Source organism: Bacillus rossius (genome assembly GCF_032445375.1).
Source record: "Bacillus rossius redtenbacheri isolate Brsri chromosome 4 unlocalized genomic scaffold, Brsri_v3 Brsri_v3_scf4_2, whole genome shotgun sequence".
NCBI lineage: Eukaryota > Metazoa > Arthropoda > Insecta > Phasmatodea > Bacillidae > Bacillus > Bacillus rossius.
Window position 1 is genome coordinate 7,580,210 of NW_026962011.1, and position 72,089 is coordinate 7,652,298.

At 37.6% G+C, this 72,089-nt stretch overlaps 1 protein-coding gene across 1 annotated transcript; it reads left to right on the forward strand.

Annotated features, from left to right (window-relative positions):
• The first annotated feature begins 3,261 nt into the window (after nt 1–3,261).
• LOC134542290 (uncharacterized short-chain type dehydrogenase/reductase y4vI-like) lies at nt 3,262–48,902 on the forward strand. Its single transcript, XM_063386438.1, has 14 exons — nt 3,262–3,351; nt 3,979–4,187; nt 8,158–8,323; nt 10,106–10,235; nt 10,716–10,845; nt 30,874–31,014; nt 31,999–32,026; nt 39,454–39,580; nt 39,915–40,068; nt 41,045–41,210; nt 44,675–44,804; nt 46,966–47,095; nt 47,957–48,097; nt 48,719–48,902. Exons 2-14 carry the CDS (start codon nt 4,056–4,058, stop codon nt 48,755–48,757), a joined length of 1,614 nt encoding a protein of 537 aa, XP_063242508.1. The 5' UTR covers nt 3,262–3,351; nt 3,979–4,055; the 3' UTR covers nt 48,758–48,902.
• The last annotated feature ends 23,187 nt before the right edge of the window (nt 48,903–72,089 follow it).

Below are 72,089 nucleotides of genomic sequence, written 5' to 3' on the forward strand. Positions count from 1 at the left end.
GAATAATTCATCGACCTTTCGGTCGACATTGCGGTCGCCATCACCAGGGAGCAGTTACCTACCAGTAGGTCCTTGACGAATAATTCACCGACCTTTCAGTCGACATTGCAGTCGCCATCACCAGGGAGCAGTTACCTACCAGTAGGTCCTTGGCGAATAATTCACCGACCTTTCGGTCGAAATTACAGTCGCCATCACCAGGGAGCAGTTACCTACCAGTAGGTCCTTGGCGAATAATTCACCGACCTTTAGGTTGACATTTCAGTCGCCATCATCAGGGAGCAGTTACCTACCAGTAGGTCCTTGGCGAATAATTCACCGACCTTTCGGTTGACATTGCAGATGCCATCACCAGGGAGCAGTTACCTACCAGTAGGTCCTTGGCGAATAATTCACCGACCTTTCGGTCGACATTGCAGTCGTCATCATCATCAGGGAGGAGTTACCTACTAGCTTAGCTTCTGAGTTGTAGCCGCGTCCTTGGCGAATAATTCACCGACATTTCAGGTGACATTGCAGTCGTCATCATCAGGGAGTACGTAACTGCTCTACAATCCAGAAGCCAAACTACTTCAGACAATGGCCGTGAAAGCCTTCGAACATTATTAGGTGGTGAAGCAGTTTATTGGAGTGGGGAATAACAGGAGCACGCCAAGGAAACCTAATGGCCCGTGGCGTCCAGGATCAGTCGTCACCGCCTGAAGGCCATTTGCTCTCTCGCAGCTACGTTTATTTAGTCGGATAATCGACATGAGTACTTAACTGTAAACTTATATGACACAGAAAACATATAATTTTCCCTGTACGATTACAAAACAAAAACTTTGGAAAAAAAGTTGTCAAGAAATGGTTCGTAATACTGCAAGAAAGGTATTGTAAATTTGTACAACACAATGCTATGGTTATCTTTGCACGTATTAAATAAGTTTTTCGAGATAATTATGAGTATTTGTAACGAAAATTTCTGCATAGTTTTATATTTTAATTGATGTTTCATTCAAGAATGATTTTTTTTTAAACCGCAGACCCATTGCTATGAAGGGTGGAAAAATGTCTTCAACCGCTATAGAGTTTCCCGATGATCATATACTTTGAAGGAGATAACATTGAATCATATCTTTTTTCCCAATAATAATGCAATTTTTATTTTAAAAGACTCTGCTTTTGGAACGCAGCACGCATGTTTGTAAAGTGCAGCCAGGTGTAACATAGTCTGTCCTAGACACAGCATGAGAGGGTGCTCAGCGCGGGAGGGAAGGCAGATGCGCTGGGTTGGCGGCCCCGGGGGCAGATAGTTTCACGCGACGGTAAACACGGCTGGTTCCCAGAAGAGGGTAGGGTCCCACCTTCCTCCGTCTCTAGGACAAGGGCCTGACCATCGCACCGCGAAGACGCCGCCCGCCCCAGCACAGAGGGCGCCCCGACACGTCTCACAGTGTAAACACACACTATGCCGGTCGTATTGGGCGTTCGCCCCTGCTTCGTCCTTTGCCGTGCATGAGATGCAACAGCAACAACACGAACGAATTAGAAAAAAAAATTACAAGATGAAACAGCACCAACGTAAGAAGGTAATGAACGTTATCCTAACAAAATTACATCTTTTAACAGGAAAACAATCAACTTAATTCCGGCAGTAGACAAGGAAAAGAGCGAAAAAAAATTTTTTTTGAGTTTTCGACATCTCATGATGAGTAGTTTGGCCCATCACAGGGCGTCGTGAGCACGTCCCTGTGCTTTTACGACAGGAGGACCTTGCGGTGGTTTGCCATTGCCTTCCGCAGGACGAAGGTTAAAGGGACGTCACAAACACCCAGTCCTGAGCTTAGGGAGAAATGGTTTGCAAAAAAAATCCCCCCCTCCGGTCGGGAGTCGAACCTGGGCCCACCAGCCAGGCTCGCCAGCCACTAGAAAAACAGCTAACAGGAAAAATACTTCAAACAGACGATTTTACATGAGGTGCTGTGTTTGGGGAAATATTCATTTGTTTTATACTTTCAGAGACTCGGTCCCATCATAAAAAAACTGTGAATAATTTAGCAAGAAGACGTTGTTTTAAACTGTAGCATGAAATTGAGTTTCGCTGTAAAAGAGTCAATCGAACAGAAATATTTTGATTGAAACAGCTGCATTTTTTTTACATCAGTGCCTAAATGAGACGTGGACGCAGGGGACATAAATATATCAAGCAAATAACGACAGAGAAGCCAGGTTTAAAGACCATGTTAGCGACTGAGGCACTGGAGGCAGCAGCAGATAGCGGTCTCGGACGACATGCATGCACCAGCCGAGCCCAGGGCGAAATGCAATTGGGTGCAAGCCTCATTCCAAGACAATCGAGTTCATTGCAACGGTTCAGCGGCAACCGATTGGCCAAGAAAATGCTATTTCTAAGATTTTAGCTTCGCAAAGATCACAGCTTATTGTACAAATGAGATAGTAACAAATTATTAAACAATTATGTAATCAAGTATTAACAACGCGAGGACGTATTCAAGGAGGAAAATGGGATGGCTACTCTCCCTATCCGAAGTGGCTAAGAATAAATGGTAAAAACAGTAGTTTGATTATTTTTTAATTACTTTTGTTATCGTTTATTATTTTATGGCACCTCGGGCCCTCTTCCCCCAATGAAAAAGGTTAAATACAAAAATTACTACACCCACCTTTATTTTTTCCCTTCCCATAACAATATTAAGCTGGATACGCCCTTAGGGATAAGTGTTTTAACTCGTTAGACTGCAGCAGGGTATGTCCGCATCAGCGGTTTCTTCCATGTAACAGTCGGCCGTCTGAGAGAGAAGCCCTCGCCAGGCGAATCATGAAGCGTCTGCTTCTGCATAGTATAAATACGGTTCGTGTGCTGACAGAACACATATACTTGAAATAATTTTCAACCAATCACGAAACACAGACGATGATGCAGTGTTCTAACACACAACTATTCTAGAACTCTCTTCCCGCGATAAATTAAAGCCCCATATTTTTAACAATGTATGAATGTTCAGAATATTTTCTCTTAAATAAAAGTATTTGGACCCCCTCACTTTTGCAATAGTTGACGACGTTCTTGTGCTGAAGTGTAGCTGTGTATTTGTAAAGTAAAGTTTATTCATAGAACCTTATCTGTTGGAATAATGAACCTACGGGCTGTTTGCTGTACAAAGTCCTCGCTTGCGCGATACTTGCTGCACTCGGTCGGCCGAGAAGTGACGGAAACACCCGAGGAGCGCAGTTCGTGTATCAGGGGGCAGACGCACGCGTCTGCTGCCGCGCGAGAAAAAAATAATTCACTTATCCCGAATCAAACGGTATAATAATTCGTGCCTACTTACCTCTCGGTTAGGTTAGGTAAGTTACATAAAAACACGGAAAATCGTTTTTAAAATATAAACATTCTCGCAAAATATTTTGTTTGCGTTTTTCCCCTTAATAAGGGGTAAAAGTCTAAATGATCTTCACTTAAAATAAAGATTTTTATAGGTTAAGTGAGTGACATTTAAGCTCGTTCTACAACGACTCGGAAGCGAAGATGTATCACAGAAACGGAGACCGGTCTTTCGGAACGAAGTGTGTATCTACAATGGCACCTATGCGAACAAGGATCCGTATTATATACATAATACGGGTATGATATATATATAAATCCTGACTTTTATCATCCCGAAGTTTAATTTTTTTTTATTAAAATGAATATTTCGTAACCGTGATTTTCAATCTCATTGGTTGCCATATGTTACATTTCCGTGCATTGTGAAAGCAGCAGAAGAGGTAAGTAATAATTGTTCTCCGTTTACTCGATCCGTTTCCGTTTACGAGCCATTGTAGAGCAGGCCTTGAAATAAAACAAAAAAAAAAGCTAAAATGTATGTTATCTCGATTTTTTACTGTTATTATTCGACCGCGAAGTCGCACGAGCGAGCGAGCGTGCGAACTTGGGATGAGATCGGGGACTGACCGTGGGTCAATGAAACGCAGGCTTGTACCGCCGATGGAGTGGATGCCACGCCTCCCGTCGCGCGGTTGCAACCACCAGTGTCCAATCAGCAGCCGCCATGGAGCGGTGGTCCGGCAGGGTAGCCGTGGTCACAGGAGCCAGCGGGGGCATCGGGAGGGCCATAGTTCGAGTCCTGGTGAACAAAGGGCTCAAAGTAGTTGGTTTGGACTGCGCGGCGGTCGACTCCGAGGTTAGTGTTGCTTCGACACCGGTATTAATTATTATGAATTTTTATTGCTTACTAATTTATTTAATTACTAGCTGAAGTACTCGGCGTTGTAAGAGGCTGAACATATCATAATATCAGGAACATCCCGACCGAGTTTCAAGTCTACAGGACATACACTTAGAAAACGGGAAATTTTGATTTTAGTCCCACTGATTGCACAATTTCGGTGCGTCGAGGCTTCGCTTCACTTAGTGGGAAGACAGGTAACCCCTAGGCAAGACGTGACCGGAGCACCAAACGATAGCGCGTTACAAATTCAAGGCAACGCCATCTATTGACGAAGTTCTAAATTAAACTATTATTAACGCTAGCTGCCGCGAGCTTCACTAAGTGGTTGGTCTTCGCCAAAGAGAAGGATAGGAAGTTATCATACCTTACTATATTACTGTGAGGCTGACCTAGAGAAATGACACAAACTTACTGTTTGTGGGTCTATGATCTACCTCTTGTGATGTTCTATTATAAAATTTAATTAATCCCTTTTTCACTCCCTTGGGGATGGTATTCATAATTATATTTATTCTGTGTTACTGTCCGGCCCATAAACTATCTATATGCAAAAAAAAATTACGATGATCGGTTGCTCCGATGCTGCGTGAAAGAAGGACAAACAGACAGACACACTTTCGTATTTATAATTTTTGTAGGAATTTATATAAGAACAAAATTCAGCACTAGACTGTTTTAAAATTTTTTAGTGTTATTACTCTGTACAAAATATAAACTTTAAAATATCATTGAAATTTTTAAACCATGCTTTATAAAAATATTAGATAAATTTAATTAATAAATAAGAAATTAAAACCTTTGTAAATAAAATAAAATACAATTCAATTACTTGAAACACCTACACAAAATATTCCACACACACACATATATAAATATATATAATATAACATCATACGAATTATCCCTCGTACTTGCAGTGCGATGCATCTGTTACTGTGGCACGGTTAGAGCTAGCTGTTCCTTGTGAAGTAGTGCACGATAACTTGGTTTTAAAACAGCATTGGACGTGCTCTGCTGAAAAGACTCTGGTTTGTAGGAAACTTTCTGCCACTTGGATTCGAAATGTGTGTACCAAATATTGGGGGAAAGGTATTTACGAGCTTAATTTTAAGTACCTAACATGTTTCTGTATAGTCTGGATGTGTCATTTACCGATGCAGCTTTACTCAATGGATCATTTTATTTCAAGTCTGCATTCAGTTAGAAATTAGCCGTGAAAGGTGTATGAACAATAAAATACTTTTTCTCGTCTGCTTTTTGTTTGATTAAATTAATTTTTCACACTCTTTCTTTGTGCAATTTTCGGTTGGCTGTCTAAGCAACAGGCTATCGTTACAGTTCTTCCAAGAAAGCTTTGTCAGTTTTTTTTTTTAAAGAAGGTTAGACTTAACACTACCTGTTAAAATCATTATATACAACTAAGTCTTACTTGGGATCCAAACTAACACCCCTCGAGCGAAGCAGCTCCAAAGTTGGAGGCTTCAGTCAACAGCGCCCCACGTTGATTGGCTGGAACATTGGTAGTTGGCAGTTCATTGGAACAGGAAGGAAGGTAGGGTATTGCATGTCACGGCATAGCACAGGCCTCAGTGTTACATTCAGTGAAACACTATGACCCAAACTAGGTGCTCACAAATTTGAGTCACGAAAATTGCCACGCCATCAATATTACTTGTTTCGAATAGTTAAGGATTGTTACAACATTTTTTTTTAATTCCAATAAATGTTGCTTTTCACAAAACCATTTTTTTTAGCCCATTTAAGCTTCCTTTTGCAGTCGTAATGTTTACAGAAGATTTCTGTGCATTGCAGCAGTCATCTTATCGCTCAACCCTGAAACCCGTGAAGTTGGTGAACATCATCACTGTGACGTGGCCCAGCCTGGCGAGCCAAGTTAGCTTATCAAAATATGCGGGTGAAAACTGGCAATCTACGTTTAGCTCGCGGTTATTATGCACCAGTGAAGTTTCTGAGAAGTGAGAAAAACAATATTTTAAGTAAAACGTCTGATAGGCCAGGTCAATTACATTATTAATAAGTATTACACATCATGAAATACGTATTATTAGAGTTACGGCTATTTCGCGCATTCATTAAGTCGCAAGCTGGAAGGCATATCTTCACACTCTCGCAGTTATTTGGACACGCCCCCCGTAAGCCAAAGATGTCTAGCTAGGAGATTGGTAAGCGAATTAGGTAGTGCCAATTAACAAGGCTTAATATGTTCTCGCTAAGAAATCAACCAACGGGAAAGTAAACATAGGTTGATCACACCTATGGCTTTGATATTTACCCTGAGGCCAAACGAATCTACGAAAATTCCAGGTCGCTACGTATTATTTATGTAGCTAACCCAACCTAATAAACATTTTACTTTAGTCATCATTTGCATTAGTTCCCAGAGACCACACTTATGCATAATTATCTCCCTTGTGACAGCTAGTGTGAAAGAAATACAGGCCCGCTTGTACCTATAGTCGACTTGAGGGTGAAAACGTCTTTCTCCATTTGATTTAAATGCAAGGTGTCCTGGCCTGACTGTGCAAACCGGACATAGTGTCAACCTGGCAGATAAAATATGTGTAAAAGGCATTTTGGGTGTTGTGTTATGACTTTCAAAGATGGCGACGTGCAGAGAAAAATGTGGGTAATGTTCAAAACGATATAAAAAGGTATTGAAATTTCGAAAGCTAACTTATTGCTCGGAGGAAACTGATAATCGTCAATACTAGATTCACGGCATGTTTCATTTTGGTAAACAAACTTTATCAGCTCTAATCTATTGAAACGAGATTGCGTTACTGAGATTTTGTGTTATTTGCCTCCGTTCTCAAATAGTCTCTTAATCGTTTTGGAACACATTCGTGCTTCTATCAGAAAATAAGAAAGATAAATGTAATATTGATAACATTTAACTGTATCCGCGTGTTATATAGTTATGTTTGCTCAAAAAATACTTTGAGTATGGTAACTTACTTGCTTTGGCATTAACCAAGTCCATAGAAATTTACTTTACTAAATCCCATATATTCACTTTCATTTATATTTAATGCTACGGAGTGTTAGGTCGTTGGGTGAATGTTTACACCCCGGACTAATAAGCCAATTAGTAATAGGATTATAACTGGCCATTCGCGCTAGGGCATTATGGTCATAAATAATGACATCTAGGCAGTCGTGATTCTCACCCAGCTTCCGAGTGAAATATCTTATAATCATTGGGTCGCAGGCTATCGTGGACATTGTCTGAATAGACTGCTGCCTTGAAGATGGCGACTGTAATTCCAACCGAAACGTTGGTAAACCCATTGCCTTCGACGCGAATAAAATACACTTAGCTAAGCCACCTGTATGAGTACCGCTTTGTAAGTTAATCACTCGCAGAAGTTTATGATAACACTAACATCATAAATTGATTTCTTTCATCATTGGGTCACTGCAGTTGAAGTATTCTATGGTAGAATGTTTGTCCAGGCTATTTTTACCACATTTTGGTTTATTGTTGCAGATTAATATTTAAATCCCTTTATTTCAAGTGTATAATTTATGAATTTTTAAAAATAATAATGAACTTAAAATGTTATAATAATAGTGTAGCTGAGTTCATTGAAAATATTAATGAACTTAAATATTATAATAATCTAGCTGAGTTCGTTGAAAATTTTAAAAGAACTTAAAATGTTATAATATCGATCCAGCTGAGTTCGTTGAAAATATTAATAAACTAAATTGTTAGAATAATCTAGCTGAGATGGCTAAAAAAAATGTTTATCGATACAAAAATGTGATTACTAATGTTTGTAAATAAATTAAGAGAAAAAATATGACAAGATAAACAGTGTAAATATTATATTTTTACAATTTTAGGAAACACGTACAACCGATGATTCTACCCTAGTTTGAGAAAACCTTTATTTTAAAGTTTTCAGATAGTCTCCAAGACGCCCCAGGCAAGTTTTACAGCATAGTAACTGACTTGACTAAAGAAGACGAGATCCTGTCCGCCTTCAGCTGGGTGAAAGAACATCTCGAGGGAGTGGACATCTTGGCTAACGTCGCTGGAGTGTGCCTCGTCGACAAACTTTCCGGCAAGCAGCATTGTAACCTTAATCTTGCAATGAAATACTGGTACCATATCGGTAATAACTTATAGCAATGGCTTCTGGGAAACAAAGGCAAATAACAACTAAAGTAAATGTTTAGGATAAGTCAGCTGCTTTTCAAAATACCGAAAAATTATGCTATTTAAAGCATTTGAGCAAGATGGTGTCGTTTGTTCAACTGGATTCTTGAAAATTTCCTCATTTCAGAGGAGTTTAGGAATATTGTAGATTAAGGGATCTAAAGTAAATTCAAATAATGATGAATTTGGTGATTATTTAAAATAACTGCAATACTGATATTTATGTGATTTAAATTATTTAAATTCATTATTTTCTCATTTTTTACCACAATACGTACTTCTGTGTATTTCAAATTCCAAATGGAATATACAAACTCCAATTTTTGGGGGAAAATAAATCATATAAATTGCCTAAACACTTGGCTTATTTCATTTTTTCATTTTTTAAGTCTTTAATCTAAGGTATTACCTACCATAGTCTCAAAAAATAATAATTTAAAATTCAGCAATTTCAAATATTACACAGTGCAACTATCATATAGCCTATATATACTGTATGTACGAACCACACTGCTATACTATTATGTATATTCCTTTGTTGTCGAGCGAGGAAGTTTAACATCAAAACGTTAGCTTGTGGTTCATGAGGTCACAGGTTGTAACTCTTATTTCTATTTTCCATGGCTTATTCCTTTCCCACTGTCGCTACTTTTTCCCCCAAACATTTTCATCTATAATATGTTAACGCATTCACGCACGGCCTTGCCACACCATCTTTCTGCCTTCCTGTAATTTTCATAGAAACCTTTGAGGTTTGACCCCAATTACTTCAGATTTATGTTTGCCTATAAAATCATGTGTCACTTATTTAAAAAAAACTCTTCACATTGTTTAAGAAAATTTTAATATGTGTTAAAAAGGATTATTTTTTAATGTCAGTAATTTATTTAAATGTAAATTTCTTTTGTAAACCAACATCTTGTACGCGGGTAGACTGAATGAAGCTAAACTAGCAAAAATCTGACTTTTAACATCACCTTGCCCCTGATACGACGAAACAAGTAACTTGATGTTAAAATGTTCTTCACTGTATTCACGCTACATGGAAGCGAGGTGGAGCGGTGGCTAAGCGGTCAGAACACTCGCCTCTCGCCGGGGTCATCCGGGTTCAATTCTCGGCGGGGTCGAAACCGAGTTTTTCGCAAGTGCGAAACTTGGCGGACGTTGCCAGGGTACTCCGGCTTCCCCCACAAACTCATTCCGTCGCTGCCCTACACGCACCACTATCTCACCTCACAGTCCCATTCCATCCATGCATATTTACCCTGAAATCTGTCACCGGGTATAAAATAAACAACAAATAAATAACAATTGTGGTATCAAATTCTGAAAGGAACTAAGGGACTCGCTTAGACGCAACAGACTTAACGTTTCCTTTCTTTTTGTATTTCATTTTTTATTTATTTATACTTCCAATCGCAGGCTTACGTGAAATTTGGGTAGAAGCCACGTCTGTGGAAATGGTGGTGTGACAGAGAGGTTCCGACATGACTTGTTACAGCCATCTTCAACGGCGATTTCCTGATACTAGATAACTGGATAAAAACTGAGCATCTACAACTCATACTAATTCTTATTGGTCTGATCCCCCTCCAAACACGGAGCTGTGAATGACCCCATGAATACTGTGCTAGAACACCGGGCCTAGATTGTGTGACGGGTGAAGTGGTCCATGTTCCGTCCACAGAGGGTGTGACAAGCGACTGGCGTCGCATGCTCGACGTGAATGTCCTCGCGCTGAGCATCTGCACGCGGGAGGCGCTCAAGTCCATGAGGGAGAGGGGAGTCGATGACGGACACATCGTGCACATCGGCAGGTGTGACAGCATTGCTCGCGGTAACACACTCTAATACATCGTCTTGTACCTTTCCATACACATGTGGCACCTCTCCTATATTTAGGTATATAGGAAAAATTCATATGCACAGGAAATTTACCATATTGCAGTAATAAACGTTTCAATATTCCTTACATTCATGAAACGTCATGCAATATGCATCTTTAAGGTTTAAAAAAATAAAAAAATGAGTTTTACCTAATTTTAATATATATCTGTAAAATTGTACATAATTTTATTATGTATGTATAACAAATCTGTACATTTTTACATAATTTTAATATAAGTAAATTTCAAAATTATTAATTCCAGTTCAACTGCTTAGGATTTGAAAAAAACAATGAAATATATAAAGATACTGAAACGCTAGGAAGTGTACAGGTTCTGTTTCTCCTCAGAGCTGTTGCGGGTCATGAGTGTAGTGTCCAGCTGGGAGCGTTGTGAACTCCTTGGTTGCAGTATAAACGGTGTCCGAGTGCTCGACAACGTCATCCTGTCCATGTACGCGGCGTCCAAGCACGCCGTGCGCTCGCTGACGGAGGGCCTGAGGAAGGAGCTCAACCAGCTGCGCTCCCGGATAAGGGTCTCGGTGAGAGGCGGCCCCTCGCTCACCTTAGCACCAGACTCCAGGAAACACATCCCGCCTACTCCTGGAGTATAGACCCCGCACGCTCGCATTCCAGAGAGACCACATTTCAATCCTGTTGAGGCTCTCCCGAATGTGTTTTTTCCCTCCCCACTCTTTACGAAAACACACCAGGCCAACACTGGAAAGGTTCTTTTTTCTCAATATCTTTGTTCTCAACTGTTGTGTGTTATTTTTTTCTCATTAATTCGCAGGTCAATGCTGGGTTCAATTCATTTTTTATACGTGCTGAATTTTTGTACATTATTGCCGACAAATTACAAAGCAACTACGCACGTATTTTTTTTTTTTAGCTTCAGGCGATGGCTGGTGGTTTTTGATTCCAGCTACTCACCGCAAAGGGTGGGAAATGGGGATTGCACATTCCGAGGAGTATAGACAACAGTCACCTGTAGTAATGGTGGGGGACCACCATAGAGCAGACGATGGAGTTCGAACCATATGACCCCGGACTGCGAGCCGGATATAACCACCGCACGACCAGACACGCTTAGTTGACATGTTTGCGCTTTCACATGTCATCCAAACCCTACTCTCGCTCGACAGTTAAGAACCAAAACTTCTTCTGGTTCAGCTTTATTGTGTTTAATAAAACACTAGAGTAGAAATTTATTGTTAAACACGGATCATTATTCTTCTTTTTGACTTAATGTTTTTTACGATATTTCCATAGCACTCATAATTATAGCACCTAAAAGTACAGAATGTCTGTAAGATCTAGGGAATTGTTTCTAGCTCATTTGTCACTGTAAGCATCTTAAGAGTAGGGCCTGAGGTATAAGATATGTCATCGATAAGAATAAACGGGCAAGCTGAGAATGCCAGCGCGGATATATCACGGAGTGTCTCTTCGAATACAGGTGAAAAAATTGGCAAGGCGGTTACATGTGGTAGCATCGCATGATTTCGTATACTTTCCAATACTATTGTTAACGCTTACATACTTTCTCATAATTTCGCAACACCTTTGCATACTTATGCGACTCATACTCGCAGCTCCAAACTCTCAACTCAGAGGTGGGATCCGGTGTTAGCATTAGAATTGTGACAGTTAGTATAGCTATTTCCAACAGCGTTATGCATCATATTTTAGCTATCATAAACCAAGTTGTTCATTCGTAGGTTCCATTGAAGACATGGACAGACAATATTAGATAGAAGTGTATTTTTAACGCATGGTCTGATGTTTCAAATGTTTGAGTAGCCTAAAAATGTCCTTACTTTCTTACCTTTGATGTTTTATTTGTAACGTGCGGGGCGGCAATGCACATACATTATTTTTTCACAGCGTGAATTTTCTCTGGGGCTAATGAATAAATATTACATTCAGAGAACACACATTTTTTTATCCTGTTCCCGCTTACAAAACCCCGTGTGGGTTCAAAGCCAGTATTTTCATTCAATTTCTGATTGTCCGTTCACAGCGCCTGCGGCTGGACATCGTGAATACAAGTGTCAGCTGACCAGACTGTCGGGGCTTCACCTCAACAGCTTTGGAAATATTTCACCAACAACTGCAGGCGACAAATAAATATCCATTTTGGCTCATCCTACAGGCGTTGGGAGCTTTCAAAGTTTCTGTTTCCATCAAAACATCCCGGAGACTTATGGAACATTATAAAAATCTAATGTACAAAAATACATTATTTTCTCCAAATTTCAAAAGGATCGATCAAAACATTTTTAGCGTATTTCATGCTGCCAAATGTGTTTTAATTCGACGCATCCATCTTCTCATAGAATTATAAGAATACTCTCTATAAGAATGGCATGGCCGTGAGCTTCAAAATTTCCGGGTGTTGGCAAGTTTTGTATTGTGCCTCTAATGTTTACTCCAATAAATATTTTTACTAATTTACTCTTATAACCTAAGCATTAAACATGTTTCTATGGTTCGCAGTTATGAAATAAAAATGTTTTGACTAAATAGTTTAATAATTTTTGAATTATTAATAAAAAAAATTAACAGATCGAAACACCTTGTACTAACGGATTAAAAAACATTTTTGTCCTTAAAACCCAATCTGGTCCACCTCTTGCAGTAATATTTTGTGGTACAAAAAATTGTTTAAGACAAAAATTTTATTCAATTACCTATTAAACTTTTTACAGTTAATTTAACCTTATATCTACTATGACTGCAAAAGTAGTTTTTTGTATTCAAGGTCTATTTTACCACCTCTTGCAGTCATAATTCGATGTATCAAACATCGTTTCAGACAAAATTTGTAGTAAATAATTTCATAAATTTATTTAAATTACCTATTAATTTTTACTGAAATTCATAAGTAATATAAGTAGGTGTATTTGGTATGTCCTGGGACAGTGGCTGATGGCTGGGGATCCGGGGATCCGCGGCCGCCATCTTGGATTACGTCACTTCCGGCCGCCATCTTGGATTACGTCACTTCCGGCCGCCATCTTGGATTACGTCACTTCCGGCCGCCATCTTGGATTACGTCACTTCCGGCCGCCATCTTGGATTACGTCACTTCCGGCGGCCATCTTGGATTTGACTTTAACCTTTGACCCCGACGACCATTTTGTTTTCTAGAACATTCCACCTTATTATGACGTCATGTCCGCCATCTTGAAAATCCTTATTTATTATCCGATTTTAATTAAAAAAAATAAAAATTAATAATTTAATTTTAATTAAATGTTACAATTATCTAGCACCACACTCCTATACATTACGTTTACATCATCGAGCGCCCCACTCTTCTACATTACGATTACATCATCGAACACCCCACTCATCCCTGTCGCAATTTTTCGTAACACCACCATCTTTTAAAATAAATTTATTATAAAAACAATAATCTAAACCATTATCGTCTGCTGGAGGCAGCCATCCTGGATTCCGCCATATTGATTTCATCCGATGATGTCATCACCATCCTAAAGCACCTTAGTGTATGTAAGGCCGACTTTCTATCCCGTACCAATGTTGTTATGAACCTTATAGACAAAATCCACAAAAATCCAGTCATTTTGTTGTTGTAACCACCATTTTTTCTTAAAGGCATAATCATTTACAGGTTTTAACTAAAATATATGTTATCAATACTATCGTTGTGGATGCGTTAGTTAAAGTAATGATAATTTTAAAAACATTTATTACTCCATCTTAGCTGACCAGAAATTTTTCAGAGTCCTAACTCACAAGTAATAATCTCTTATCATGTTTGCGTACCCATGTTTTAAAAGCTGCACGGAAGCAGATATTTTAAATGTTTGGGTATATATCCATCTCCCTCCCCTAAAATTTTTAATGAAAGAAAAAAAACAAGCAGCTTTAATCGTTCACGAGAATATTATGCTACAAACAAAAATACCGATTCACATTTGTACAGTATTAGATGATCCCCTATCTTCACGAGCGAGACCACATCCGACACATAACATTTTACGTTTCAACTTAATGTGTGATCGCTACAGTGTATATGATGCAGTTACAACACTCACCTCAGCCATTACCTACTGTCGCTACGAGCAAAGCCATTACCTACTGCCACTACGAGTTGCACTTCATATCAAATGAAAAAAGTATTTTTTTAAGTCGTGGCAAGAAGTCGAAGTAAATAAAATATCAAAATAATATTTAACACTATTTAATAAAAAAACACACAATCCTTCACACCATCTTCTCCCCCTTGTTAACAGAAGGCGTTACCGACCCTCTTCACAACACCCCGCTCCGCAGTACTTTCCATACTAGCATCAAATACTTTGCCCACACAACTATACAAGCACAACACAGCTCCAAAGTCCTCCACAGTCAGAGCGGAGGTGTTCACAGGTACATCTGAGATGTCTTCCCTGGACTCTTCGTCTTCATTCATCGCAAGAACTTCTTCCTGGCCGCTAGCCTCCTGACAGCACGCATAGAACTCATCCTCAACAATCTTCTCATAGGTGGCCCGACACATCTTACTAGCTCTGTTGATAACTACGAATGATACATCCTAATGCTGCAATTGTTCAACTGTCCCCACCCCTCTACCCTTTCTATTGCAGTCCTGTTCGTGCGTGCCAAGCACACATGTCACTGACGCACGGCCTTTGACGTCAGCAGACCTACCCCCTCCCCCTCATCATGAACCATCCACACCCCAAATAGCTGCGTCATTTAGACCTGTCGCCACGCGTCCCCAGCCTCTTAATACCATTTTAAGCACCTTCGACGAGCATCCCGACCTCTGGTAACTAGTGAAAAGTTTCAAACAGCACATGAATAAATACATTTTTTATTTATTTAGACTTGCATTTATTAATATAAAAATTTACAACATTTCAAAACATTATAATTTATATGGCATCAGTAGATTTTATCCAACTGATTTTCACATTTATCGAATCCTAGCCACTTCACAAACAAGGCATCATCTTTCTAATCTATCAATTTTTCTATTTAATAATCGCTTGGGTACTTGGTAGGCTGAATTTGTTCCCCATAGAATCCGCCACGTATCACCAAACCTCGTAAATCTTCCAAGTAGTAACATCTCGGATGGTAATTATGTGTTTTAACAACACGGAATATTTATGTTAACCATTTATAAATACATATAAAATATTCAATTTTAGCTCTAAGTTTTACTACGCCTAGATTATTTGCATCAAAATAAACAGTTTCCAGGAGTGGGTTATCTTTTACATTAACAGGCACCATGCCAGTTTTTTTGTATTTTCTGTAACATGTAAATCCACATAATATAACTCCCTTTTGCTGCGAACTCCCTTCACATGACTTCCTTTAGAGCAGGAATAAATCATTCATCCACCCATCCTTTATCTCGGTGAACATATAGTTTAATTATTTATTTCGAACAAGGCTACAATACTTCTTGGCTACAAAGCTACAACCTACAAGGTTCCAATCGGCTACGAGTTTACAATACTACCAGGCTACAAGACCACGAGGCTACAAGGATACATCAAACACATAGAAAAAAATCTGGGTATAAAAATACCAACTCAGCAAATTTAAAGCCTACTGTAGAGCAGAAATATCCCTGAAATATGTATTTTATGCTTCCTACAAGACCAAGGGGTTTTGAACCATTACATATTCAGCCCTGGCTACAGGCTTGACAACAGACATTCAATGAAACGGGCACACATTTGCATAAAACATTCAACTCAGTAGGATACGATATCTAGGATACATTAGCTAAAATACTAAAGGAAACAATAGGAACCAGCTCAAGCCGGCTACAATGCCTCCAACCACATTTGGCTCCAAATGATTTTAGTTACAATGTAGCACGTACCCGCCACAATTGACGGCAAGACGTTATTATGACTCTCCATTTTGTTAGTCATTTATTACGAATTTTACATCTTTAAGTTAGAAGTTGTTCTACGAGAACCAAACCTCAGCTAGAAATTAGATTACAATAAATAAAACAAACTTTTTTATCCAAAGTATAATTTGGTTTTTCACTTTTATACACATGCAGACAAAACAAGTTATTGTTGTATGTAGCATACATTTCTTATTTCACGAAGTATAGAGCATATTTGTTTGGTATTGGGTAAATTTTCTTCATTTTTGCGAGGCAAGTAGAAGTCTTAACCTATCTACCAATAGGTTAGAATGTTTCCATGTGGCATAATAAATATCTTCGGCTTCTAACATCTTACGTAAATTTTCATTACTAATACTTTTAAGACCTCTAAAGTTCCGTTTTTAATACCAGCCTCAAAGCCATTAAAATTGTAATCACCCCACTGACCATCATAAGCCTAATCTGAATAATTTAGTTTAATAAGTCGTTTCCATCATTTTGGTCTCAACACTTTATCACAGTATTCAATCTTGTGAGCTTCAAGTTCTTAATCATAGTTAGTTCTTGTAAGCTTCAGGTGAATCATAGCAGTCTTCGACCTTTTCAGCTTTAGGCTGTTCTATAGTGCTCTCAATTTCATGGAGGCGACTAGAACTTGGTGTAATTTTTTTAATTACCCATGAAAATGCTACTTTCTTCGTTAACTTTTAATTCCAAATAATTAACAAGACCTGGGATAGTACTATTAGAATCATCATCTTCACATTTCTCGTGATCATTATAGTCGTCTAATATTTTGCTACCATTTCACTTCCTTGCTTTTATAGACACACAATTCTTAACATTAACCAGACCTCAAGGAGGGAGAGAATCATGTTACAAACGAGTGTTTCACGGCTGTACTTAGCCTATTTAACGAATGAGTAATGGATATTTTTATTCAAGTACCACCTGATTAAAATGCGGAAATTTCTTATTTGGTGTCAGGAAATCACAATACAAACGGATATCTCTCAATATATTCCAAGACCAATACAAAAAATAAAACTCAATAAAAGATGTATGACTCAAGAAAATCTGGAAGCTCATTCCATTAAATTAATTTATTAACTCAGAATCATTCCTCTAAAAGAATACAGACGTGTTTTTTTACTAATGTGAACACACATTTTAAACACTAATACTCATATTTCAAACACAATTCATCATATTTCAAACACATCTCAGCATATGTCAAACAATTATCCACACAATTCACAAAAACCGCATATTTCAAGGCCAAGAGCAGAAGTTTGAAAGATGATCTTTTCTCTTCTAGAGCGACTCGTGATGTTACAATCATCTGGTTTTCGTCGATGCTATAGATGTTTATGCAGGCACGAGGATTCTGTTTCTCGAACAGAGGTATCTGGCGAAGTGGATTGGGAAACTAGTTGTTAGTGAAGTTGAACTTCCCCTCCAAGTCATTGTAGCACTGATTAACATGCTCAGATGCTCACCCGCATTTAACTTGACCAGAATTGCACACTTAAAACATATGTGCTCATCTAAGTATTTACAGATTGACCACCGCATATTTTTCTTTGATGCAGGTAGGTATTTCGATGTAGGAGCTAGCTCGAAGTGGATCAAGCTTGTTAATGTGTAGTTGTAGTCGCCATAAAGAGACCATCCGGACCCCTTTCATAATTAGTATTCTTCCTCTTTACATATCTTAAAGATGTATTCAGTAATGACATCCTCCACTTCACGAACTGCAAAGAGTGGAACATTCGTGGTTTTGAAGGCCCTCTTGTCTTCACACGTACCCATTGGCTTTTCACAATTGCACTCAAGCACGATGTAATACTTGAGTGGACCATCCTATTCAATTTCCTCTAGAAGTTGGCTTATTAGTTTAACCTTGATAGAGTCCAAGTATGTACATGTGTCCTTGACAGAACTGGTATTATTTTCTACCACACAAGTCTTCAAGTTACCCCAGATTCCCACTTCTGCAATGATGAAGTCGTGGATGTTGGACAAAACCCGCCTCTGTCACCAGCAATGTTCGGCTGGTGCTTGGCTTAGGTATGACTACAGGCTTAAGCGCGGTCATTCTATGCTTCTTAGTTGATAGTGGATCAGGACCCTTGCACACTTTGGTATGTGCTTTCAACTTACCAGCCCTGGCGAACACTTTAGCATAGTTCCCACACGAATACATGTTATGGCTAGGGTTGAGACCGCAAGCCGTCTTCTCATGATGTGTGACATGGCTGGAGTTTTCGAAGGTTTTGAAGCAGAAGCTACACCAGGTGACTGAAGTCGTGAGGGCAGCACCAGTACATGTTGTAAGATATTACCGCAATTTATCACTGCGAGCAACCATCTTTCCACACATATGACACTGCTTGAGGTCATGCTGCTGGTTGCCAGCACACTGACGTTCATAACGGTAGCAGTTATTAGCTGCCATATAGGTAGCAGGGCAGAAACGTCATTTCTGCATGGTTGATGTCATCACAACAATCGGTAGTCTGTGCTCAATGCACGGAACACACGAAGGAAGCCCGACGTACGGAGAACTATAACAGAAGTCTTAAGAAAACAATGTAGCTACCCATTACATGAAAATGTTTGCATACATAACTTCAAACCTACAAAATACAGCTTTAACAAACCAATCCTTAAGTTAGCACTACCTTACCCCGAAAAAAATCTAAAAAATCACTAAAATGTTAAAGTACTGTAACTGACAAGTTACACAGAATTATTAAAAAAATATTCAAAGTCCTGGTAACTGGTAACTTTTACAAATTTTTAAGTACATAGAAGCATTTAGCTCAAAAATATTCAAATACCACACAACAAATGTTTAAGTACAGAGAAGCATTTAGATGAAAATATTCAAAGCCCTATATAGTTACATTTTCAAACAAAATATTAAGTACACAGAAGCATTTAGCTCAAAAATATTCAAAGTCCACACAACTCCCTCTCCACACAAATGTTTAAGTACAGAGAAGCATTAAACTGAAAAATATTCAAAGTCCGCACAGCTACATTTTCACACAATAGTTTTAAGTACACAGAAGAAGCTAGCAGAAAAAAATGTTCAAAGTTCTGATAGCTAACAAAATTACTTAAAAGATCATATAGATAGCTATCTAAAAAAGGGAAAAAATGAATACACAGCCTCAAATCCACTCATTTACACGAAATCCAAAAAATTAACCCACAAACTACAACTAATCATACTAACCCTCAATATAACAAAGAAGCCCCTTGCTTGAAACCAACCAAACATAAAAATTGTTACAATTTTAGCACAAAACGTAGCTCATGTGCAGGTTTTCATAACTCCTGAGTTTCGGTAGGTATGTGATGTGTGCAGGGGTATGGGGTAAAAACATGTAGCAACCATGCAACAAGTATGATTAACCTCTATAGCTTTGACCAAGTACAACCACTTTTGGCTTTGCCAATTAGAGATGGGGTCGCGAGGTACTTTCACAATCATGACTCATCTCTCAAAAATGTCTGAGAGCCTGAGCTATCCACAAAAGTCTCAAGCAATTCACGGCATCGTGGACCCATGAGTCCATCAGCACACAACCATTATCTACACACACAGTTAAACTTCTGCATGTCAATACTTGACATGGTAAATGTTATAGTTGTGAAAGGAAATAGTTAGAAAAATTGAAATCCAATACTTTTTTGGATTCAGAACATACACATACATGTGTGAAACTAAGCATGGTACTTGAGCGAAAACACTAGTTGCTCACGAAACATTTTGTGTAAATAACTTCATACCTACAAACCCACTTTAAATCCATAATTCATAGTGATAAATTATCAAACCAACCCACAACACCATCAAATTATTCCGCACATTAGCATGTTGCAGCTACCCCCACCACCCTTTGAATTCAATCTAACATAAAAATCACTCAAATACCACCAATGTAAAAATTACAAGTCGAAAAATTATGCATGAGTTCAAGTATGGAGGTGATCTCATCCATATCAGTATAGGCTCCTACACAAAAAGAAACAATTAAATGTATCACCCCGGCCACCAAATCATTTAGACCATCCCAAGACACATATAATATCTCTTATGCTGCCATTATTCTGAAAATCACAAGATTCTTTGTTTTTAACACCAGCTACATAGTCATTATCCTCATCATCTTCTCTGATATCATCGACACAGCCATCATCATGATCAACATACTCATCCAGAAAACTGTCATATTTCGTAATCTTAGGCATCGAAGCTTCTTCTTTGTATTGAAACATTCTTTATAAGTGTCCATCAATTCTCCAAGTTCGAAGGCTCCGGAGAAATGGGCTGAAACATATTCTCACTATTCACAATAATGATACTTCCACCATCTTCGGTCTTCCTTAAACCTTCAACATCCTTAATTTCAAGTTCTTTGTCGAGATCAGAAGAGCTACGAACATTCATCCCAAGGAATAACATTCATCAGTGAGCATAACTTTACAAGTCTTACAATGTATTTTTAAGCTCTCTCTTAGAACAAAATACCTGTCACACCGATCAAAACTTAACATTTTATATAGTTGGTTTTTGACATCATTCCTTCTCAATGTAAAACCCCTGTCACAATAACAACACCAGTGACCTTTCCATGACGTTAATAACACCGATCCAGATTTCATATTAGTTTCTACGACAAATGTCAGAAGCAACCTGAAAGTTAAACGCAAACACTAAACTTAAATAGAACATTAAAATAAACTATCAGCGAGAGTTAATTCCGAATTTTAAATAATACATGGTTAAGTAGTTCCGCTTCTCACCAACATATTTTGCAACATGCCGATTTAAAGTAATTAATTATTTATTTCTAATGAAGTAAACCTTATACAAAGTACACAATATTAGTTAAGTAAACATAAATGTTACCCACATATGACTACAAATGTAGTCAATTCGGCAGCAAATGTAACCAATTTTCTCCATCTGTCTACAAATGCAACCCTGCAGCCTATGTATTCCGATCTTCACCCCACTTCGTTTCAGAGTATGATGGGTGCATTCATACTGTTTATAAAGCTATGTTATTATGTAGCATGCAGGATGTATACTTGGTGTTCACAAGAGAAGTAAGGATTTGATAGGTCTCAAGGGAAAGAAAATCAAATTATTGTCAGGAAATAAAGCATAAGCTCACGAAAAAAAAAAAATTCTGACACAGTAAAGTTGAAGCAAACTTAGAAATCCATCGAAATTTCACGTGAAAAAATAGGAGCACTCAGATAAAACCATCAGGGAGACGATGTCGTTTATAAACATCATATATTATCAATTTTTTTAAAAAAGTTCAAATTTAATCTTGCTTAAGCAACATGAGAGTTCTGGCACAAGTCATCTTGTGAACTCTTTGTTTAAGCGACATGAGAGTTCTAGCACAAGTCAGCTTGTGAACTCTTTGTTTAAGCAACATGAGAGTTCTAGCACAAGTCAGCTTGTGAACTCTTTGCTTAAGCAACATGAGAGTTCTGGCACAAGTCAACTTGTGAACTCTTTGCTTAAGCAACATGAGAGTTCTGGCACAAGTCATCTTGTGAACTCTTTGTTTAAGCAACATGAGAGTTCTAGCACAAGTCAGCTTGTGAACTCTTTGTTTAAGCAACATGAGAGTTCTAGCACAAGTCAGCTTGTGAACTCTTTGCTTAAGCAAGATTAAATTTGAACTTTTTTAAAAAAATTGATAATATATGATGTTTATAAACGACATCGTCTCCCTGATGGTTTTATCTGAGTGCTCCTATTTTTTCACGTGAAATTTCGATGGATTTCTAAGTTTGCTTCAACTTTACTGTGTCAGAATTTTTTTTTTTTCGTGAGCTTATGCTTTATTTCCTGACAATAATTTGATGATTTTTCTCTTGATACCTATCGAATCCTTACTTCTCTTGCGAACACCAAGTATACATCCTGCATGCTACATAATAACATAGCTTTATAAACAGTATGAATGCACCCATCATACTCTGAAACGAAGTGGGGTGAAGATCGGAATACATAGGCTGCAGGGTTGCATTTGTAGACAGATGGAGAAAATTGGTTACATTTGCTGCCGAATTGACTACATTTGTAGTCATATGTGGGTAACATTTATGTTTACTTAACTAATATTGTGTACTTTGTATAAGGTTTACTTCATTAGAAATAAATAATTAATTACTTTAAATCGGCATGTTGCAAAATATGTTGGTGAGAAGCGGAACTACTTAACCATGTATTATTTAAAATTCGGAATTAACTCTCGCTGATAGTTTATTTTAATGTTCTATTTAAGTTTAGTGTTTGCGTTTAACTTTCAGGTTGCTTCTGACATTTGTCGTAGAAACTAATATGAAATCTGGATCGGTGTTATTAACGTCATGGAAAGGTCACTGGTGTTGTTATTGTGACAGGGGTTTTACATTGAGAAGGAATGATGTCAAAAACCAACTATATAAAATGTTAAGTTTTGATCGGTGTGACAGGTATTTTGTTCTAAGAGAGAGCTTAAAAATACATTGTAAGACTTGTAAAGTTATGCTCACTGATGAATGTTATTCCTTGGGATGAATGTTCGTAGCTCTTCTGATCTCGACAAAGAACTTGAAATTAAGGATGTTGAAGGTTTAAGGAAGACCGAAGATGGTGGAAGTATCATTATTGTGAATAGTGAGAATATGTTTCAGCCCATTTCTCCGGAGCCTTCGAACTTGGAGAATTGATGGACACTTATAAAGAATGTTTCAATACAAAGAAGAAGCTTCGATGCCTAAGATTACGAAATATGACAGTTTTCTGGATGAGTATGTTGATCATGATGATGGCTGTGTCGATGATATCAGAGAAGATGATGAGGATAATGACTATGTAGCTGGTGTTAAAAACAAAGAATCTTGTGATTTTCAGAATAATGGCAGCATAAGAGATATTATATGTGTCTTGGGATGGTCTAAATGATTTGGTGGCCGGGGTGATACATTTAATTGTTTCTTTTTGTGTAGGAGCCTATACTGATATGGATGAGATCACCTCCATACTTGAACTCATGCATAATTTTTCGACTTGTAATTTTTACATTGGTGGTATTTGAGTGATTTTTATGTTAGATTGAATTCAAAGGGTGGTGGGGGTAGCTGCAACATGCTAATGTGCGGAATAATTTGATGGTGTTGTGGGTTGGTTTGATAATTTATCACTATGAATTATGGATTTAAAGTGGGTTTGTAGGTATGAAGTTATTTACACAAAATGTTTCGTGAGCAACTAGTGTTTTCGCTCAAGTCCCATGCTTAGTTTCACACATGTATGTGTATGTTCTGAATCCAAAAAAGTATTGGATTTCAATTTTTCTAACTATTTCCTTTCACAACTATAACATTTACCATGTCAAGTATTGACATGCAGAAGTTTAACTGTGTGTGTAGATAATGGTTGTGTGCTGATGGACTCATGGGTCCACGATGCCGTGAATTGCTTGAGACTTTTGTGGATAGCTCAGGCTCTCAGACATTTTTGAGAGATGAGTCATGATTGTGAAAGTACCTCGCGACCCCATCTCTAATTGGCAAAGCCAAAAGTGGTTGTACTTGGTCAAAGCTATAGAGGTTAATCATACTTGTTGCATGGTTGCTACATGTTTTTACCCCATACCCCTGCACACATCACATACCTACCGAAACTCAGGAGTTATGAAAACCTGCACATGAGCTACGTTTTGTGCTAAAATTGTAACAATTTTTATGTTTGGTTGGTTTCAAGCAAGGGGCTTCTTTGTTATATTGAGGGTTAGTATGATTAGTTGTAGTTTGTGGGTTAATTTTTTGGATTTCGTGTAAATGAGTGGATTTGAGGCTGTGTATTCATTTTTTCCCTTTTTTAGATAGCTATCTATATGATCTTTTAAGTAATTTTGTTAGCTATCAGAACTTTGAACATTTTTTTCTGCTAGCTTCTTCTGTGTACTTAAAACTATTGTGTGAAAATGTAGCTGTGCGGACTTTGAATATTTTTCAGTTTAATGCTTCTCTGTACTTAAACATTTGTGTGGAGAGGGAGTTGTGTGGACTTTGAATATTTTTGAGCTAAATGCTTCTGTGTACTTAATATTTTGTTTGAAAATGTAACTATATAGGGCTTTGAATATTTTCATCTAAATGCTTCTCTGTACTTAAACATTTGTTGTGTGGTATTTGAATATTTTTGAGCTAAATGCTTCTATGTACTTAAAAATTTGTAAAAGTTACCAGTTACCAGGACTTTGAATATTTTTTTAATAATTCTGTGTAACTTGTCAGTTACAGTACTTTAACATTTTAGTGATTTTTTAGATTTTTTTCGGGGTAAGGTAGTGCTAACTTAAGGATTGGTTTGTTAAAGCTGTATTTTGTAGGTTTGAAGTTATGTATGCAAACATTTTCATGTAATGGGTAGCTACATTGTTTTCTTAAGACTTCTGTTATAGTTCTCCGTACGTCGGGCTTCCTTCGTGTGTTCCGTGCATTGAGCACAGACTACCGATTGTTGTGATGACATCAACCATGCAGAAATGACGTTTCTGCCCTGCTACCTATATGGCAGCTAATAACTGCTACCGTTATGAACGTCAGTGTGCTGGCAACCAGCAGCATGACCTCAAGCAGTGTCATATGTGTGGAAAGATGGTTGCTCGCAGTGATAAATTGCGGTAATATCTTACAACATGTACTGGTGCTGCCCTCACGACTTCAGTCACCTGGTGTAGCTTCTGCTTCAAAACCTTCGAAAACTCCAGCCATGTCACACATCATGAGAAGACGGCTTGCGGTCTCAACCCTAGCCATAACATGTATTCGTGTGGGAACTATGCTAAAGTGTTCGCCAGGGCTGGTAAGTTGAAAGCACATACCAAAGTGTGCAAGGGTCCTGATCCACTATCAACTAAGAAGCATAGAATGACCGCGCTTAAGCCTGTAGTCATACCTAAGCCAAGCACCAGCCGAACATTGCTGGTGACAGAGGCGGGTTTTGTCCAACATCCACGACTTCATCATTGCAGAAGTGGGAATCTGGGGTAACTTGAAGACTTGTGTGGTAGAAAATAATACCAGTTCTGTCAAGGACACATGTACATACTTGGACTCTATCAAGGTTAAACTAATAAGCCAACTTCTAGAGGAAATTGAATAGGATGGTCCACTCAAGTATTACATCGTGCTTGAGTGCAATTGTGAAAAGCCAATGGGTACGTGTGAAGACAAGAGGGCCTTCAAAACCACGAATGTTCCACTCTTTGCAGTTCGTGAAGTGGAGGATGTCATTACTGAATACATCTTTAAGATATGTAAAGAGGAAGAATACTAATTATGAAAGGGGTCCGGATGGTCTCTTTATGGCGACTACAACTACACATTAACAAGCTTGATCCACTTCGAGCTAGCTCCTACATCGAAATACCTACCTGCATCAAAGAAAAATATGCGGTGGTCAATCTGTAAATACTTAGATGAGCACATATGTTTTAAGTGTGCAATTCTGGTCAAGTTAAATGCGGGTGAGCATCTGAGCATGTTAATCAGTGCTACAATGACTTGGAGGGGAAGTTCAACTTCACTAACAACTAGTTTCCCAATCCACTTCGCCAGATACCTCTGTTCGAGAAACAGAATCCTCGTGCCTGCATAAACATCTATAGCATCGACGAAAACCAGATGATTGTAACATCACGAGTCGCTCTAGAAGAGAAAAGATCATCTTTCAAACTTCTGCTCTTGGCCTTGAAATATGCGGTTTTTGTGAATTGTGTGGATAATTGTTTGACATATGCTGAGATGTGTTTGAAATATGATGAATTGTGTTTGAAATATGAGTATTAGTGTTTAAAATGTGTGTTCACATTAGTAAAAAAACACGTCTGTATTCTTTTAGAGGAATGATTCTGAGTTAATAAATTAATTTAATGGAATGAGCTTCCAGATTTTCTTGAGTCATACATCTTTTATTGAGTTTTATTTTTTGTATTGGTCTTGGAATATATTGAGAGATATCCGTTTGTATTGTGATTTCCTGACACCAAATAAGAAATTTCCGCATTTTAATCAGGTGGTACTTGAATAAAAATATCCATTACTCATTCGTTAAATAGGCTAAGTACAGCCGTGAAACACTCGTTTGTAACATGATTCTCTCCCTCCTTGAGGTCTGGTTAATGTTAAGAATTGTGTGTCTATAAAAGCAAGGAAGTGAAATGGTAGCAAAATATTAGACGACTATAATGATCACGAGAAATGTGAAGATGATGATTCTAATAGTACTATCCCAGGTCTTGTTAATTATTTGGAATTAAAAGTTAACGAAGAAAGTAGCATTTTCATGGGTAATTAAAAAAATTACACCAAGTTCTAGTCGCCTCCATGAAATTGAGAGCACTATAGAACAGCCTAAAGCTGAAAAGGTCGAAGACTGCTATGATTCACCTGAAGCTTACAAGAACTAACTATGATTAAGAACTTGAAGCTCACAAGATTGAATACTGTGATAAAGTGTTGAGACCAAAATGATGGAAACGACTTATTAAACTAAATTATTCAGATTAGGCTTATGATGGTCAGTGGGGTGATTACAATTTTAATGGCTTTGAGGCTGGTATTAAAAACGGAACTTTAGAGGTCTTAAAAGTATTAGTAATGAAAATTTACGTAAGATGTTAGAAGCCGAAGATATTTATTATGCCACATGGAAACATTCTAACCTATTGGTAGATAGGTTAAGACTTCTACTTGCCTCGCAAAAATGAAGAAAATTTACCCAATACCAAACAAATATGCTCTATACTTCGTGAAATAAGAAATGTATGCTACATACAACAATAACTTGTTTTGTCTGCATGTGTATAAAAGTGAAAAACCAAATTATACTTTGGATAAAAAAGTTTGTTTTATTTATTGTAATCTAATTTCTAGCTGAGGTTTGGTTCTCGTAGAACAACTTCTAACTTAAAGATGTAAAATTCGTAATAAATGACTAACAAAATGGAGAGTCATAATAACGTCTTGCCGTCAATTGTGGCGGGTACGTGCTACATTGTAACTAAAATCATTTGGAGCCAAATGTGGTTGGAGGCATTGTAGCCGGCTTGAGCTGGTTCCTAACGTTTCCTTTAGTATTTTAGCTAATGTATCCTAGATATCGTATCCTACTGAGTTGAATGTTTTATGCAAATGTGTGCCCGTTTCATTGAATGTCTGTTGTCAAGCCTGTAGCCAGGGCTGAATATGTAATGGTTCAAAACCCCTTGGTCTTGTAGGAAGCATAAAATACATATTTCAGGGATATTTCTGCTCTACAGTAGGCTTTAAATTTGCTGAGTTGGTATTTTTATACCCAGATTTTTTTCTATGTGTTTGATGTATCCTTGTAGCCTCGTGGTCTTGTAGCCTGGTAGTATTGTAAACTCGTAGCCGATTGGAACCTTGTAGGTTGTAGCTTTGTAGCCAAGAAGTATTGTAGCCTTGTTCGAAATAAATAATTAAACTATATGTTCACCGAGATAAAGGATGGGTGGATGAATGATTTATTCCTGCTCTAAAGGAAGTCATGTGAAGGGAGTTCGCAGCAAAAGGGAGTTATATTATGTGGATTTACATGTTACAGAAAATACAAAAAAACTGGCATGGTGCCTGTTAATGTAAAAGATAACTCACTCCTGGAAACTGTTTATTTTGATGCAAATAATCTAGGCGTAGTAAAACTTAGAGCTAAAATTGAATATTTTATATGTATTTATAAATGGTTAACATAAATATTCCGTGTTGTTAAAACACATAATTACCATCCGAGATGTTACTACTTGGAAGATTTACGAGGTTTGGTGATACGTGGCGGATTCTATGGGGAACAAATTCAGCCTACCAAGTACCCAAGCGATTATTAAATAGAAAAATTGATAGATTAGAAAGATGATGCCTTGTTTGTGAAGTGGCTAGGATTCGATAAATGTGAAAATCAGTTGGATAAAATCTACTGATGTCATATAAATTATAATGTTTTGAAATGTTGTAAATTTTTATATTAATAAATGCAAGTCTAAAATAAATAAAAAATGTATTTATTCATGTGCTGTTTGAAACTTTTCACTAGTTACCAGAGGTCGGGATGCTCGTCGAAGGTGCTTAAAATGGTATTAAGAGGCTGGGGACGCGTGGCGACAGGTCTAAATGACGCAGCTATTTGGGGTGTGGATGGTTCATGATGAGAGGGAGGGGGTAGGTCTGCTGACGTCAAAGGCCGTGCGTCAGTGACATGTGTGCTTGGCACGCACGAACAGGACTGCAATAGAAAGGGTAGAGGGGTGGGGACAGTTGAACAATTGCAGCATTAGGATGTATCATTCGTAGTTATCAACAGAGCTAGTAAGATGTGTCGGGCCACCTATGAGAAGATTGTTGAGGATGAGTTCTATGCGTGCTGTCAGGAGGCTAGCGGCCAGGAAGAAGTTCTTGCGATGAATGAAGACGAAGAGTCCAGGGAAGACATCTCAGATGTACCTGTGAACACCTCCGCTCTGACTGTGGAGGACTTTGGAGCTGTGTTGTGCTTGTATAGTTGTGTGGGCAAAGTATTTGATGCTAGTATGGAAAGTACTGCGGAGCGGGGTGTTGTGAAGAGGGTCGGTAACGCCTTCTGTTAACAAGGGGGAGAAGATGGTGTGAAGGATTGTGTGTTTTTTTATTAAATAGTGTTAAATATTATTTTGATATTTTATTTACTTCGACTTCTTGCCACGACTTAAAAAAATACTTTTTTCATTTGATATGAAGTGCAACTCGTAGTGGCAGTAGGTAATGGCTTTGCTCGTAGCGACAGTAGGTAATGGCTGAGGTGAGTGTTGTAACTGCATCATATACACTGTAGCGATCACACATTAAGTTGAAACGTAAAATGTTATGTGTCGGATGTGGTCTCGCTCGTGAAGATAGGGGATCATCTAATACTGTACAAATGTGAATCGGTATTTTTGTTTGTAGCATAATATTCTCGTGAACGATTAAAGCTGCTTGTTTTTTTTCTTTCATTAAAAATTTTAGGGGAGGGAGATGGATATATACCCAAACATTTAAAATATCTGCTTCCGTGCAGCTTTTAAAACATGGGTACGCAAACATGATAAGAGATTATTACTTGTGAGTTAGGACTCTGAAAAATTTCTGGTCAGCTAAGATGGAGTAATAAATGTTTTTAAAATTATCATTACTTTAACTAACGCATCCACAACGATAGTATTGATAACATATATTTTAGTTAAAACCTGTAAATGATTATGCCTTTAAGAAAAAATGGTGGTTACAACAACAAAATGACTGGATTTTTGTGGATTTTGTCTATAAGGTTCATAACAACATTGGTACGGGATAGAAAGTCGGCCTTACATACACTAAGGTGCTTTAGGATGGTGATGACATCATCGGATGAAATCAATATGGCGGAATCCAGGATGGCTGCCTCCAGCAGACGATAATGGTTTAGATTATTGTTTTTATAATAAATTTATTTTAAAAGATGGTGGTGTTACGAAAAATTGCGACAGGGATGAGTGGGGTGTTCGATGATGTAATCGTAATGTAGAAGAGTGGGGCGCTCGATGATGTAAACGTAATGTATAGGAGTGTGGTGCTAGATAATTGTAACATTTAATTAAAATTAAATTATTAATTTTTATTTTTTTTAATTAAAATCGGATAATAAATAAGGATTTTCAAGATGGCGGACATGACGTCATAATAAGGTGGAATGTTCTAGAAAACAAAATGGTCGTCGGGGTCAAAGGTTAAAGTCAAATCCAAGATGGCCGCCGGAAGTGACGTAATCCAAGATGGCGGCCGGAAGTGACGTAATCCAAGATGGCGGCCGGAAGTGACGTAATCCAAGATGGCGGCCGGAAGTGACGTAATCCAAGATGGCGGCCGGAAGTGACGTAATCCAAGATGGCGGCCGCGGATCCCCGGATCCCCAGCCATCAGCCACTGTCCCAGGACATACCAAATACACCTACTAATATAAGAGTTTGATATCATTTGTTTATTATATTAAACATCGCAAATCAAGAAATAAAAAATACCCCCAGAGAAAAAGCCGAAATCGTTATCTCGAACTGATAAACCCAAGGATGTACCTAAATACGTATTTAGGCTTGTTTTAATTTTTTTATTTCTATTTGCGTTCTTGAATTTCTTTCATGACATACAGTGAAAAAACTGCAATGGCGTTTGTCTAAGAAATTTATTGTAAAAAATCAAAATTCCCCATTCCATGAATCATTTGGAATATTTATTTTTCTGCGAAAAGGAATTTATTGTAATTGAATGAAAATTTGCAATCACTGCATGTGAAGTTGCTTGTCTTGTGGATTGTAGCCGCGTCGGAAAGGCGAAGATATCACCGACATTTCGGTAAAATTTGCAGCCGCCATCATCAGTTAAACTGGCGACTGCGAGGTCGACCGAAACGTCTGTGGTATCCCCACCTTCAACGCGGCTAACAACCCAGAAGCAAAAGCAACTCCAGACAATGAGCACGAAAGCCTGCGACCTTCGCAACTGTGCGTGATGTTCACTTCGTTGCGTTAACACGGAAAAGAATCCAGATGTTAACCTGTGATCGCGGACACGTGCGCAGATCATCAACCCGGGCAGCGTGAGGACTGCCATGGCTGCCACCGCCCTGACGGAAGAGATGCTCAACACCATACCCATGATGGAGGCGGAGGACATGGCGGACATCGTCGTGTACCTCTTGTCTACGCCTCTCCGAGTGCAGGTGAAGCGAACAAACGTTCCGTCAAATAAATACGTTCTCAACAGAATAACCTAATATAACAGGTAATAAACTATATACTATAGGGCGTCCAGTTGTCGAAATTCGAACAGAAATTTCTTTTAGCAACAAATTTATATAAAACAAGCTGTATTTCACTCATACCTAAAGCACAAATGTTACAAAATAACAGTGAGCCTGACATACAATGTAAACAATGATATTCCAAAGATAAATAGATAAACTGGACGAACTCTACTATGTGAAAAATAAAAATATCTGTTTCCATGGATACGAATGAAACAGCCACAATGCAAATACGTGTGTTTGTGTTATTTAATTAAATGCATTTTTAACACATATTATATATAAATTATATCTTTCTGCAATATTCTTCTCCTTATGAACTTTAACTATGCAAAATCTCACACTACTCCACGATATTAGGTTTCAAAAATCAATAACAACACTAAATACAAAATATAAATATGATTTTAAATTATAAAAATTATTACAAATTAATTTAATAAAATATTCCTTACGCCATTGACTTTAAAGTACTTGGTTGGAAACTTACGAAGGCAAAAATTAGTCAATAAAATTTAGAATAGATAAAAACATAATAAAAATATTTAAATGGACTTAAGGAGGTTCTCGATTCGATTCCCAATAGATTCACTAATTCATATTTTCGACACAGCCTTCGTCTTCAATGTCCACCAACTGTCTGACCCCCAACACTTGAACCAAGGTGCCTATATATGTGTTAATCCACGTTCCCCCCATCTTTCATTCACTTTTTTATTGAAATACTTCCTAAAAGGCATGGCTACTGATTAGGTACATTTAATCACTACAGTTAGTTAAAGAAATGGAAATAGAGATATGTCATGCGAGAAAAACCACTAAAGGTTCTTAATTTTGTAAATTCAATGTATTTGTGTTCCAGTTTTCACCATGGGAATAAACATTCTTTTTTTGTTTCAGGTGCACGAGGTAATTGTTCAACCAAATGGTGAAACGTTTTAGGTCTTACAGAAAAACACAGTGATTCAACGGCTTTGCTGTATTTGGAAATAAGGATAACAATGCATTTGTTAATGGTTCTGATAAGTGACGATACTTCGGCTTTTAAGTTGAAACATTATTTATTAAACAGTGATTTAAACTGTAAACTGTGTGACGGTAAATGCATGTGATATTTCACGTTTTTATTCATAAACACTGAAAAATGTCACATTTACATTAAAGAATAAAAAATAATTATTGTAATAAAATAATATGTGATCATATCTAAGACGTTTTATTATATGGTGAGACAACTCCAAACTTAAAACATTGAAGCTATATTCCTTCAATCGAGTAACTTTACTTAGATTGGAGACATTTACTATCAAAAAAAGAAAAATTAATAAACTTATAAATTTCGTAACTAAATAGAATGTAGGATGTAACTATAAGCGATAGTTTTGGGTAGTTACAAATTTATACTTTATGGCAGTGTAATAATAGTACTATGGTGTGGCCAAGATTTTTTTTTAGAGAGTAGAAGAATTCCTTTGTATGGTGACTTATTATCTCAATTTATTAAATATATATTTTTTTGTTTTGTTTTAGAGAGTAGAAGAATTCTTTTGTATAGTGAGATTATCTCAATGAATTATAAACTATCATTATTGTTTTGGCTGTAGCAGTGAAATATTTGGTTTGTTTGATAGGGTATCATGTTTCACAGTTATGGACAAAGCCCTCAGGCGAGACAATGTCCAATATAATAGTGTAATAAGAATCATATTGGTACTAATTCAGCGGGGGGGGGGGGGGGCGGCTTAATTGTATCCCCTTGGAAAGGGTACCTTTCAGACTTATGGTGGCGGTAGTGTAGCTGGGTAGGAACTGGAAAGGTACCCTTTCCGATTTCTTAAAATGCATATTATTTTCTGCTTTAAAATCCTGAAAGTTATCCCCTTAGAAAGGTAACCTTTCCAGTTTGCGACATGTTTGTGCTCGGAATGGTTAGGTTAGGTTAGGTTAGGTTAGTTTAGTTTAGTTTAGTTTAGTTTAGGTTAGTTTATGTTAGTTTATTTTAGGTTAGTTTAGGTTAGGTTAAGTTAGGTTAGATTAGGTTAGGTTAGGTTAGAGGGGATAACTTTCACGATTTTAAAGTAGAAAATATTATGCATTTTAATAAATCGGAAAGAGTACCTTTCCAGTTTATTTTCTGCTGTGTCATTGTACAGAAAATCCTGAAAGGTACCCTTTCCGAGGGGATACCTTTCCAGTGCATCTTAACATTAAAACCGAAACATTTTAAGAAATCGGAAAGGGTACCTTTCCAGTTTCTACCCAGCTACACTACCACCACCAAAAGTATGAAAGGTACCCTTTCCAAGGGGATACAATTCTGTCGTCCCATTCAGCACTTACAAATTTGAGTACTACCGGTGTGTTATTATCGAACCCGCATCCATTACCATAGGAGCAAGGATACATTTTTTTTTTTTTTTAAATTTTGCTCGTCGGTAATTTTAATTTATAACGAGCCAAACATCACCACCATTCATAAACCCTTACTGACGATATTGACAGTTCATATTCATATTATGTGATAACATGAATTTTGAGACTTCGTGAAATATTTGTGACCAGATGAAACCCATGTCCTAAACAGAGCTTGAACCCTAAATACGTATCTATGAAGGCTAATGTAAGAAATGTGTTTAATAGCTTGAAAGGAACTCACTGGGAGAACCGTAAAAGTGCCATAATGAGGTAAGTATTATTGAACAAAAATGTTTAACAACACATCAGCAAGGAATATTAACGGTAAACTTCATTAAAACAAATCAAAACACTTGAGCGAGTGTAACATCTAACATCGGTAACGAGAAAATTTGTGTGTTCTTATGTTGCAAATACACTAATAATACGAAACTCGGAAACAAAATATAACTTATAGTTATTTAAAATAATGCCGAGCCTGTTAAATATATACGCATTGTATTTTCAAATATATTTCTTGATGCGAATCACACTTAATTTCCGTACCAGCCGCTAGAATTCGCTGCCGGAGCAGCTCGTCGATTATAGAATCATTCCATTCGTGGAGCGAAATTTTAAACTATGTAATGAAATGGCTCCAATAGAAGCAAAAAAAAAAAGACATGAAAAAATACTAAACACCAGCTTTGGACCTGATTTTCCTCAAGTTATTTTATTTAAATACTATCCATTATGTTTAAATTGATTAAACAGTTAGTATTAGTTTCCTTTTTACTTTGTGTACTTCAGCACCGTGGTTACACATTTCCGTTCCATGTGACTTCTGTTCCATTCACAAAATTACTCCTACCAAATGTAGTACATCAAAAGCTAATATGATGCAAATCAAAAATTGTTATTCAAATGGGAAAGTGTGTGCGGTGGATAGTTCTAATTTTGACTTCAATTTCAATAATATGACAAAGATGGCCCACACCTACTCCCTATCTATATCACCTCTATGTAACTAAAGCGTTTAACTTCCATGTGCAGAATACAATACTAAACCTTGGTTACATTCGCGGTTGCATTATGTGTTCTTGTAAACATTGCAACAGAGTGTGCACATGCATTATCTTGTAATCCTCTAGACCGATGGACTCGCGTGTTATCGCCTGAAGTAAATATGGTAGATAGCAATTTTTAGATAAAAAAAACTCTCTGCGCCTGACGATATTCCACAGCTATGCTTTGAATAATCTATCAAACCATGCAGCCAGATAACTAACAAATAAAACTTCAATTACATATATAATTTAAATGAAGGATAACCTATATAAAAATATACCTATAGATTTTTCTTCGTATGAATAATTTCAAATAAGTTTTTCAGGTTAACAATCCAACACTGATCTTACTTTATTTTATGTTAAACTAGCTGACCCGGCAGACTTCGTACTGCCTAATTAAATTGCAATAAAGTCCTGTCAAAATGATTTGTAATGTGACATTTTTTTGTTCCTACATATTTTATAGTTGGGGCAAAAAATTCTCCTGAACAGCACCGTCACCCTGGTGATAGGGTGTTGTGAATAAGAAATATAATTAAATAAAACATATAAATAAAAAGATAAATTTAAAAAATAAGTAATCTCTTTATTGTTAATCATGTGAAACATAATAATTTTTATTTTCATTGTAGTGCATGATTAGATCGGTAATTAGCTTGGTTTGTAGCATTTCGGGTTCTTCTACCTAAATTGATTCGTCTAATAGGAGGCATATCTATATTATAGATTATTTTGTCACATGCAATAATTAGCGATCATAGGTAAATAAACACTGCACAAAACACTATATAGGTAAGAATTTGTTTCGTGTATAAGTTGACAAAAGCAAACTCATTAGGGTAGGTAATCTAAAATCCAAGAAAAAAAACACTGACATTGACAGTTTGTTGTTGTTTCAACTTTTTTTTAATTTGATATGACTTGGAGTCAAATCCTTCAAGCCGTATTTAAAATAGGGAAATGAAATAATAAAAACTTAAACTTATGAAATACTTTTGGTAACGCTGGTTTTGTTTGACTGATGTAATGACTTGAAAACTGATGCAATTTAAAGTAAAACAAATGAAATAATATCGCAAAGCCGACCAAATTGAACTATTCGATTTCGGTTTATTTATTTTTTTTTTTGTTTATCTGTGCTCCAACGCACACTGTTTTGAAAGATATGATTGAACTTCATACAGAGGTAATAAAGTGCAAATTGACTCTTTGACGTTAGGAACATACCTACATTGTTTAAACAACAATGAGTGCTCGTTTTAGTTAGAAAACGTTTGTATGGGAAAAAGAAAAGGGCTGGTTTTAAGGTTTTTCCGGCAATTATTAGAATTTTTCTCGCCGTAAAAACCATCTTTGAACTTCAACGAACATTTAAAAAAAAAATTGGCCAAATTGGTCCAGGCGTTGTTGAGTTATGCGCTTACCAACACATTTTGCGATTCATTTTTATATTGTAGATGTATTGGTAAATCCAATAATTTGTTAGGAGCATATTTCAAACGTTGAGACTGCGAACAAAAAAGACAAATTTTAATCCAAAGTAAATATTATTCTTCATATAAATATTACAATATATAAAATATAAATTTAAAACAGTATCACTAATTTAGTTTATTGGTGAAAATTTAGTTTCTGCAAGCTAAATTTCTAATTGAATAACACTTTCTCACATTTTACATGATAGATTTGTAAAAACTGTGCAGAACGAGATACAAGTTAGATAGAAACCCGCGAATGGTACAAAACCCATTATTACATGTGCTGGTGATCAAAATTGAATCATTAATCACCTCCTCATGATTTTCAGCACAATGATCTTCACAATGCAGTACTAGTCGTTGGCTAAAAAAAAAAAACACTTAAAAAAATAGTAGGCGAAACGTGGTACCTAGATGTTTGATCTTTATATTTGATTATAATAGTGTTACTTTGATAATTGAAATTTTTTTATGGTATAAAATCTAAACGCATGAAAGAATGAATTTGGGTTTAACGCCTCGTCAATGTCGGGGTCAATCGAGGATGTCAGGGGTAATGCCATGGTAAAAAAAAAAAAAAGAAGAGGAAAATATTATTTTGTGCCGGGGGGGGGGGGGGGGAGGCGGTTGCTTAGGAAGTAGCCACTGAAACTTTCGCCACGATTCTCCCGTGTAAATTATCCGAGTTCGACCACGACAGGAATTTAACTTGATCCCGTCTCATGGTTTAGTGATTTAAAGTCAAAGATCAAGTGCATATAATATGGAAAATTTAGAGATATATATTCTACCCGTTGGCGCTAAACCGGGAGCTTGTATACACACACTACATAAATATGTGAATATATATATATTTAAACCACTTGAATTACTGGAAATACCAGTCCAGTCATTAGGGGAGAAGCAAGTTTTTGTACCAAAACAAACGTCTGTTTTGACAGAAGAATGATGCATTTCAGGGGGAAAAATAATTTTCCCAATTCTACTCCCTTGGTCCGATTTCGTCTATAAATTTATTGGATCGAGATTTTCCATGCCTGTATTTTGACGTGAATGCGACATATAAATCGGAATTCGTGTTTGTAAAATGGTGTGTTAAGAAAGTGGGATAGATTTTGAAACATTATAAAATATAAACCGAGCCTAGTACAGTCTAGTTGCGCATATAAATAAAAAAATATATATATAGGGTAGTGGTCAACGCATGCACCCTTAGAAACAGTTTTCTTTTATATATAAAAGTCACTACGAGTAATAGGCAAGTTTATCTAACGTTAGGTACCGATTGATTTTCATTTAATTTGAGAAAAAAATTTAACACCCGCGTTAAACAATTTGTGTAAAATAAAATTCATACTGTACAGAAAATAGTAAACTATTTAAACGACGTTTGAACTTGTTTCTGATATAACAAATGTATGACGAAATAACGATGAAAAGTACAAAATATTGCAATGTCGAGCCATATGGCAAATTGCAAGAAACGGCTATTAGAAGAAAGAAAGGTTTGGTGAAAATACCAAAAAAAAGGTACCACTCGCTGGTCCCAAACGGACCATATTCTGCAGGGACGGACGTCGGCCGCCTTGTGTGCAGGACAGGCAGATCAGCTGGTAATATGACCATCGATCAACCAAGTAAGTGACGTGCAATATTGACATTGTTCCCTGATTGACCACATTCTACAGGTTAACAGTAATCTACATTCAAGCGGCAAGCTAGTCCATCAAGCATCGGTGCCCCATTCGACCACTGTCCTTTAAATGCTGCCTTCAATCTTTATTTACATTATAATAAACACTGATATTGGCAACGATTTCGGAAGCAACGAGCGCGATTGAAACTTATTGAAATGAATGGTTCACCATTCCTCGAACTGTAGAAGAAAGAAAATGATTGACTTCCAATCCCTGCCATACATTATTGATCATACATGATTAATTATAACTTTAACAACATTGAAAAAACTTTTATAACATTCTCAAGATGAGTGTGTGTATAGGTAGTATGTATAGTCGTAAACATAAATTAAATTATGTAGCTCATAATTATTTTACTCACCCAAAAAAAAAGTATACTTCACCAATAGTTTTACACAAATCTTTAGGATCTTTGCTTGTTAAAATTGAGAATAGAAAAAAAAAATCATAATTTTTTTTTTGAAAATTATTTCAATATGTGGCTGTATAATTTAACAGATAAAAATAATTCCTTATTTGATATTTAAGAAGTATTTTCTTTACGGTGGTAGCTTTTATTATATACATCTAAAATTCAAAACAATTGTTTTAAGTTTTTTTTGTTGTGATTTTTATAGAAGAGTTTGTAGAGTAAAATACAGCATGTATACATTAAATAGACTAGAAAAACTTGCACAGGGTAGATTTTGTTAGTGTTAATATTTCCTTTTATGATGAAAATAAGTTAGTAATAATAATAATAAGCTATTCACAGCAAATAAAGTGTTCCCCTCCACACTGCATGAGAGTATAACTGTCGAGCTTTCTCGCGAAAATAAAAACGCTGTCGTGTATTATTTTCTTTTCTTTTTTGAATTTGTTTTAATTGAGTCTCAGGTCCAGGTCTAAGTCATACTGTTAGTTTTGAATAACTTGAAAAAGTGTTCCAAATTTCAAATTGGTAACGTGATACCGGAACATATTTTAGTCACTATTATCATCTAGACCCTGACAAGTCAGTGTACAATAACCCTGCTCGTGTCTAAATTACTATAATCTTATAACTATCACCCGAACCGCCATCTCATGCATAGTGTTGCGTTGTGTTTCTGTAGTTTATGGGCGAAAATCTTTAGGATTCCCAGGGGGCCCACGGGATACAGTTTATCATTCCCATTGCACAGTTATGATTTTGCAAGCGCCATTTATAGGTGTTAATTTTTCATGGCTAGTATGTCAAATAATGTCAGAATAAGTTTTGAGTTTTACTAGGAACGAAAAATATTTCCAGATTTTCTACAGTTTTCTACAGTTTCAGCTTCTATTCAGATAAATTTTACTTAAAGACATAGACTGCTTAATTTATCTCGCAAATACTCATAGCAGTTTACAACTCATAATATATTAACTAAACAATTTACTCAATGAAACTTTAGATGTTTTTTTTAAGTCAAGGGAACACGAAAATAAATAACTAGGGGAAATTTTTCTGGAAGACTCTCCATGATAACGACGGTAATAAGACAGTATTTTCTTCTAAAATCACCTCTAAAGCAAACTGCTTAAACGGTCCGCGTTCTTGAACATGAAATCCGCAGTTGAGGAGCGACGCCATTCTTCTGCGGCTTACCCTAGCTTGACATTGTAGCCTCTGCCTGGAAAACAAAAAGAACTGAGCGAGGTAAACACACAGACGGTAAGCGTTTGAGGAAAAAAAAAAAAAGGGGGGGGGAGAGATATATGTGGACTGTCACGTTGCCTCCTCGAAGACCTTAGTCTGTAACTATGGATGGCAACGATACATCAATACATTAAAAATAAAATCGATATTTCTGGTTAAAATAATAGATTTTTACCACAGGTAAAAAAAAAAGTTATATCGACATTTTGTTCCAATAATTTAGAACCAAAATAATTTTATTTTAAAAACTAAAATCCTATTCGGGATAAAAAAAAATCCCAATTTGAAAATTTGAATTTTTTTCAGGGTTTAGGTAATTTTATTTTAAAAGAACTTTATGTTATGTAAACTTAAATTATGATTTTTAATCATTAAAGCAAGGACGATAGTTTCTGTATCATGAAAACGCGAATCATCGAGGGAAAAGTCGATTTTGAATCATTATCGATATATTTGAAAAGGACATATCAGAAGATGGATACCTGGACGTGTGTGAGCATGTCGGGATGCCCAGTTGCAGTAGTCGCAGCGCGGGCATGGAGCGGTGGGGCGGCAAGGTGGCCGTGGTGACCGGAGCCAGCGGGGGCATGGGGACTGCGGCGGTGCGCGCGCTGGTGCGCAGAGGCCTCAGCGTGGTGGGCCTGGACCGACAACCCTTCGACGACCAGGTCGGTGCTCCGACTGCCGACTTTATAACTAGGCAAAAACATTTATTCAGCCGTTCACAAATATTATACATATAAATCTATATTACTATTATTTTTAATTTTTTCTCAAGTTTTGTTTTCCTGTACAGATATTTTCCCCTTCAGACATTTTTTTTAAACAATTACAGTTTTTTTCTTTAGTTTTAATTTCAAATTCCCCAAATATTTGATTTTGTTTGAATAGTGAAGACATTAAAAAGTTGATTAACGAGGCACATGTCCAGCGAGGAAACGTGCAGTGCATGTTTAGCCTTACATTTGAAAATTATTTGTTCAATAAATTCCTGTAAGCGACCATCAAAAGAAGTGACGAGCAGAGAAACGGAAGATATTGAACCAGGGCAAAGGCTGCACAAGTTAAACCAAATATCGTAAATTGGTTAAACACAAACACATTGGCGGTGGTAAACTGGTCGTGGATTTTATTTAAAACTTATTAACTACGTAAGAGTTCCACAGTCTGAGTACTGTTACAGCAGATGTGTCTTATACGATTATATATATATTTTTTAAAGGCCTTCTTGTTATATTAATTTTTTGAACGCTTTAAATGGACGATTTCCTCCGTGTTCAACCGTATCTGCGTAACTAAAGTCGTTCCAAACTTATTGGGAGGTTGCATACATGATATGCTCCGTTGGAATTTAACTATGAACACAGTAAATGCTTAAATAGTTTATTGTTTCACGAAGTACACTTTCCTTAAAAAAAACTCAGTGTTTTTGAGATTCAACTCATTTATTTCAGAAATCCATAATCAGCACACATTTGAGTTTATTTATTAAAAAAAACATGTCACGTGATTATGATTTATTTACTGTCAATAGTTTTAATATTTGTTAATCTGAGCTTAATGTAAAAAAATTAAAACAATACGTTTATAAGTATTTTACTATTGTTAACATGGGTTAAAATTGAAACAATTTTTTTTTTTCAGATTGCTAATAGTTTACATAATGCGAAGGGAAAGTTGTTTACCATCACAACTGACGTGACAAAGGAGGAAGATATCCTGTCCGCTTTCGGCTGGGTGAAGGATAATCTCGGAGGGGTGGACATTTTGATAAACACTGCTGGAGTTTGTCATCGCAGCAAACTTTCTGGTAAGCAGTATGGTGTCGCACTTAAAACCAGATCTCAAAAAATAGATTTAAAAACAGAAATATTTAACTAAGAACCTTTAAAATTAAGTGGCCTTTCTTATTCTAAATGATTGTTTAATTAAATTAAGCAGCAGATCAAAACGCAACAGGAGATAAATTTTGTTCATGGTGTATGAAAAAATACTACAATACTACAACATGTTATGGGTAGTGTTATGGCCATTCTAACGTTATGAAATAATAAAAGTTCAATTGAATTTTTAAAAGTTTAACTGGCAAAGTGACCTGTTTCTACCCTATTCAAAGACTCCACAATACTAGTTTATAACATACCCATCACTTTAATTAGTAAATGTTGTTTTTTTCTTTCTCATCTGTACTTAGCCTAAAGCAATTTAGAACTTAAACTATATTTTCATTTTTACTAGTAGGCCTATCTACCTAATTTGGAGGTATAAATGTTTTCTGGCCAAATAAAAGTCTTGTTGTCTTTAAAATAATAATTATTGTGATGAATAAATATACTGCTGTGTCAACAGATATATGTGATTCATGAGATGCAGTTATTAGTGCCTTGTAACTTAATTAAATGTTATCATTACAACGAAATTACATCAGAAAATCTACTCTATAGATTGGTTTTGGAATATCTGTTATAAAGCTTAATAAGTTCACTTTTTTGTGTTCAGTTTTGAATCTGGTATTTGTAATAGGTTAAAAGTTGATTGTAGATTGTAAGAAGAGAAATATTATACTGAATTTATTTTATTCTAATAACTTGTTAAATCGGGCTACGTATTTGTTAATGAAAAAATACTGAATGCCATAAACTAAAGTAAATAAATGCCCTTTATTTGCCGTATTTATTCAAAACTCTTATAATGTAGTTTTTATTTAAATTATTTTTAAGAAGACCAATTGAACTGTTCTAAAATTTCAGTGCTAAGACCTGTCAGAAAATAGATGTGTCGAAACTGACAGCCCTATTAGAGGATCCATAGTAACAATATTAATGGCTTAGAGACACTAACCATTTGTAGATTATGATACTAAGGTACCTTGACCAAATAAGGCCATGTACGCCAATAAGGCCATATGATTGTTATAAAAAACAGAGCGCGCATATAAGAAAGTAGTGGCGTGCCCTTGTATGCAGCTGCCATCTAGTGGGTAAACAAGAAAACAGAGGCCGCCACTTCGTTTAGTAGCCACGAGGTGCGCGCCAGTTTCGTTCATGGTATGACGCGAAGTGGCTGATGTAATATTTTGGTGAGTGAATTTCTATTAAATCTATGTAAATAGTAAAGAAAACTAACACGTTTTATATATATTATTAAAGCTCTGGCTGTCTACTTTCGTATGTAATATTAGTACTAACCAATATTTGAAGTCATTATGATATAAGATGCGAAACGTCGCCCATTGCAAGTGTTCCCATTAAGGCCAAGGTGAAAATGGAAGGGTGTAGACCAACAAGGCCATTTGGCCTTATTGGTCTACACACTCTAAAAAACCGTAATTATGGTGGCACATGTAGAGAAATATTTATTTATACATTACAGATGCACGGTAGAAAAGTTGGTTCAGTTAGCTCACAAGTCTAATGTAATGTTATGTCATATTGCCACGCAAATTTAATTTCTATTACATGTAACGTAAAAGTTCCATACTTGTAGCTAAAGTTACGTAGATATTACTGATATTTTGCAAACATGTCATTAAAATGACAGTACATAAATAAACATTCCACAAACAAATCACAGTCTATGTAACAGTAGTGACATGTGTCAATTCCATCGGAAATGCAATCCCTCCGATGGTTATTTTTAAAGGGCAGCGTCTGAAACCAGATTTCCACAATGGCATACCTGTTGGAAGTCTGATTTGTATGTCTAATAAGGGTTCTATGACGACTGCTCTGTTTATTCGTTGGCTCGAACACTTTGCTCGATATAAAATGAACGGAAAGGTACTTTTGATCTTTGATGGGGCTTCAAGTCACCTTGACGCGAACATTGTGCGTGAAGCAGATCAGCGCGGGATTGTACTTTACTGCCTACAAAGTAACACAACGCACGAATTGCAACCTCTGGACAAATCCCTCTTCAAGCCATTTGTTGCTGGGATGATGAGTTGTTGTTGGCATATGACAGAAAAAAGGACTTTAGACTGACTACGACCACGTTGGGCCCTATTATTAGCAAGGTTTGGGCCAGGTCAGTAACAGCACCAAACATCGTCAGCGGATTCAGGGCAACAGGTATCTATCCCTTCGATCCCCACCAAATCCCGAACGAGGCATTTGCTCCTTCTTCAGTCACTGAACAGCCACATAATGATGTTACAAACGAAGAAAATGTAAATGACTTGGATCATTTTAAAGGACCAACGGGAAAAAGGAAACGTCTTATTACTCGACCAACACAAGTGAGTGACACAACCGAAAGTGATACAGATGACTCTTTCAGTGGAGAGGATAACATGTCATTTACTGAACTTTTGTCAACACCGCAACTGAAGAAGGCACCCACAAACAGAAAAAAAATCCTTAAACTACAGGGGTCAGAGAGTAATACTTTCATTATTCGAAGAGAAGGAAACACCGGAAAACATATCCACCAAGAAGAAAGGAAGAACCATTGTCAAGGGCATAGATCATAATGATTTGACACCAAGGACACGCAATTTGGCAAAGCAGACATAACACCACCAGGTTCCCAAGAAACGAGTTCCACAGGACGATTGCGCTAATCCTAGCACAAGTGGCATGATCACAAGGAAGGACAGTTGGTATTGTCCCATCTGTTAAATTTATGAAGTAGCCGACATGATCTTGTGTCACATATGCGTGGTGTATTTCTGTAACTTATAGTATGTATTAATGTTTACAAGAATACAATATATTTGTCTGATTTTTTTCACATGTTCACTAGCCAATTTAAGGAAATGGTAAACAGTCAAACGTTAGCATGGCCTTATTTGGTCCAGGCACCTTATAGTGTAAGAAGTAATCTTCAGCAAACACTCTATCCTATGTAGGTATGATTGTTAGAGTGAAAATTAAATACGTGCAAATTTAAATGTGTCCAGCTAAAATTCAGAAATACTCTTGCCTTTAATGTTACGTTATAATTTAGTAGCCCATATAATAGATGGACAATTTTTTTCCCCTTAAATCTAATTATTGTTGCTCAAGTCTTGTTAGCTTTTAAGTTCGTCTTTCGTACTTATCATAATTAATTTTATCAACCCCACATTCAATTTGTGAAAGTGAGAGAAAATCATATTTTTGTTCGATACTTCTCATATCAAGCAAGATTTATTCAATTATTACTTTTAAAAGATCTAGTTTAGTGCTTTGTAAATACTGAATACATCCAGTTAAGAGATAAAGGATTTCGTTTCGGTTGTGTCTACAATTTTTTTTTCTGTTGTTTCTTTTTGAACAATGTCGATGTCCGCAGAGGGTGACACGGCTGTCTGGCGTCGCATGCTCGACGTGAATGTCCTCGCGCTGAGCATCTGCACGCGGGAGGCGCTCAAGTCCATGAGGGAGAGGGGAGTCGATGACGGACACATCGTGCACATCGGCAGGTGGGCCAACGTTCCCATGTGTCGTGCTCCGTTTCACGATGTTATTGATAAAATACAAACACAAAAATTCGGCGCAAAAGCGTTAACTCAAATACAACAGTACAGCAGGGTCACTTTAGTTAGCCTTGAGGCTAGGCAACCAGAGGGGCGTGAGCCATGGCGCAAATCGTAGCCACGACTGGCCAATAAACCCCAATTAGCACACGATCCACGCGCCCTTCTTCTGCATGGTTACTACAACCCCGCATGGTAGAGTGTATGGGCTTCGGCCTGAGACACACATAGGTCCTCTCCTAACCTGGACACCCCCACACACTTAAATTAAATTAGGCTAGGAAAAAAAGAAATCATTCAATTTCGAATGTCCCAAATTTTAATCAGTTTCTCGCGATAAGATTGCAACGCTCATTATAATGCAATGAGATATGTCCGCGTGAGCGTTTCCTTCTTTGTAATTGGCGGCCATCTGCAAGAGAAGCAGTTGTCTTGTTTGACCAGGCCATTCCGGACGCGTTTACTTCCATACAGAATGACTTGTGATTCGAGTACCAACAGTTAGAATTTAACTGAAAAAAAAAATCACCCAATCTCAGAATAGGCACAGACGATGCTACAGTCTTCTTATTCTCAGATAGTCTCGAAATACTTTTTTTGTGAACCTACCATTTCCTCAATCACATTTCTTAAAACATTCAAACAACACAAGGGTAAATTTTGCAAGTCAAATAGTTGCTCTGGAAAATTTATTTATACCATGGGGTGTTGGGAAAAGTTGGTAAATAAACATTTAAAAGATACAAATATTTGCCTGTCAACGATAAGACAAAACTCTAATTGTCAAATTAGTCAATGTCTAAAATACCCATTAATAAATATGCTCTGCTATTCTGAATTATCCCATTCATCGAAACAGTTTTCTTCACCATATATATTAAAAAAAAAACACAGAGTTAAAGAAACTGAACTTACCAAATGTTCCCAATAAACCCACGTTATAATAAAGACTAAACAAGTGAAATTAATTTATTTTATTAATAAATAGGGTTTTGATAAATTTGCGGTATCACTGACCTCTAGAACAGACTCTACGATCCTGTGTGTGCTCGGGTAAATTACAACTGCTCATTGGCTACTGACTCGTAACACTTGTTAACTGGGATGCTTGTGATTCTATACTTCTTCTGTTGAGGGTTTTTCAATGGCTCAGAGTACTTCAGGTAGTGCGTGGTTAATCACTGAAGCAGCAAGAAGGTGAACAAGCTTGGGGTGTAGCTTATCACGAAAAATGAATCCGCGAATCTTTCCGGTCTCTAAATAATAACAAATGATGAAACTACATTTTTTTTGTAAATCTGTTAGGTTCTTACGGTTACTGTAAAATAGTTGCAGTCTATTATAGCGTAACTACGTGCAGGAAGTTTCAAGGTCAGGGCGAGTTGGGTGCCCAATTCGGGCAACGGGTTTTTATTTGCTGGGTTGGAGCGGGCGGGGGGCGGGGGGGGGGGGGGAGGCGTTGGCATTGACACTACTTTTTTAGTGGCTCTAGCTCAATCTACAACAGAAAAAAAAGTGAAATATCGATCTTTAAGTCATTCAAAGTAGGAACTGAAGAATGTTTCATTTTTCTCCGGTGAGTCACAAGAGAACTATTTACTACCGCTACACTGCTTGCAGCCCACCACCTGGCCGCTCCAAACCCCCATTTTATACCCCTCCACATATTTATCGCCACTTCGTACGCATAACTTTAAAATTATTGAAATTTATTGGAATACAAATATCCGAATACATTCAATCTCGAGCAAACCTGTTTCGCATTTATCGATCACATGTGACAATGAATATTTTCCCCTCTCCACGCTGCATTCCTAAAGAGCGGAATGTCTGCAGCCTATTTGACGTGAAAGGATTCTTCACGCAAGACAAGAATTGTTAAAAAAAGGAACTTGCAACCTTTAACTACTGTGGTGAGAGCATGTAGGTAGAACTTCGTTCAATTTTGTTCTGAGTTTTAAACCATTCCAAACCAGTCATAATAGAGTAAAAAGAGCAATCAATTGAAATCAAAGAAAATTCTGTAAAGTTGTTGTGTTACTGACTTTATAGGACTGTGCAATTTTGTTTTGCTTATTATTTTTGTTTGAATATTGTTTTATTACAGCATCGCTGGTCACTTCGTACCGAACTCCACGGGTGCAGGCATCTACACAGCCTCGAAACACGCTGTGACCACCCTGGCAGAAGCACTGAGAAGGGAACTCAACCTGTTGAATATGCCTATCAAAATCACTGTAAGGGTTTTAGTCATAGTGGAATTTTAAAATATATCTCAAGTATTAAAGCATAAGAAAGTTCAAATGTGTTTTAATATACATATGACTGAAAAAAAACCTATCGACATATTTTTGTCTCAGTTATCTTGAATTAAACACATAATATATTAATATTTAGCGAGGAATTAGTATTTAAGATCAAATTTCTTCCGTATCGAATCCAAGCCTGAAAGCAGACTACTGAAAATAACAGAAGTTTACTTAGTGACTAATTATATTTTAAACGTAATTTCCACGATATTGTAATTGTTTTATTCTTAATTTTAAATAATTCGAGGAACATTTACTGCTTTTCAGATCTTCATAAGCTGGTACAGTTTTACTCTCAACAAATATGTAGTATTTTATATTTTTATTTTATACGAAACAGATACGAATAAATGTTATATTCCTGTTGTTATGTACCAAAAGGTTCAGAAGTTAGTGTATGAGAAATCTTAATTCATTTATCTTAATAAACAAACTAAAAAGCAATTTTTTCGTATTGTCCTCAAATGTAGGGCAGAACATTATTTTACTTGTTTGGAATAATATAAAATTTAAAAAATATTGGAGTAAAATTCATTTTAAAACAATTTAAATACATTTTTGTTACTACTCCAAAGCTGACGTAAATTAAAACAACGGCCGTTTTATAGATACATCGATAATAGTAAATTTATCATGTATTTCATTTATCCTAGTGTAGGGAACTTGGAAATATCAAAATAACAATGAATGTGTTTCCAAGCAAGACTTTGTAATGTTGTGCATGTCACCATTTTAAAAATTTGACAGTTATTATTATATTCATAGTAATTTCTTCTTCTTTTTTTTCAGAATATAAGCCCAGGAGGCGTGAGGACCAATTTGATTGCCGGTATTGTACCAGAAGAAAGATTAAAATCCATGCCGTTGATGGAGCCAGAAGATATCGCAGATGCCATAATTTATACACTATCTACGCCACCTCGAGTAAAGGTAACATTTAGTTGTGGGAAATTTTACACTTTCTAAGTTTCTTGTAGTACACGACAAACTGTACCAGCAGAGACCATACATGTATCGACTAGACTGGCAGCAAACTTGCAACTCGTAGCCAAAATAAATTATTAAAACTCGGTACATTAACCGAGTTACGTTGTACATCATGTATGGAAAATAACACAGGAGACAGTTTTTTAACTCGCGTTTTATTTTTCTCATTCGTTCTTATAACGGCACTTTAGGAAGACCTGAAGGAAAATATAAGGAAACGTTACCTGTCATAATGTTTAGTCAAAGCTACCTATGAAAATTCTCATACTTTATTATTCTTTATTTTTACTATTGCTATTTCTTTAGTGTTATATGCTGTTATTGTTTCCTCCCCAAAGAATAACACCGTAGAAAATCATTGTGGTGTTAAGTATAGTTGTATTTTCTTCCAGCAGCTAAATCTGTATTTTCTTATCTGCCAAAGAGGTAGATGATGAGAAATTATATTTTACTGTCATGTATGCCATACTGTTGACAAAAGGATTCTTAAAATAATACTTAAAATATATTGTTAAACTGTACTTATACGATGGAATAACAACTTAAAAATGTATTTATTTTCAGGTCCATGAAATCATAATCCGACCTAATGGTGAGGCGTGAGTACAGCTTTAAGGGTATTTCTGCAGTTCAAACTATTATCGTTTTAAAGGACATATAACTAGATGCATAAAACATGATATTTTAAGGTTGAAAATTGAGGTAAAAAAAAGTATCCACTTTAAGTAAATAAAAATTGCTTTACGTTTATGCTGTTTTATTTAAACTGTTAAGAAACGTTTTGCTTTTTACCTTATTCCGAATAATTAATTCATTTATGAACACTTTAATCATTGACATATTTTAATTTTTGTTCTCAAATGTCTGACACGAAAGACCTATGAAATTAAAGAAGTTTGATTAAAGGAAGGATAAATTGTCTACGAAGAGATTCACGAAGATATACCAAGTCCTGTCAGTGGCAGTAACTCATTGTTAATCCTCCTGTATATTCAACCATATGTCGCAAAATATAAGTATGAAAACCTTTTTATACGCGTTAATTTAGAATAAGCCATAATTTTGCTCCCATTATTTTTGACTGGTCATCTGATTTTTGGGATAGTGTTCTAAAGTATCTCTATATGAAGATTTTGTCAGAAACAAGATGGTACAACTGAGAGATGGCTTGCTGCAACAGTGTGTGGTTGTTACCTTTAATACGTTTTTCCTTCGGAAGCCGACGGGAGTTACACTCCTCTTGCATGCTAAGGGGGAGATTCTTGAAGTTCCATTGCGTATTGAAGAAGCTGGTGAGTTTACTTTGGTATTAGCATTATTTTCTGAGCTATGCAGAGCCGTTTTAGCTTTGTTTTGTTCACCGCCAGTGTCTCCTCACGCATTCAGGGTAGGACAGTGGAAACGTGGCCTTGTGTACAAAGTTGAACTATATTCCAGCTGTTAATTTGCGCACCTGGCTGTTTTTTGATTTGTGTGCCGTAATTAATTAATAAACTCGAAAGATTTATCGTGTACTCTCTAGTGATAAAATGCTTCCATTTAATTTCTGTATCTATTTAGTGAAAGTGCATTTAAGGGTTAAATTTAAAATGTTTTGCACCATTAATAGCTTAGAACACAACTACTCACCCTTCATAAATAAGTTTGAAATAAAAGTTATTATTAAAGCATTGCTGGAATAAACATAGTCTGATGACTGCAATAAATCTTCTTTATTTTTATCAAATAATATTCTTGACAGATTTTAAATGCATTTATATTTTTTTTTATATTTTACCACTTTTTTTCTCTTGTAATTGATGACACGTGTGGTTTGTTCACCGTTCAAATCCAAGCGCTCTAAGTTATATCTGCAGCAAATACGTATTGTGAGTGTTGCACGCCTGCCAGCCATCAAAATATTTCGTTCTAAATTTTACTTTAGTTTCTCGCTAAAACAGTGGGGTATAGGGTAGCACAACAAGCTGACCTTTCTTTAATGTTGGCATGTAGGTTAATAAAAAAAACACATTATTCCTTCGCGACACCAAAATTTAAAGAAATAAGGGTGTTGCCTTAAACTATTTCCAATAAATAATTTTACTCCAGCGAAAACATTTGAAGTGCTTGTAGGATTTTGTTCAATATGACATTACGTAGTCACTTGGCATTTCGTCGTAAATAGTTTCTTTATTATTTTAAAACAAATCCACCGGTTCAGCTGCCACTTCAAAGACATATACCAGTCTTGGGAAGCCATTTAGACCATATGTCTGTGTATGTTTTCAACTTATTTTTACGTGATGAATGTTCAGCTGAAGTTTTTCGGTTGAATATAGACTCCTCCTGTATAAACTATTTTTTTTATTTCGTTGATCAGCAGAATAACTCTGAAGCGGCCGCGTGCACGTAAATGTTGCTTGATACCATCACCCGCAGATGGCAGCGCGAAACTAACGAAAGTTTTAAACTATTAAAAACGGCTCCGAGAAAAACAAAAAAAAAACTTTAAAAAATCTTAAACCCTGGCTTTGGACCTAATTTTTGACAAGAAAATTTACTAACACACTGTCCATCATGTTAAAATTCACTAATGAGTTAATACATTAAACTTTTCGCACAACCTAGAAGTTATACTTCAATGGCATTACGGAAATATTAACCTGAAACATTTTAACACAAATATTATAATACTAATTATATGTTTGTATATTTGTTTTTGCTTAAACTACTAAAACAGTCCGTAATTGATTATTACAAACAAATATCAACCTGATCGAGCTGATAAATCATTATTGTAATGTATTATAATCTTATAAAAAAGTAAAAAGAAACTTTTCACTGACAGGATCTGAACCATTTCCCCTGAGGTTGACATGCGCGCGGTCTACCGCTGCACTACCGAGCCCGTTGACATAGTTCAAGGAGAATATGTATTATAATCACTGAAATTCCAGCCTTATTAGGTATTTTAAAACTTGAGATTACTTTTTATTATGACTAACAGAGTTTACCAAATATATTCCAGGGTAGATTCACTATCATAAAGTTTCATTTTTCACACCAATACGTTCGGTACGAACCCTAACGTTTACGAAAGGGACTAAATACGGGTTTGTGTTGCTACACGCGGGTCCACCATTTTTTTTTTTTTGGTGTCACATTTCCGTTCGTCGACTTCCGTTCCATTTTCATGGAAATTACTCCTGCCAAACGCCGTATACCGTGAGTTAAAATCTTTGCTCTTTAAAAATATTTATATTAATTAAATTTTTTATCATGGAAAAAAATCTAGGCTATATAGATGCAAAATAATAGTAATTGAGGTTGCCACCTCTCCCTTTTTTTTTTGTTGATAATCGATAGACTGACGCCAGTTCACTTCGCTGCAAGGAAGCTGTTTCGGCAACACCGCCAGGGCAGTGTTGCCGTCACAACCTCGGGCTCGGCGCGCCAGGTGCGGGCCAGCCGGCTCCAGTGAACGTGTAGTTCAACCGTCCGTGCTCGTTCACCGACTGTAGCAGCGGCAGACGGCGAGGTACACGACCCCACCGGCTCAAGCTGTCGTGCCTGAGGCGTCGCTCTCTGCAGGCAGGATTCGCACTGGTGTTAACTGTGCGTGGTACTTATTTGGCTAATCTTTTTTTGACATGCCAACGTCTAATAAATCGATGAACGCCGGCTGCACGCACGAAAAAGTGTCCCGTTACGCACATTATCCCGTTACTCTATGTCCCGTTACGCTCATTGTACTCTTGCGCCGCATCTATCTCTCTTCCACTCGATTGGAACAACCATCGATTTGACTTTTTCGAGGCACATTAAATATGAAACACTCCCATTCGTTTCCAACTTTTCGTATCATCGTCCTATCCTTAACAGAATAACACAGATTGGAAGAAGTTAAGTAGCAAACATGTATAAAAGTTATAGTTAAAATAATCTCTTCGTTAAAGTAATAAACATATTTGAATTAATGAGTGCAAATAAAAATAAAATTATAAATTAAATTGTATATTTCATTTCACTCCTTCTTTGTATCCATACAAAATAGTGATAATTCAATAAAAATGATTCAATTTTATTCATTAAAGTATGCAATCATTTCATCAATGTTTTGTTATGACGTCACGTTAAACTATCGTCCGTAAACCGACTTTACAGACAACCAATTTTTTTTTTTCATTCGCTCGTTGAACACTTCTTTAGAGCTGTTACGAAAGGTAGGAAATGTATCTATTTATTCTCACACATTTTATTTCAACAAAATATTTACCATATTACATCTATTTCAATGACGAAACAAATCCCTAGGGAAAAAAAGTGACGTATAGTTTTTAAGTATAAAAAAATGTATTCAAAATATAACCAATGTGAATAAATATTTAATGTATATATTTTAACATCCGTTTGCTCAGTAATTTTCACATCTGTTTCTTATTAGTTACAGAGGGCAAACACAATTTTCTTCTTTGGAGGAGATGGTTGGAGAATTTTTTTTTATTAGCCTACATTCAAAAGAAGAAAAGAAAAATCTATTGTATCAGAAATTAAAAAAAAATTAATTAATGTACAAAAATATGTGAGCCCAAATGTAGTTTAACACGCCACTTGTGACGCAAAATAAGGATATGGTTACAGGTTAAAATTACCCTTTGGTATCTCACTCAGATTCAATGTATGCCCACTTTGTGTGAGTCAAATTATTCTGTAATAAGAGTTCATGTGTTGATAATTTTAACAAACTCTAGCTTTATCCTTGGGCAGTAGGATCTTTATGCGTAAATAATAACTGGTAAAAAATATTAAAATTAATAAATAACTTTACCATGTAATTAGCTTTATAGGGCTAATTTAATACTTCTCAATTGTGCCTTTAAATAACAATAGCAAATTTTTCATCTACAGAACACTACATATAATAAACATAAGGACATATGACATTCACACATAAAATTTAACAAATAACCTTAAAGGTTCCAAATAAGTTAGCTGTTAAAATATTCAAACACCTACAGGCAAAAGTAAATAAAGTTTTTTTTAGCTAGAGATGCCTTTAAGGTAGGCACATTACATACAAATGTCTGTCGGGATATTAAATTACATTTTTCAAAACTTAACTTTATCTCAGGGAAATTTATTTAACTTAAATGTACTTGGTAAAAACTAATCAGTCGGTAAAACTCTCGGGACCACAGAATCTAAAAATGTCACAAATTGCACACTTATTTTTTTCTTCATTTATTTACAGCCCAATATGTATAACACGTAATTCATAAACTACTTTTAGGCTTATATAGTCCTAAAATGTTAATTTTCATCAACTCAGCCAGAACGTCCAGAGGCCCTACTGGTATAATGTTGGTTTCTCACCACACAGTTGTGCCCTAGGTGGGCGCCCTTACCTTCTGGCTCTGGTCTTGTAAATATTTTTTAGTGAGATTTCTAACACGACGCCTGAGGGATTTGCTATCCGCAATGCTTACGCGTCACGTACACAGTCTAATAACCAGGGGAGAAGTAGTTCTGCTATGAAAAAGAGTGTCCCAAAGGGGAAAAAAGTTCTTATTGTGAACATCCGGAGATGACGTCATACCAGTAGGCGGCCATTGTTACGACTACATGGAAGAGTGTTCTAGGACGTTGAGGCCGGGCCCCATCAGAGTCCCAACTCCCACTGCAAGCACAAAATCCCTGTTACTTCCCACAAGGTAAATACTTGCCCAGATGGGGCCTAACCTGCATATTAAAATTCAAAATCAAAGTGAACATCAAAACCTATGCTGAAAAATTTAAGGTGGCAAAAACATTGACCGAACACATCAAATATATTTTCAAGGTTTATTGTTAATCTTTATATCTCACAAATAGTACAAAAATAGTTAGATCTCATAAATATATCACAAATGTTTTATAATTGACTAGAGATATCTCATAAATAATACAAGAATAGTTAGATCTCATAAATAACAAATATTTTATAATTTATACACAATAAATATTCCTGACTTTAATACTTTCTTTGGTTTCAAAACTCTAGGCTAGAAGAGTACATTTAAATGCTTAATGACTTTAAACCAAAAATAAACAAACCATTAATCAACTCGCAAGGAAAAGGTCTTTGGAGAGCTCAAAATCAATTAATTATTGAAAGCAATATGGCCGCCAACAACAAACAAAAATGCACAGGAGGTGCAGCAAAATTGACCAAGTGCCAATCCACATTATGAACACCTAAAGCAACACTAAGCTTAAACAGGTGCATCATATTCGCACAAAACACAAGTCCAATGGTTACTACTCACAGTTGTTTTCATCATTATCAAAACTTTAAACTCTACTGGCCATATCATAACAAATAATTACAACACCCATACTTAGCTCTCCAAAACACCTTGCCTTATGTCAATCTCTCTCTCTCTCTAATGCCTCATGGTGATGTTGGTGATGGTCCTGCTGCTCCATGCCTAACTGATCAAAATCCCGGGCTTATATACCCATTTCTCACCCCCCCCCCCCCTTCCCTCCTATTGCCCCTCTTATCTCTCGGGATTAATAGAGATAATTTTCGAATGTTCTAGAAAGATCTTCATACCAGTTCACATAATCGATAAACAACCAATTTCCGGGATTTATTCTTCTTCTTGCTAAATTCGGAGTTGGTAACACTGAATTCGATGTTGTGTAGGAATGAAGTCTCCACTTTGTCTATGGTATTTTGTTGAAAGTGCACTGTCTTCTGCCGCACACAGCCGTAGCTTATCTATGAGTCGTGACGTCACAAGAGGTCAGTTTATTCCCACATGTCAACATAGAAGGTAAGCTTCTTCATGTCCTTAAATGTTTTGGTGGTGGAAATTTAATTTAACGTCTTGTGACCAGACACGGTCACAACGTTCTCTTCTGGGTCGATCGGCGCTGCTTTGGATATATAACCTCCCTGGAGGGGGAGTAACAGCATGGAGTCCGCCGATGCCTGTCGCACCGAGAACGTCACTACGTCCGCCGACACTCCGACTCCGTGGGCACCATCACGATAATAGCGGTCTAGCAGTCGAAATAATGTTGAGCGTGTCTGTGTCATGGACAAGGTCGTGTGTTGTACGTGAATACGTGTACGTAACAGGTAATATTTTCTATACAAAATAAAAAATATGATATTATTTTATTTTAACACCGTATATATTCACTATAACTTAGTTACACTAATGTTTTTTATATACAATAGATAGATTTTGACGAGAGCTGACGATTGAAACCTGAACGAACTTCGCAGCTTCTCCGGGTCAAAAGTTATACTAAATGGAAATATCGAAACGCAGCAAAATGACCTCAAAATGGCAGCGCTTCCCCCTCCACTGCGCGCGATGCGTCACAGTCCTCACTTAGCGTGACAAATTCTTTGATCCTTTAGCTATCTAGTCATGTAATTAAATTTTGGATGGAGACGATAGATAAGTAGCTGCAACACCAAACTGTATCCCACGAATATGTCATCATTCGTTTTTTTTTAATTGCCTCCCACTATGGAAGCCATTTTAAAGACGTATTCACGTCAAAAAGCCGTGGAAGTTCTGGCCTGAGCCGGCAGAAGCGCAGAGTGCGACATCGGCCCAGCGGTGCCGCTGGCCAATGAGCTGGTCGAGCGGCAGTGTCGCAGTGTCGCAGTGTCGCAGTGTCGCAGTGTCGCAGTGTCGCAGTGTCGCAGTGTCGCAGTGTCGCAGTGTCGCAGTGTCGCAGTGTCGCAGTGTCGCAGTGTCGCAGTGTCGCAGTGTCGCAGTGTCGCAGTGTCGCAGTGTCGCAGTGTCGCAGTGTCGCAGTGTCGCAGTGTCGCAGTGTCGCAGTGTCGCAGTGTCGCAGTGTCGCAGTGTCGCAGTGTCGCAGTGTCGCAGTGTCGCAGTGTCGCAGTGTCGCAGTGTCGCAGTGTCGCAGTGTCGCAGTGTCGCAGTGTCGCAGTGTCGCAGTGTCGCAGTGTCGCAGTGTCGCAGTGTCGCAGTGTCGCAGTGTCGCAGTGTCGCAGTGTCGCAGTGTCGCAGTGTCGCAGTGTCGCAGTGTCGCAGTGTCGCAGTGTCGCAGTGTCGCAGTGTCGCAGTGTCGCAGTGTCGCAGTGTCGCAGTGTCGCAGTGTCGCAGTGTCGCAGTGTCGCAGTGTCGCAGTGTCGCAGTGTCGCAGTGTCGCAGTGTCGCAGTGTCGCAGTGTCGCAGTGTCGCAGTGTCGCAGTGTCGCAGTGTCGCAGTGTCGCAGTGTCGCAGTGTCGCAGTGTCGCAGTGTCGCAGTGTCGCAGTGTCGCAGTGTCGCAGTGTCGCAGTGTCGCAGTGTCGCAGTGTCGCAGTGTCGCAGTGTCGCAGTGTCGCAGTGTCGCAGTGTCGCAGTGTCGCAGTGTCGCAGTGTCGCAGTGTCGCAGTGTCGCAGTGTCGCAGTGTCGCAGTGTCGCAGTGTCGCAGTGTCGCAGTGTCGCAGTGTCGCAGTGTCGCAGTGTCGCAGTGTCGCAGTGTCGTAGTTACGCGGCTTACGTCAGCAGTACCGCCGCCACACTCGCCGCACGCACCGCAGCGCTGGTCGTCTCGGCTGGCAGGCGCTCATTAGCGTGGACACGCCCCTCATTACGTCGCCCGTCTGGGCCAGCTCGCGCACACGCCTGCGGGGTTGGGGGGGGGGGGGGAAGAGGGTGTGCTAGCCGAGCCGTGTGGGCACGGTGCCATTTTAGTGCAGCATCTTTACTCTCGGTGTGCGGCATTTCGTGATTCCAGCTGCGAGTTCTACTCGCCATTCTCCGAGCTCGTGGAGCGCGTCTGCAGCCAAGGCGCAGCACGAGAGTCTGGAGGCGGGCGCCGGGTGTGCTGCAGCGAGCACATCGAGGAGCGAGTGCTCCACTCTGCAGGGCCCCACAACAGCGACCCGTAATACAAGGCGAGTGGCCGTTTAATTTAAACGCACTACTGCGAGCGGGTATAGTCTAGGACAGTTATACCAAGGAAAATATACATATAATAATTTTCTCAGATTTCAAGTTATAATTTTTGAAATCGCAATTTTATAGACAATTTTAGTATAAATAATTTTGTCAGGTTGTGAAAAACTAATTGGATAATTAACATTTCTAAATTGTTTGTAAATTTTGAAAGAATTTTAAATATTATTCGCGCTGTCACTAATTTCTTGGTTGTGTATAAATTATTGACGGTTCAGATGAACTGTAATATAATACTGTACGGCCTTATTTAAGTTTTCAGAAAGTCTTGTACAATTAATATTTAAAGCAAAGGCATTTTTAATAATTTTTTTGCATCTGTGTAATCAGGTGTTATTTTGTGTTCAAAGAACGTTAATCGTTCATGAGTACAAATGAACTTCAAGACCTAGTGTGTGATGCAGAGAACATGTTCAGTGTTTATGATTGTTTGAAATTAATTTTGACAGTAAAAATATAAGTACTCAAAGCACTTCTCTCGTTCGTTATTAAAAACTACCGCAAAGTGTTGCACCTCCCGGGGTACAGCACTGGGCAAGATAGCAATGGAAACGGTTATGAAAATTAAACTGCAATTCCGTGGGTAATTATTTTTTTGTTACGGAGCTATCCTCACTTTTAAATACCCTTTTATAAAAACACCTTTTTTTCATACAAAGTAAGTGCGCCTCATTTATTCAAAACAAAGACAAATACAACTTGAATTGAAACCTTTGTCCGCTACTGGAAAAAAAAAGATCCCTTATTCTTTGTAGTTGTCGTCAGATGCGGAACTCTCGACAGCGATGGATTGCTGATATCGGCCACAAGCAGAGATATAACGACACACTGGGGGAGGAAGAGGGGGCGAATTCATGAGCAAAAGCGTGCAATGAACCACAACGCAGGATTCACGATCGCAGACCGACGCGACGTTTGCGTGGCAGCTTCGACCCGGCGGTAAGCTTCGTCGAAACCTCGTCACTTCGACGTAGCTGTGGGCCTGGAGGCAGGGTGGGGGGAGGGGGGTTCAACTGTCATCAGGAACGAGCGAGTGGACCTCTGCAGCGTCCGGGAGATCCACTCGGCTTCAGAGCTCTACCGCGTTCATCCGCCGTGATTGACGTCTGCTGGTCTGCTCATTTTAGATACCTGTGAAACACTGGTTGCTTCAGTTTGACCGCGACATCTAACTTGTTTCCATAGCTGTGGAAATGAACTTCCAAGTGAGCTACAGTGACGAAATTAGTCTATTTGAAAAGTTATTACTTATAAAATCCTGGTGAATTTTTTAAAAAATTGCAAATAGAAAGTAGCTAAGTTTTGAATGAACGCTTAAAAACTTACATCACCATAAGTTATAATTTTAAAAATACTCAAGTGCATATAGTCACATCGGGCTAGAGTATAATAACCACAGTAACGGAACTTACTGGTAGCAAGTACGTTAACTTCTATATTTTAGAGGCGATGTAAGAGTCTATAAGGTATTATACTTTTATCCACGGAATCGTTTTAATGGTTGGTTTAGTTATGATGAGTATATTTGGTAGTACTGAGAGTGTTTCCTCTAGTTGAGGATGCAGTGACTTGTTCAGTTCACATTCAGGTCATGGGTTCGACCCCGGCTTATTCTCACCCCAGGTGAATGCTGGCGCCTTCTTCGTGTCCTACCTTTCATGGAGATTCCCATAGCTCAAGGTAAAATAAAATAAGCAATAATAAGTCAAATTACAATGCGAGTTGGTATGATTATCCTTCCGAGCATCACGACTTACACAGGATATATAAACTTGTAAGCGAATGACTTAACTTATATTCACTTCGATAAGCCAAATGCAGGGTTTTAGGTCCCATAGTTGTGTACACAAATTCACGGCAATGGTATCTTAAAAATTGTAGATAGCCTATTTATTGAGCCAAGTAGAGAATTATTTAACACGGAGTTCCCAGACGAAATTATCTTGCAAGTGAATCAAATATACCTAATCATTAATCCATTATACAGAATGAATCACAATTATATACTACCATTCACGGGGATTATTCCTTACATCGTTTCGAGTTAAGTATGCCATATTCACATAGTAAATCAAAACAATTACGATAATAGCACGTTAGAGGTAAATAAAGTGATGCATCAGACCCGAATTGTTTACAATTTCGTATAACCTGCTTGCAAAAGATATTCAAATGTATTTCCTTCTACTGTCATACACGAAGCATCATGCTAATGTACCTCACGTGTTGCCATGCGTGGCTGCACACGGCTTAGATTACTGCAGCGACATGTGTGATACGGCAAGTAGTTCCTCAGTCCTTTGACAAACAAAGCCTTTCAACCATCCCCATATCCAATAAGCTTTTCATTGCAAGGAATTTGAGATTTGTCGCATTACTGCGCCAGTATTGGTAATTAGACCCGTATTATTAATTATTATTAAATGATATAAGTAACGCGCCCTGTGAGTGGCGGTGTCTCCTTGCGAATCATTCTGTGTAATTTCTGATGTCAATTTCTTAGCTTTTATCAGTTTGACAGGTACAGCCTATGTGAATCTGCTCGAGCAGCTAGTATACTTCATTTATTCCAATCTATCACGTCACATGAACTAGATCTCTCTTCAGCAGGTAATACATTCTGCGGTTTTCAACTTCACAGAGATATGGTGTCCACGAGCAAATCCTCATTTACTGTATATCTGCTTTCTCTCTGGAGATCTTAGATAGTAGGGAATACTTATTAGTTAATTATTACTTCTCCACATATTTGGTGCGACTAAACCAGCCTTTGAACAGTTCTTCGGGGCTACCATTATGAATATTAACAGGAAGTGCTTTGACTTAGTATATGTCATTTCAAAAGACATCCCCTTCTACTTCTAGCATGTTGAAACGACAGAAGAAACACGTGGGAATTATTTTTATAAGTAAAGCTTGCATATCAAAATAAAATTTATGCCCAAGTTCTAGTTGTTAGGCAGTTTTGGAAACCGACCAAATATTTATAGGTTTTCTTCACAGAGTAAGTAATATGCATAGCTTTAGTATATAGTACGTATCCTCATGTGTATTTTTCAATTGGAGACACTAACTCGGAAAAAAATTTGTTTACGTAAAACAAATAAACAGACATATGTTTAACTCAAAACGACTAAAATATATGGCGCTGTTCAAGTACCCACTGTAGTAATGTTATCCTGCCCCAAGACACATTTTATTTTGCGTTCTGAGAATGATTCTTGCGATGTGGAATATTAATTTAAAAATTTATCGCTGTGGAGTCCAAGTTTGTTGTTTTTCCGTATTTCCTGTTATTTTTGCAACTGTCTCGTCTTTGTTAGCCCACTTTTTTTCGTCTGTGCTGAAATTGTTTTTCCGGCAAACTCCGTTTAGGCAACCGTTGATATTGGTTTTATTATCCTCGTGTTTGTGTATTCATCTTTGTTATTTATTCTTGAGGTTTCTCTGTGACAACTGGTGCGAAACCGATACAAATTCTTGGAGCAATCGGATATGTTCAGTTACAACAACTGTGGAGTTAACGTGGAACTATTGAAACAAACAGTATTTTTTTTATATCGTAGCTCCTTCATAGAGTGTTGTTATTCATAGCGTGCAATTATTTTTATGATTGTTGCGGAAATTGCCTTTCTTGTTTTCATGGAGTGATACATGGCTTCATATTGAATGAAGAATTTTTTTAACATTCTTTTTGGTTTTATTTGTACACTGTAAATATTTTTTGTAAGTGGAACAGAGATACTCACGTAAAATTACAGATATTGTTAATTTCTACATTTTACACGAAAACAACTGTATCACTACAAAATAGTGTTCGCAGTAATACTGGGTTTGGACTCTTACCCGTGCATTTATGCTTTGTGTTGTCTAGTACCTCCAATAGTTAAAGTTATTTCTAAATCGTTCCCTGAATAGTTTGCCAGTTTTAGTTAACTGCACATGTTGATAAGAATAATAAAAACAAAATAAACTCAAATTATTTAATATTCTGTTAACTCTTCCATTGTTATTAAAAAAAAAAAGTACGTTTGAAATCAAGCATCAGTTAAAATATAAAATTATGCGCCAATTTTGGTAGGAAATACTCAGCATTCTCTCGAAAAACGTATTTCATATATGAAAAAGGTGTGTTTTAGAAAGTTACAATATCTTTCTTGTAGTATTACAGCCTATTTCTCGGAGACTGGTTTTCCAAAAGGGATATCTTGTGAAAATATACGGAAAATTGGTTTCTGCGCAGGTACAGTTCACGTCATTGCACATTGGAGCACACACAGGCACGTCGGTGTGTCGCTCCATCGGCCCGGGGACAGAGGTCGGGCCCGGACGGCGCTGAATCCCCGGAGCGCCCCTGCGGCCGGGTGCGGGCGAGTGCTTCGCCCAGTGTAATCCAGCCCCCGCCGCCCGGCGGTGCTGGCTGCTGCGGGTTCGCTCGATGGGGGAGGGGGGGGGTGATTAGTCCCTCTCCCCCCCCCCCCCTCCTCTAGGGCTCGCGAATTTCCTCCCAGCACCAACGACAAACTCACGCTTGCGACGCCTTCCAGAGGGGTTCTGTCGATCTACGCCGGAGGAAACCGTCACTAGCTCGACCGTGTCTGTCTGACAAGTTGGACTGACTGTTCACATGTGATATTTTCGCATACATGTTTGGTTCTAAAACATAGAGATACGTTTGGACGTTTGAATGAATCGTCCAGCCAGAATCGTTCCCAGCGAAAACGGAGAAAATGGAAAAGGGCAAAAGGGAAATTAGAGGGGTTTAAAGATAAAATAACTAAAAATAATGTCAATATTATGTGGCATTGAAAGTAATGTATCTGTTTAGAAAAAAAAGAAGCATTAATGTCGTATCCATAACTTCTCTAAATTTCACAGATTTCACTATGCAACGACTATTGATGTTACTTGAAAATTGCAAATAGTTAAAAAAAGTTAAGATATTGAATGTTCACAAATCATGACACATTAAAGTTTTCAATGCCGGCTATGTTGATGCGTTATTAAAATTTTAAAATGTGGTTTAAAGTTAAAATGTTTGATCTGGCTCGGTTCAGTAATAAAATTTGATCCTGTAACAGGATTTAAAACACGTTGGAGGTATTCTGTCCAACTTTATTTTTGACTAGCTAATGCCCGGCATGCATTGCAATGCCTAAATCGTTTTTATTTTTTGTAATTTATTTGAAGTAGGTACACATATGCCAAGCATCTCTCTATCTTTCTCTCGATCTATATGTCTATGTATATCCCGCTATATCTTTACATATAATTCTCTCTCTACATCGCTCTCTCTATATCCATCTATCTTTCTCCTCTATATACCTATATCTATAAATCTCTGTATCTCTATATATATGTCACTCTATAGCAATGCAATTATTAAAAATCTAGCATTTACCTGTCACAGGTGTTACACAGGTATATATGCGAATGCAACGTTGTGTTAAAATTGCAAAGCAATCTGTGAAGAACTTTCAGAGATTTAAGATTTCGAACGAACGAACAAGTAAATTTTTATTTATATGGACGGATGGAGAGATCGGAAGCCGCATTTCTCCCAGAACCAGTGCTCGAAATCAGTTGGACTGACTCGGGGGAGAGATCTGACAGTGTAGCCGGACGCTGCAAGAAGCTCCCGGCTTAGCGGCAGCTGTTTCCATGCGACGACTCCGTCAACCCCGCTACGAGCTGGCACGTCTCGGCCAGACTGACGATTAGCGTCGATGCGCCACCAACACGATTGTCTCGTTGGTCACTGGTCGCCAGCCAGGGTCTCCTGCTGGACTGCACATTTCAATTAGCAGGATTACGGCCAGTTGCACCATTCTGCTCTTCGATCCGCGAACCAATGATCTCAGTCAAACAATGGTCTAAGGACCATTCCTCCAAACGTTAAGCCAACACATACCGGGACTGCACGACCATCTTTCATGACAACAGGCCGCAACAGTGTCGAAGAAATGAATTTTTTGTGCATTATATTGGTGAGCTAGAAAGATATGAAATCGCTACAATCGATTGTGACACGGCTAGCAAATGTTTGATGCGATTGCTACGAGATAGCAGCACATATAGTAGCTGCCTCATTTTTTTTAATGACGACAGAAAACACATTCTGGTATTTAAAAGTTAGAACAAAACGAAGCAGTCGGAAATATGAATTATATTTTGACTGAAAAAAAAAGTATTTTTTAATATGAAAAGTAATCATGACGAAATAAAATATTAATAATTAAACTAATAAACAAGCAATCATTAATGGGTATCAATAATGGGAGAAGAGGTTGTAACACTAGAATAGGTAAAATATTTAATAAGTACTTCTATAATATATGAGCTGACATTTCGTAAATAATACTCTAATTTTCACGTCTGATTAAATGAACTTGAATAAAGTCCGTGAAAATGCCTGGAATGTTTGCTCGGGCGGTGTCGATTGGAGATCACTGCTGTGAACCGACCCGAGAATTCCGAATGAACTTCGCTCAGCGCTCACGACACAGCGGCGCAACAGAGAATGTGGTCGGACGATGGTCGACCCGGCTTACGACTGAGGATCACGCCTGAACTCTGGTGGCGCAACTGGCCATTAGCTCGTGAGTTTAGCCAGGGCCCGCTGCTCGTTCAGAGAACAACAAGCAGATGGTTCAAGGCTGCAAGAGAGGCCCCCCAGTGCTGTAGGGGAAGTGGAGCTTGTGGGGGAAGGCATCCCCGCGCTAACGGAACAGTGAGATTCGCCTCCGTTTCCGAGTCATTGTAAAACGGGCCTTACTGAAATACCGTTCGGACAACACGTCCCGGAATACGGGCCGTGAGTTAGCTCACGGTTGTAACGTCTTGGAATACCGCTCTGAAGGTCTGTCTGTGCCTCGCTTGTCGCCAGCTTCCCGCGGAGCTACTGAACGTCACGAGGCTGCGATCACGCGTCCTCTCAGCCACTGGAGTGACGCCTAATACGCGGGAAATTCAAACTGGCACGCCTGTTACTTATTCGGATATATGCTCCTTGACAAATGTCGCTTATTTTGGGATTCCCTACCATCCATTTAATTTTAATCCCGCATTTCACGAAAATCCTGTATAAATATTTATTTATACATCACAAATGATCACATTATATTAACATTTATTTAAAGAACTTCGTACGTATACATGAATGTACACCATGTAAAGATGCTAATATGTGTGGTATTAATAATTTTACAGTATAATTAGTATTAACATTAATATAAATCCTAGTTAATTTAACATGGGTAATTAGCATCAAACCATAAGAAAAACATTTAAGAGCTAGCAAAAATTCTGTAGTTAAATTTTCCTAAGGTTTAATACACATGTACAAGGAGCCTCGACTTCCCCTTAAAACACAATTATAAAATATGACAAGCATTAATTTACAAAAAAAAATTTAATTCGAATACCATTCAATTAATTTTACTCAAAATAATGTGTCTACCATTTAATCCCAATTCACAATTCAGAATTCTTAATTGATTCACATTATGTACAATACACACAATTGGTACTGTGGCATACCAGCACTCCGTGCTTTTGTGCCAGTACAATACCGAAGCAAGTTGCTTGACACGTTTTAACAAATACATACAATATAACTATTACTAACTATAACATGATGGAAAAGTCTAAAAAAACTATCGGTATTACCATTTCAACGGACATGAAGATTTTAGTGGCTTAGCTTCTCTATACGATGAGAGACCCAAAAAACGGACTGAGAGTGCGCTACCAAACGTAGACATAGTAGAGAGTTCTCCTGCTAGATGGGGTTAGTAGATACCATCACTAAACAGCTGCCCAGACGGCGTCAGTGGAAAAAAAATGACTTGACGAGTGCATTGAATCTATTGGAGAGAACTTTGAAGGTGACTGAAGGAATTTTGCTAAAAAAAATCTTTATTTTATTTATGAGAGACGCTTATTTAACATTTGAGTATAAATATATCAGATCTCTCAGAACTAGGAAACCTCTTTTACATTAATGGACAAGAAAACTTTCGTAGACAATTATGATCAAATTTTTCTGTGAATTTTAGAATAATATCAGACAAATATTAAATGTCAGTATACTGGAACAACAAACAAGCTATTACATAACGAAACATCAGTTTATTCCTTATTTTGACTAAATAATCGTCGCCACATATGTGGTCCAGGTTCTATTCAAAATAAATAGATAAAAAATGTCATTTCTCATTGATAATCGAACCCATCCATCGAAAACCAGGAACAAATATCTCTTCTGAAATAACATAACACCATGCTAGAGACAGTATTTTGTTTTTTGTTCTAGAAGACACAATAACACCGATGACATATTAACAAATCTTAATGTAGTCATACTCACTAAAATCTCATGTAATCTTAGTTGATATAGAAGATATAAAGCGTCAGAAAATAATTCTGGAAGACACAACTAGTGTCATGAAATCTTCTTCAAATGCATTAAAAATATAAAATTGTCCATATTTTTGACGTATAAAAAGTCCAAATAACTGAATTTAGGCCCGTATTATTAATTGTATTAGTTATTGTAATATTATAACGGCATGACTTAATTATTATTGAAACGTCTGTCAATCATGAAGACTAAACGTGTTCTCGAATGTTCTTGAGTCAATTAAAATTGTTCCTAACTCCTATGAATAAGTTATTTTCACTAAACAGAAGATTTTAATAATATTCTCTTTGCAATAGTTTGGTCTATAAACATAAATCAATACATAGTGAAACACCATATTCATAATTGTTTAACTATAATATTTACAATGCCTACAAAATATCCATATTCTAAGAATTACTTAAATAATAAGAGTAACAAAAATATGTTCATAGTTTTACGTAAAAAAAATATAAATAACGATTTCCATATGTACAAATCCATTACATTTTTACTGTTCCTTTTTTAAAAATGACATAAATATAACATTATGCTCACAATGATAATCATTTAGTTTTATCTTTCATAGATAAAATTACAAACAATATTTTATTTTGTAAATAATTGTTCCTTTACGAAATACTCTAAAACCAGATATAACTAATACTTAAACACATTTATATTTTTACTTAAAAATAAAATAGGGCCTATTACAAATAAATAATATTTTTTTACATGCATGGTGTGTTTGTGAGTTATTTTTATTACACATTTAAAACAACGTTGAATTAAATATGCTTGGAGACATCTGCTTGTAGCTACATTAATCTAATAACTTTTTTAAACTTGGCAATTATTTTCTTTATTTTAAGAAATACAAAGTCCTTAACTGCAAACCCGAACGCCAGGGAGCTTAGAAAGTGACCAACAGCAAGAATGAAGAAAGCAACCTTGAGATCTTTAAGAGAGAGCTGCTTATATGTCTGAACGCAAGCGATTTCTGACGTGTCAGAACACGCTTGGAAATCACACCATAGCTTTTTAGCTATTCCTGACTGGAAAACTAACGCCAGATAACGGTTGACAGTTTGCAAGAAAGGGGAGTTCTTCGGCAGAACATACGCCAGAAAGAAGTTTCGTGGGCACTCTTCTGCAAGGTGGAGGTTCTTGTACAGAGCCTTCTCGCTGTTCCAATCGCTCCACCGGACTATACCGCCCAAACCCGGATGGTCCGAGGCGTACCGCATCGCTCCAACTCTCCAGCTCACATGCACAATCCTCGTCGATAAGGGAGACTCAGAACCAAATGTGTTGTCCAAGTTCGCTGCTTCATTCGCTATTTTAATCCCTGAATCCTCCAGCGCTTTGATAGTGTTTATGTTTTCGAAGTGCAACGGTGTCGTCATGAGGGTCACCAGCTGACTTTGAAAAAAATTTGACATCAAAAGGCTGTGGCAAAGACAAGCAAATAAAAGTATTCTTACTGAAATGGTCCGAGGAATGCAATGAAGTGGCAGAGCTATGTCTATAAACATGATGTCAGCTAAAATCCTAGGTGATCCCATGGGACGTTTCCATTCGCATACACGCTTCACTCCCCGAAGCAAAAGTACACACGCACAGTAGGCCATTGCATTCATCAAACAGATTTGAGGACTGAATCCCACCACAATGGACAGCCATCTAGGAACTTTAAGTGACTTGGGAACTACCACACACAATTTGTCGAAGCCGATCGGCATGGTGTACTCCACGTCTCTTGTGCCATAGTCTTTCACAAAATATGAATTGAAAACTAGGTCTGCTCGGTCGGAGATCAAGTCTTCAATGCCTCGAGTGTACTCATCATTTTCAAGCTTTTGGTGGTATTCCTTTCCATATGATGGCAATCGGACAACTGGAGTGAAGTTCATGTAGCGGGCAAGTCCTGACAAAATCTCCCCATCTGATCCTGTGTACAGATTGGCTTCACTGGAAGGAAGTATTGCTGTGTACTTCCTCGGAAACATGCTCACACGCAGCGGGAATCCTTTCATATCATGAAATTTTTTGATGATGTTTCTTTCCAAATGTTTCACGTTATCAAACGAGTATGAACTCACACTTTTATATTCATCCTCAAATGGATTGAAAATGGTAAATTTTGGTTCCAAGACATATCCTCCTCGACGCTGAGAAGCGTGGAGCATTATCAGATCCGAAATCCTCAAGTTATTCCACAAAATGTGAAAAATGTTGAACTGTTGTGTTACGTTCTCACCAGAAAAAATTACGAATGTTTTCCTCTTCGTCAGAAACCTTTGTCGTTGTCGTAAAACTTCCAAGTCTTCCACAAGAGAAGCTTCGTCTCGGACGAAAATGAAGTAGGCGGCCTCCAGGTCGTCGAAGAGGTCTCCGGACAGCAGCAGATGGGGCTTGTTCCTGGACACGCCCAAGAAGGAGACCGTCGCCGGCACAGGGACGCAGGGCAGCCAGGTCTCGACCAGCTCTCCGGGGCGCATGGCCACGATGTTAAGCGCGCGGACGTGCGCGCTGCTCAGTACCTCGGCCAGGAAGGTCCCGGCGCAGGTCCTCGCGGCTGGCGCGGGCAGTGGCAGGGCGGCGCAGCGCCCCAGCGCCCATATCACCAGAGCAAGTACACCTGAGGCTGGCATCGTCTACCAGGAAAGAAAATATACGTACTCGCCATAGTTTCGTGATGTCTGACCTCGGTAACGGGCAAATTAATGTGTTCTCGTGTTGCAAATACGCTTATAATACGGAACGCGGACACGCAATTTCAACGTAGGATTCTCTAAGATAATTCCGAGCGTGATAAGCATACGGAAATTGTGTTTTCAACTACCTGTCTTGACGAGAATCACACGCAGTTTCCGCACCCGCCGCTAGAATTCGTTGCTAGTGCAGTTACGTCGACTATTGAATCATTTCATTCGCAGACCGGCTTTTGACCTGATTTTCGAAAATGTATTTTATAAATATCCTGCCTATCTTGTGTAAAATTCATTAAAAAATAATATCAAAAAGTATCCCTTAGACTTTGTGAACTGTGGTTCACGTCATTCGCCACAGACGGCAGCATCGTTCCGTTCCATTCGACTTCCATCCCATTTACGAAACTACTCTCACCAAATGCCGTCTACTGAGAGCTAAGACGTTACACATCTATCTATACGTGGATCTAAACCTTAGTTATTAACAATTAATGACAGTTAAAGATCTCAGACATCCAGTAACCAGTGTGGCTATGAGGGTTAGACGACCTTGGTGATTTCTGTCACAAGTTGTAGACGTGGTGGATGTTGCCGTTACCCGATGGGTTTGCTCGTGGCATTCACTTTTCCCTCTCCGATGTATTCCGTCGCTGTCCCATGCCCTCGTCCAACCAACCCAGCATTCTTAAGGCTGGTCGGGACGACGAGTCTGCTGTCTGGACAGCAGGTTCATATGAGTGCCAGCACCATTCCATGCATGTAGACCCTGCCTTAGCAAGACATTACAAGTAAACTTAAGTTATTTTTAATTTGTATAACATTTTAGTTCTCGATATTCGACATTCGGTAGGAGTAATTTCTTGAACGGAATGAAAGTTGCATGAAACGGAAATGCTAAACAACGGTGCTGCCAACTATGGCGGATAACCAAAGTTCTTAGAGACAAACTGAAACTTTATAGCCTTAACCGTTGAAAATTTTTTAACAAGATGGGCAGTAACTTATTTTAATAAAATTCATTTCTTGTCGAAAATCATGTCCAAAGCCAGTGTCTATTATTTTTTCAAATCTGTTTCGCTTTTATCGGAGCCGTTTCATTATAAAGTTTAACTTTTCGTCCCGCAAATCGAATGATTGAATAGACGACGTAGCTGTTCCGGCAGCCAATTCTAGCGGTCGGTGCGGAAACTATGTGTGATTCGCGTCCAGAAATGTAGTTAAAAACAATTATCGTATATTTATCACGCTCGGAATTATTTAAAATATCCCTGCGTTAAATTTCGTGTTTGAGTTTCGTATTATAAATTTATGTCCAGCATGAAAACACATGAATGTGCTGGTTACCGAGGTTAGATGTTTACACATCACTGGCGAGTTCTGAAAGTCTCGCTCACATTTCTCTCTCGATATTCTTAAGATATGAACCTGACAGTGAAAGTGTTTAAAACTTACATTATACAAAAATTTATTTGCATACAATACAATACAAAGACTCAAAATAATTAAGTTATTTTCCGTAATTAATTAAACTAGGGTAAGTTAAATTGTTAAGTTAATAATAAATATACAAGAGTTTTTTCAAATTCATTTTAAACTCAGTCACCAAAGCCAATCTTGCCACCATTTCAGTAGTTTTTAGTAAGTGCAAAGATTAAATGAACTTAGCAGCGACAATTGTATCAGTAGGCTGTTTAAATAGTACACATTAACTTGGATGTCAAGTGATATGTGTCGTTGTACCCTACTAAACATCTATTTATGCGGATAATCGTTTTCATATTGTTAGGAACGCGAGAGACCAGACCTCGATGCCAGGTTCAGAGCTGGCTGACGACCTTGCACGGCCACTGGCGTCACGCGCCGGGTCACGTGCGGTCCACTGACGTAAGGCTTGCCACGCGTGCTTGGCCGAATTACAAGGGTAGTCGCTAACCCCCTTCCCCCTCCGCTCCCCGCGAATCGTCCTGCCTCAGCGCTGTAATCGGTCGCTGAGCGGCCTTGGGAATTCCGCGGGCCACCGCGCGGAGTAGCGAGAATAAACACCGCCATTCTCGATGTTTCGGGCGTCGGGTCGCCCCGGAATGACGCGACTCGTCACAGCCGCTCTCGTCGGTTCGAGAAGGGCGCTCCTGAGGTACTTAAGCAGCGACGCCGCCCTCCTAGGGGTTCCGTTGAGTGGCGCGTGAGTGTCGAGTTCCGAGCGAGTCCCGCGTTCCAGAGTTCCGAAAGTTCCGCGAGCGAAGGGAAGTGCGACATCAGCGAAGTGGGTGAGAGACCCCCTCGAGAGTGGTGCGAAGCGGAGCGACGGGATCGAGAGAGTGCGACCGAGTGGCGCGAGACTGTGTGTGTGTGGGTTTGTGTGTGGACAGGCTCGAGGCAAGGAGCGATCCACTGTTGAGCCTAGCTCCAGCGAGGAGTGCGAACTGCGGAACTTGACAGACATTGAGTGACTTGAGAATACACATTTTGAAGTGCCAGTGATTTGTGATTGGATATGTTTAAGTTCAGTTATTTATTATTAATGTAAATATTAGTATTCAATCAAAATGTAATACAATTTAATTGGGCTCTCCCTCATGAACCGAGTTCTCCCCACATTATAGGTCATAACAATATAAATTAGCATTGGTGGAATACTTCAGTACAAGGTGCAACCTAAATAAATAATACTTAACAGGTCTACCATTTTATGAAACATGGTCATTCAACTTATACATTTTTGCAGTAGTTAAAAATCGAATAAAGGTGTAAATCCGAATGCATCTTGAGTACAGCGCGGTTTTTGACCAGCGCAACGTTATCTGGCGCTCAAAATTTTAGGACGAACCTTGACCATTATCGTCTTAATCAATTTTATTACCATCAATGAAAAAAAAGAAACAATAACTTATAAGTTAAAATGTTCGTCCTGGTAGAGCTTTGAATTCAAACAAGTATATTTATAATTTATTGATTTTTTAAATATACTTTTTAATATTTTTTAAAATGTGAAAGATAATTTTACGAATCATAACGATCGATCATATGTTTTTTTTTCCGACTTTTGCATGCGAAACATGAGGGTACATCATTAATTTTTCTGTGTTTTTAATTTGTGGTAACTGAGGGAACATGCTGAGTTGTACCACATGACACATAGTTTGAAATTATTTCATAAACAAAATAACAGTGGTAGTTTAGTTGGGTGTAGTTTTCATAGTCATGTTACGAAATAAATAACGGGGCACTTCTTTACGGAGGGTACTTACCATGTCTACGCTCACCGGTTGCTACGATAAAACTCTATCAGTACTTCGAAAAACTTTTGGTTTTTATAATTCCAACGTCACAAAATTAATGAAAAAAGTTCTTTTAGAAAAGTGAGGGCCGCTTTTGAGTCGCGAATTTTGTTTGAGATTTTTATCTGGCGGCTGTGAAAGATACTTCCAGCGGCCGATGGAATAAGGACATTGAATGTCACATTCGTTTGAAGAAGACGTGTAAGAACTTTCGACAGAATTCATAATGAATCTCGTCACGTCGATCTCAACTTTTCTTTCTGCTTTTAATGCCCACGTGTTTCTGACTTCTCATTTCCTTCGAGCTTTTTTTGAGGTTGTAAATGAGTTTATTTTTCCTTTCGAGGTCGGCATGTGTTTGAAATTCTGAAACTTTTTTATTCATTTCTTTCTGCTTAGCCACACTTTGGGTTTCTGTAAAAATGTATAAAATTAAATACACATATTTTCAAAGAAATAAATTTCTCTATCTATTATGATTATATGTATAGATGTATTTTACGAAGGAAAAATGATCTTGTTGATCAATTAATTTTTTTTATATGTAATCCCTATGACTTCTAAACTGTCTTCTAAATTCACACATTGGTTT

Coding starts and splice junctions, on each gene's coding strand:
- LOC134542290 (XM_063386438.1), top strand. CDS start 4,056: ATGGAGCGGTGGTCCGGCAGGGTAGCCGTGGTCACAGGAGCCAGCGGG. Junction 8,324..10,105: donor CCTCGTCGACAAACTTTCCG/GCAAGCAGCATT, acceptor TTCCGTCCACAG/AGGGTGTGACAAGCGACTGG. Junction 10,846..30,873: donor GCTCCCGGATAAGGGTCTCG/GTGAGAGGCGGC, acceptor ACACGTGCGCAG/ATCATCAACCCGGGCAGCGT.